The 72,089-nt window shown below is 37.8% G+C and overlaps 1 protein-coding gene across 3 annotated transcripts; it reads right to left on the bottom strand.

The window, feature by feature from the left end:
• Positions 1-12,460: 12,460 nt before the first annotated feature.
• LOC114687275 (cytochrome P450 3A4-like) lies at positions 12,461-66,467 on the bottom strand. Of its 3 annotated transcripts, XM_037198470.1 has the most exons (14): positions 66,182-66,467; positions 64,675-64,768; positions 57,663-57,715; positions 56,132-56,231; positions 48,800-48,913; positions 48,423-48,511; positions 47,703-47,851; positions 26,417-26,544; positions 25,113-25,179; positions 22,816-22,976; positions 20,574-20,800; positions 17,559-17,721; positions 14,000-14,090; positions 12,461-12,501 (listed from the first exon to the last, which is right to left on the bottom strand). In XM_037198470.1, the coding sequence occupies exons 1-14, from the start codon at positions 66,250-66,252 to the stop codon at positions 12,467-12,469; spliced, it is 1,542 nt and encodes a 513-aa protein (XP_037054365.1). In that variant the 5' UTR covers positions 66,253-66,467; the 3' UTR covers positions 12,461-12,466. The 3 variants fall into 3 exon arrangements, with proteins under 3 accessions (XP_037054365.1, XP_037054366.1, XP_028717798.1); XM_028861965.2 differs by lacking the exon at positions 12,461-12,501 and having other exon boundaries at positions 13,215-14,090; XM_037198471.1 differs by lacking the exons at positions 25,113-25,179; positions 26,417-26,544.
• Positions 66,468-72,089: the final 5,622 nt, after the last annotated feature.

The following is a 72,089-nucleotide window of genomic DNA, read 5'->3' as shown; positions in this document are numbered from 1 at the left end:
GCACAACATTTTCTGTACATTTGGGGTAATTGGATAACTGTTCCTAGCTGTGTTTATTTTTTCATTAACATATATCTGGCCAGAGTCATTCTCCAGACAAAAGTATTTCAGCAAAGATACCCTTTTTCCAAGGACAAAACTGAACATAGTTAAACATTAGCTCACCTCAGTTACAGATAAGAGAAAATAACCACTAGCAATTAAATCCTCAACTCCTTACTTTCACCCTGAGTTATTTACACATCACCCTAACTTAAGAGATTTACTGCTTACATTCTTGGGATGATGTTTTAGCCATTTTCTAGTTACTGAGTTAAGGCAGTTTTTTCCCACTGATGCAAGGGGATTGCTTACAAGACCAGGCAGGTGACAGATACCAAGCTTCTTTCTTGTGCAAATTAAGGTTTTAATTCCTCCTCCCACAGGTGCTATTCCTAGATTTTCTCTTCAGCAATTACTCTGAGTGGAAGTGCTTTTACTACCACATGCTACCTGCTCTGACATAGGTTGCTTAGGCACCTAGCATATGTCCCCCATCCTATCAGAAAGCAGCTGCAGCCAGGAGTAGCAGGAGAAGTCGTGCCAAAGTCAGTTTACCTTCTTGTGACTTATTGACCACTAACCCTCTACCCAGACAATTCTAGATTATAGTTTAAGCACAAAAATTCCCTAAGTGATCTTAGCCTTTAGTTGACCCTACCAGAGAATGTGACTTTAGTCACTCCCATTTTGTGTTATAATTGGAAACTGACAATTATTGTTTTATGAGTTGATCCTTATCACCTCTCTCTCTGACCCTGAGAACTTCAAGCCTCAAACTGTTTTGCCAAAGAATTACTGTTTGGGTATATATACTGGTTCTCTGAGAGCACTGGAGAGAATTGATTGAAAAGAACAAAGATGAGGACAGAGATGGAAAGAACTCAGTAGAAGGATGAAAGAACAGCAGAAGAATCTGAGAACAGGAGAGACTGAGCATTGATGAAAGTGGGGTGTTGAAATCTCCCACTACTAGTGTGTGGGGTTTGATGTGTTATTTAAGCTTAGTAATGTTTGTTTTACAAATGTTGGTGCCCTAGTATCTGGGACATAAATGTTCAGAGTTGAGTCTTCATCTTTTTGGATTTTCCCTGTGATAAATATGCAATGTCCTTCTTGATCTCTTTCAATTGATTTCAGTTTGAAGTCTATTTGTTAGATATTAGGGTAGCTACAACAGCTTGCTTTTTTGGAGCTGAGGACAGAATTCAGGGCCTTGTGCTACCATTGAGCTAAATCCCCAACCCCGACCAGCTTGCATCTTAAGTCCATTTGATTGGAAAGTCTTTTCCTGAGCCCTTTACTCTGATGTAGTGTCTGTCTTTGAAGTTGAGGTGTGTTTCTTGAATGCAACAGAAGGATGGATCCTTTTTTCATATCCATTCAGTTAGCCTGTGTCTTTTTTATAGATGAATTGAGACATTAGTATTAATGGATATTAATGACCAGTGACTTAATTCCTGTTAGTTTTTGTTGGTAGTGTTGTGTGTTTACCTTCTTTGCTATTTGTTGGTGTGGATTATCTATAATCTGTTTTTACATTGGTGCATCTAGCTTCTTTATGTTGTATTTTTTCCTTCTAGTGCTTTCTGTGAGGTAGGATTTGTGGATAGGTATTGTTTACATCTGGTTTTATCATGGTTATTTTGTTTACTCCATCCATGGCAATTGAGAGCTTTGCTGAATATAGTACTCTGTGTTGTCATCCATGGTCTCTTAGTGTCTCCATAACATCTGTCTAGGTTTCTGGTTTCAGAGTCTCCATTGAGAAGTCAAGTGTTTTTCTGATGGGTCTGCCTTTATATTTTACTTGGCCTTTTTCCTTTGCACCTCTTAATATATATATATATATATATATATATATATTATATATATATATATATATATATATTTGGTTTTTCAAGACAGGGTTTCTCTGTGTAGCTTTGCGCCTTTCCTGGAACTCACTTGGTAGCCCAGGCTGGCCTTGAACTCACAGAGATCCACCTGCCTCTGCCTCCTGAGTGCTGGGATTAAAGGCATGCGCCATCACCACCCGGCAATATATTTCTTTATTCTGTATATTTAGTGGTTTGATTATTTTGTGTTAGGAGGATTTTCTTTGGATCCAATCTATTTGGTGTTATGTAACATTCTTTTATCTTCGTAGGCATGACCTTCTTTAAGTTTGGAAAGTTTTCTTCTATGATTTTGTTGAATATATTTTCTGTGCCTAGGAGCTGGTATTCTGGTAGAATTTTGGGGGTCATTTTGTATACAAACATATGATCTGCAAATAGTGAAAGTTTGATTTCTTCCTTTCCAATTTTTATGCCTTTGATCTCCTTTTGTTTCTTATTGTTCTAGCTAGAAATTAAAATAAATATGGGGAGAGTGGACAGGCTTGTCTTGTTCTTGATTTCAGTGGAATCACTTTGAGTTCCTCTCCATTTAATTTGATGTTGGCTGTTGGCTTGCTGTAAATTCTCTTTACTATGTTTAGGTATGTTCCCTGTTTACTTAATCTCTCTAGGACCTTTATCATGAAGGGGCGTTGGATTTTGTCAAAGTCTTTTTCAGCATCTAATGAGATGATCATGTATTTTTTTCAGTATGTTTATATGGTGTATTACGTTGACAGATTTTCATATGTTGAATCATCTTTGCATCCCTGGGATGAAGCCTATTTGATCATGGTGGATAATTTTTTGGTGTGTTCTTCGATTCAGTTTGCCAATATTTTATTGAGTAGTCTTACATTGATGTTTATGAGGGAGACTGGTCTATAATTTTCTTTCTTTGTTATATCTTTGTGTGGTTTGGGTATCAGGGTAAATGTAGCCTCATAAAAAGAGGTTGGTAATGTTCCCTCTTTATCTATTGGATGGATCAATTTGAAGAGTATTGGAATTAGCTCTTTTTTGTAATTCTGGAAGAATTCTGTGCTTAAAACATCTGGTACTGGATTTTTTTGTTGGAAGACTTTTAACAACTGTTTCTATTTCCTTAGGAGTTATTGGCCTATTTAAATAGTTTTATCTAGTCTTGACCTAACTTTGGTATGTGCTACCAGTCCAGAAAATTGTCCATTTCTTTCAGATTTTTCAATTTTGTGGAGTACATGTTTTTAAATATGACCAGATGATTCTCTGGATTTCCTCATTGTCCATTTTAATTTCTGATTTTGTTGATTTGGATGCTCTCTCTCTGTCTTTTGCTTAATTTCGATAAGGGCTTATCTATATTGTTGATTTTCTCAAAGAACCAACTCTTTCTTTTATTGATTTTTTGGTTTTTCTCTTTGTTTCTATTTTATTGATTTCAGCCCTCAATTTGATTATTTCCTGATATAGATTCATTCTGGGTGAGTTTGCTTCTTTTTGTTCTAGAATTTCCATGTATGCTGCCAAGTTACTGTTGTGAGACTTCTCCATCTTCTTTGTGTGGGTATTTAGTGCTATAAATTTTCTTCTTAGAATTGCTTTCATAGTGTCCTGTAGGTTTGTGTATGTTGTACTTTCATTTCTATTGAATTCCAGGAATCTTTAATTTATTTCTTCATTCCTTCCTTGATCCATCGGTTGCTGTGGGATGTTCTGTATGTTAAATGTGTTGCTCTGATTGGTTAATAAATAAAACACTGACTGGCCAGTAGCCAGGAAGGAAGTATAGTTGGAACAAGGAGAGAAGAGAATTCTGGGAAGTGGAAGAGAGATGCTGCCAGCCACTACCATGAGAAGATGTTAAGATACAGGTAAGCTACGAGTCATGTGGCAACATATAGATGACTAGAAATTAATTGATTTAAGATAGAAGAACTAGATAACAAGAAGCCTGCCACAGCCATACAGTTTATAAGAAATATAAGTCTTTGTGTGTTTACTTGGTTGGGTCTGAGTTGCTACAGGACTGGCAGGTGAGAGATATTTGTCCTGACTGTGGGCCAGGAAGGAGCAGAAAAACTCCAGCTACAAATGGCGCCTAACGGCTCAAGTTTCCACCTTAAACCTAAGCACATTTGAAAAACACATATAAACAGAGCCAAAACCAGGTTCCTGCTTTATGTCTCATAGAGGTGGCTAGACACCACAACATGCAGGCTTGAGCTACTATATGGTGGGTTTGTAGTGTGCATACTTGACCTGCAGTATGGCTTGAATGAGGTGTCTGCAAGCAGCACATTACATCACTGTTTGGTGGATTTAGACTTTTTAGTTAAAAAAAAGTTTCTGGGCTACATGCTCCTTTGATAGAACTGCTTCTGATAGTTGATGGTACACATGGCTCCAGACCCAGAGCTGACGGTAAACTGTACCACTACCAGGTTGGGAAGAGCCAGCAGTGACAGGTGTTATTTTAGCCCTAGTAATGCTGCAGTTTAAAACAATACATTCACAATAAGATAGATTCAGATGGAACAAGACTTTAAATGCTTTACAATGTGTGTAAAAATATATGTAGGCTTTGGAAGAGAAAAAAAGAAATATATGCAGTTACATAAAGAAATAGTTTTTAAAAATAAAGTCGTTAAAGAGACAGTAAAAGTAGTATAAAAAATAAGCCATGTAAAGATGGATATTACACAGAGAATCTGGATTGTGTTGTCTTTGGGATTTTTAACCGCAGAAAAACAATTGGTCATAAAAACCATTCAGTTAAGCCATTAAGTATATTTTAAATATACCTTGACTTCAAAATTTGGATCTAAGGATATCTTGCTTTATAGAGGAGGCTCTGCTTTTGTTTCCACAGAAAGCCAGAGGCTATGGATTTGTTACAGATTAAGATACATCATGTTTGACCAGTCAAGACCTCCTGAAAGGTCTCTGATGACACCAAGGCCCAGATGATCCAACATCCAGAATGGTTTCAAGGCAACTGGCTCAGACAATACACCCTCATGGACTACTACATAATCCTAAAATTTTCTTTGTATCTCCATAAGATACAGCACCCCCTCCAGCAGGAAGTAGTAAGAGAAGCTATGCCCAAATTGTCAAATATAGCAAGCTGGCTTTGGAGATGGAATTGGCTCACTCCTTTTCTAAACCCAAGCATATTACTAAAAGAAAAGGTTAAGAGATTTTGTGTTCCATATCAGAAGAGCCCTCTGATGTGGGGCAGAGAAAAACCAATATTTCTATAAATGCAATCTCTTTCTAAAGAAAAAAAAGGAGGATAGTATAGATAATGATAGGATAAAAGGGTAGATTGTTGAACCTAATTTTAAAGAGCAACAACTTATTTGAAATGTTTTACATTGATATAGATTTTAGTATTTTGATACAAATTTAAAGTTAATTTTTTATACTGTGTGTATATTTCTACTCTTGTTTAAGGTATTGTATGTGTACAGCTCATTTAAAATTGTAATGCATAATTAAAAGATAGATTAATAATTAGTCATCTATGATAATCATACTTGTAGCCATGGTAATTAAGTTTCTAGATATACATAGATATATTTCAGACAGATAGGTAATCTTCAAACACTTCAAAGACCTATAGAATATGACATTTAAAATATTTTTAAGATTTAGACTTTCTGGACAGTGAGACATATCTGCTCCTGGCAGCAGCAATTTACTTCAGGGAGCAGGATGAGCATCAAAGACACTCTATATGGAATTTATCTTCTTCTTGGCAAAAATAGCCATTTGGGTAAGAAACTGTTCTTGCCTGGACTGCTTGATCAACTGGACATGCAGGACCCATAGGAAGGTGACCACTGATCTTTGCTTGGCAAAATGGTCCTGCAGGTTCTTGCTTCACAGAGGAAACTGTCAGACATTCTACAGGACACAGAGAAAAGTGACTGAGAGACTAAAGGCTTGTTATATAAAGATATAAATGCATGCCCCAACTTTACAAAGGAACTTTAGGTGACTGTCCAGGCTGCCAGCATTCTCTGTCTACCCTGCAAGACTCCTGAAAGTTGCTTGCATCCTTCTCCCATTTCTCAGGTAATATTATATCCTTCTGAGGTCTTTGATGTAGTTGAAGCCTAGACAGTTACAATTTTCCTTAGTTATGATAAAAGATAAGTTAGATATGAAACCTTAAACTCACAAATATAGATAGATAGGATATCTTCTTTTATTTTGCCAGATACAAGTAGATTAGATATTATAAATAGACTAGACAGTGTACCTGTGATTCTTGCTTGATAATTGTTTTGTTATCTATAATTTTACTATGTGAAAGTTAAAAACTTGCTTTTTGAAAAAAAAAGAAAAGGGGAAGTACTGTGGGTTGTTCTGTATGTTAAAAGTGTTGCTCTGATTGGTTAATAAATAAAACACTGACTGGCAAGTAGCCAGGCAGGAAGTATAGGTGGAACAAGGAGAGAAGAGAATTCTGGGAAGTGGAAGGCTGAGTCAGAGAGACACTGCCACCTGCCACCATGAGAAGATGTTAAGATACAGGTAAGCCACAAGCCACATGGCAACATATAGATGAATAGAAATGGGTTGATTTAAGATAGAAGAACTAGATAACAAGAAGCCTGCCACAGCCTACAGTTTATAAGAAATATAAGTCTCCGTGTGTTTACTTGGTTGGGTCTGAGCTGCTGCAGGACCGGCAGGTGAGAGATATTTGTTCTGACCTTGGGCCAGGCAGGACTAGAAAAACTCTAGCTACAATTGATGATTCATTTGGTCATTATTCAATTTCCATGAGATTGTAGGCTTTCTGTAAATTTTGTTGTTGTTGAAATATAACTTTAATCCATAGTGATCTGATAAAATACAGGATGTTATTCCAATTTTTTGTATGTGTTGAGATTTGCTTTGTAACTGAGTATGTGGTTGATTTTAGAGAAGTTTCCATGAGGTGCTGAGAAGAAGGTATATTCTTTTGTGTTAGGGCGGAATGTTTTGTAGATAGCTATTCAGTACATTTGAGTCATAACTTCTGTTATGTCCCTTATTTCTCTGTTAAGTTTCTGCCTGGCACTTCTATCCAGTGGTGAGAGTGGGGTGTTGAAATCTCCCATGAGTAGTGTATGATGTTTGATGTGTAATTTTAGCTTTAGTAATGTTTCTTTTACAAATAAGGGTGCCCTTGTAGTTGGGGCATAAATGTTCAGAATTGAGACCTCATCTTGATGGATTTTCCCTGTGAGAAGTGTGTAATGTCCCTCTTGATATCTTTTGATTGATTTTATTTTGAAATATATTTTATTATATATTAGAATAGCTACACCAAGCTTGCTTCTTAGATACATTTGATTGGAAAATCTTTTGCCAGTCTTTTACATTGAAATAGTGTCTGTCTTTAAAGTTGAGGTGTGTATCTTGTATGCAGCAGAAAGATTGATCCTGTTTTCTTATCCACTCTGCCAGCCTTTGTCTTTTTATAGGTGAATTGAGACCATTAATATTAATGGATATTAATGACCAGTGATTGTTAATTCCTGTTATTTTTTGTTGGTAGTGTTGTGTGTTTCTCTTCTTTTGTATTTGTTGGTTTGTTATTATCTATTGCCTGTATTTTCATGTGTGTATCTAACTTCCTTAGGTTGGATTTTTCCATCTAGTGCTTTCTGTAGTTATGGATTTGTGGGTAGATATTGTTTAAATCTGTTTTTTTTTCATATAATATTTTGTTTACCCCATCTATGGTGATTCAGAAATTTGCTGGATATAATATTCTGGTTTGGCATCTATGGTCTTTTGGTGTCTGTATAACATCTGTCCCGGACCTTCTAGCTTTCACAGTCTCCATTGAGAAATCAGGTGTTATTCTGATGGGTCTACCATTATATGTTATTTGGCCTTTTTTGCAGCTCTTAATATTTTTTTCTTTATTCTCTATGTTTAGTGATTTGATTATTATGTGGCAAGGGGTCTTTTTTGGGGGGGTCTAGTCTGCTTAGTGTTCTGTAAGTTTCTTATAACTTTGTATACATTTCCTTCTTTAGCTTGGGAAAGTTTTCTTCTATGATTTTGTTGAATATATTTTCTGTGCCTTTGAGTTGGTATTCTTCTCCTTCTTCTATCCCTATTATTCTTAGGTTTCGTCTTTCTATGGTGTCCCAAATTTCCTGGACATTTTGTGTTATAACTCTTTTGGCTTTGGTGTTTTCATTGGCTGATGAATCTATTTCCTCTATTTTATCTTCAATGCTAGAGATTCTATCTTCCATCTCTTGCATTCTGTTGGTTATGCTTGCACCTGTAGTTCCTGTTTGTTTACTCAGATTTTCCATTTCTAGCATTCCCTCATTTTGTGTCTTCTTTATTGCCTTTATTTGAGTTTTCAAATCTTGGACTTTTTCACTTACCTGTTTAATTGCTTTTTTAGTTTTCTTTAAGGGATTTATTGACTACTTCCAATTTCTTGTTTGCCTTTTCTTTGAATTCTCTAAGGGTAGTTCTCATTCCTCTTTAAAAGCCTCTATCCTATTCTTAAAGTCATATTTAAGATCTATTTCTTCTGCCTCATCTGCTTTGGGATGTTCAGGTCTTGCTGATGTAGCACCACTAGGTTCTGATGGTGCCATGTTGGTCTTTCTGTTGTTGACTGTGTTTTTGACTGGTGTCTAGCCATCTCTTACTCCACTCTGTGGAAATACTGTTTGTGTCTGTGGGAGCCTGCTTTGGTCTGGTTGATACTCTGGGTTGAAAGGGGGCTCTTGGTCTAATCCAGGCTCTTGGTTCAATCTGTTCCCAATTGGTTCAGGTTGGGCATGTGAGTCTGGTTTCCAGGGGACACACATTTTCTTATTTCAAGAACACAGTGTTCTATTTTGATCAATCAGAGTGTATTTTCCTGAGCTGCTAGACCTTATCTATCTATCTGAATTAGGACTTCACTGTTCTAGGTACTATGATAGATTGAGGAAGGCAGAGCAGTAGGTTACATGTGCACAAGACCATTCTAAGGGAAACAGACCAGGCACCCCAAGAGCTTTTATGATGCAAATGTCTGTAGAGGCAGAACAAATTCAGTGAAGGCAGATCTATGTAGATCTAGAGTTACATGGATAAATGATTTGAATTAAAATGACTCCCAAAGGCTCAAATGTTTGAATATTTGTTCTCCATTTGTTTGAACTCTTCAAGATGGATTATGAGATGCAGCCCTGTTAAAAAAACTTGTGTCACTGGGAGTAGGCTTTGAGGTTTCAAAAGGTTTAGTCATTTTCAATGTCCTTTTAGTCTCCTTCTTCTGGATCCAGATATGAGCTCTCAGCTGTTCTGTCTCCATGACTCAGATCAGAGTCATTTCTGCCCATGTCCAACTGACTTGTGGAATCAACCAATCACAGAGCAGGACAGCAGAATCCTGGCCCTAGAACCAGGACCAGAGAAAGAAACACAGCCTGTGTTTGGGACCTGAGCCAGAGAAATGACACAAGGAAACATGCCCTGACTCTGAAACCAGTACCAAAGAAACACTCTTGGACCCTAGAATCAGAGTCAGTGAATGACATGTGCCCTGGCCTTAGAAGTAGTGTCAAAAAGCAAAGTAAGGCCAGTGAGAGAAATACAGTTTAGCTCAGATCAGAGCCATCTCTGCCCCTGTCCAACTGACTCATGAAATCAACCAATCACAGAGCAGGACAGCAGAATCCTGGCCCTGGCGCCTAGGACCAGGGAAAGAATCAGCCTGTGTTTAGAACCTGAGCCAGAGAAATGAACACTTTATCCCCAAACCCAGAACCCAGGAAATATGCCCTGACTCTGAAACTAGTACCAAAATAACACTCTTGGCCCCTAGAAACAGAGTCAATGAAAGAAATGTGCCGTGGCCTTAGAGGTAGTGTCAAAAAGCCAAGAAAGGCCAGCGAAAGAAACATAGTTTGGTCCTAAAATCAGGACCATTTTTGCCTCTTGCTCACAAAACTGGCCAATCCTTGGGCAGAAAATAAATTAACCAATCACAGTTGACTCTGCCACCTAGACATCCTATATAAACTGCTCTGCCTGGTCAGTTGAGAGCTATTCTCTCAACCCTGGTAGAGGCACTTATTCTCTTGGACTCTTCCTTTCCAAATAAACCTGTTTCTCAAAAGAGTATTGGGTGAAGTAGTTTGGTAATGTTCCTTCTGTTTCTATTATGTGGAACAATTTAGAGAGTATTGGTATTAACTCTTCTTTGAAGATCTGGTAGAATTCTGCGCTGAAACCTTCTGGTCCTGGGCTTTTTTTGGTTGGGAGACTTTTAATGACTGTTTCTATTTCCTTAGGGGTTATTGGATTATTTAAATACTTTATCTGGTCTTGATTTAACTTCTGTATGTGGTACCTATCCAGAAAATTGTCCATTTTTTTAGGTTTTCCTTTTTTGTGGAGTAGAGTTTTTTGAAATATGACCTGACAATTCTCTGGATTTCCTCAATGTCTGTTGTTATGTCCCCCTTTTCATTTCTGATTTTGTAGATTTGGATTCTCTCTCTCTGTCTTTTGGTTAGTTTGGATAAGGGTGAGGGTCGAGGGAAAGAGAGCAGGAGATCCCAGCTGGATCAAGAACAGAGAGGGAGAACAAGGAATAGGAGACCATGGTAAATGAAGACCACATGAGAAAAGGAAGAAACAAAGTGCTAAAGAGGCGCACAGAAATCCACAAAGATACCTCCAGAAAAGACTGCTGGCAATGGCCGAGAGACAGCCAGAACTGACCTACTCTGGTGATGAGATGGCCAAACACCCTAATAGTTGGGCCAGAAACCCCATCCAAGGACTGAGGAATCTGGATACAGACATCCACGACTAGGCCCCAGGTGGAGCACCAGGAGGAGTCTAATTAGCAAGAAAGAGGAGGGTTTATATGAGTGAGAATTGATGAAACAAAGATTGGATAAAGCACAGGGACAAATAGCCAAAGGAATAGAAACACATAAACTATGAACCAAAGGCTGAGGGACCCCCAAATGGATCAGGCCCTCTGAATAGGTGAGACAGTTGATTAGCTTGATCTGTTTGGTAGGCATCTAGGCAGTGGTACCAGGTCCTGGGCTCATTGCATGAGTCAGCTGTTTGAAACCTGGGACTTATGCAGGGACACTTGGCTCAATCTGGGAGGAGGGGACTGGACCTGCCTGGACTGAGTCTATCAGGTCGATCTCAGGTCTTGGGGAAGGCCTTGCTCTAGAGGAGATGGGAATGGGGGGTGTGCTGGTGGGAAGGGGAGGGGGGCAGGAAGGGGGAGAACAAGGGAATCTGTGGCTGTTATGTAGAACTGAATAGTATTGTAAAATAAAATAAAATAATAATAAAAAAAGAGTATTGGGTGAAGACCTTCATTGACTGGTGAACAGAAGAACCTTGCTGGCTTGTCTCATAGTGGACTGAGCAAGGGGGAGCTGAGCAGAAGAATTTTGCTAAGATGTCCCATAATGGACTGAGCAAGAAAGAGCTAGTAATACTGAGCCAGAGATTGTGGCTCTCCAGGAGAGGAGCAGGATTGCTGTGTCCTGTGGGGATACCATCCCCCATCACACCAGGTATATCCTGACTTTCCTGAAGAGTCAGGATACCCTTCCTTGTTGAAGCAGTTCCAGGCCTGACTCTCTAGAGAAGTCAGAAAACCTTCCTTTCCAAGGTTGGGCTGTTTCTTTGCAGTCCCAGCCATCAGAGCTGTTCTAAACAGCTTCAGGTGTCTGGGACACCTTCAGGGCAGAGCTCTTGTTCTGAGTAACTCGAGGTGTCCGGGATACCTTGCCCTCTAGGGCTGAACTGTCTTCTTGCAGTTTCAGCCATCAATTTATGAACATTTTGGTGCCGAAACCCGGGACTCCAAATCCAGATATTTTGCAGTTTACTTATTTTTGGTGCTGAAACCCAGGACACCAAACCCAGAGTATTTGCAGTTTACTTACAGGTATTATCTTGGTCATAGTGTTTTGAATCAGTAATAAAAAATAACTAAGAAGGAATGTGCTACCAGGGAGTGGGCTATTGCTGTGACAGGCCTGTACATGTTGTTTTTAGAGGAATGTGAATGACTATGAGATCTTATACTATAAGATAGATTGAATGCTATAACCAGGATTTAATGGCCTATCCTTGTAGCAGCTAGGAAGACATTTCAGAGAGTCACATGGAAGTTGGTGGCTGAAGCAATGATATTGCTCTACCATTATGACACCAGCTCTCTGAAATCATAATTTCAATTAAATACATCTTTTATAAATTGTCTTAAGCATCATGTCTCTTGACAGCAGTAGGAAAGTAACTGATACACTTGGGCTGGGTGCAATATTCTTGTACTACCATCAAAACAAAGTATTTCTACAAAAGTAGGTAAATGGGAATTTGTGGCTTTGAAAATTATACCACTTAAATCTCATTTTTATTTATTTGTTTTATGTTGCTAATAGTGTACCTGATGCACACTAAAAACTAAAAACTCCTATTATTTGTTTTTTCTCCTTCCTTCCTCTCTGTCCTTTTCCTCCCATTTTCCTTTCTTTCCTTCTTCTCTTCTTTTCTTCCTTTCTTCACCTTCTCTTCCTTCTCTGCCAGGGAGCTGCCACTGTCAAATGTAAACAAAGCATATTATGAGCACCTACTAGGTGATTCATCAGCTGCTGTCTCCATCCTATATAGTCCCCCTCACTCTCTGAAATAAAATTTAATTGTCTCAATGCAGGTGACTCTCAGAGGTATTTCCCATTTTACTCTACCTATACAAGTCCTGCTCACTGCTTCTGCTCTATTTGTCCCCATAGGCTGGTGGCCAATTTGCTATGAGAAAAAGGAAGACCCCAGACCTGGCAAATACTGAACAGGAAATTCTTGAATGCATAGAGTTTGTGAGTACACCCTTCCCACCAAAAGCAGAGGGTAGCAGTCTCTTGCCTGACTATCCTGATTCAAGGATCAGTCATCATTTTCCTGTCTTTGCTTTACTATTGGTTTGTACCTTTGCAAGGCACTGGATATAGTTTGTCAGCAATTGAAGCAAATCCAGACACAAAGCTATATTTTGATAATCTTTACATGTACATATGAAAACAAGGCCTACAAAGAGAATTGTGTTCCTTTCAGAGGCCAAAGGTGCCTAAAAATATAGCCCGTTACCAGATGCAGGATAGCTACATCAGAGTTGTCCTAAAAACACCTAAAATACAGGAGACTGCCATTGCTCTTGGTTACTAAGCAGAATATGAGGGTAAGATCCTATTGCAGAAGAGAGTAAACACATTGGTTATAGGCCATGTCAACATTGTACTGACCAGGAAACTCTCTCCTTGATGACAATATTTTATTGTATTGGATTCTTTGGGGGAAAAGAAATCAACAGTCTTTTTTACCCAGCAGTGAATCTCATGAACTCCTATAATGACCATCATGGCAAGATAGAAGTATACATATGGAATAGTTGGATGAATATTATAGGTTAGACAACATTTTGTGCTTGTATTTAAGTCCATTCCAATGGAGGAAACACATGGTTAGCACTGTATCTCTGGCCAATAACCCATGGCTGTGGAGTTCACAGGCACAAGAAAGAATATATTATTCTGATAAATGGTCTTAATATTCAAATGCCTTCTAAATTTGCATTATTTACCAATAGATTAATGTAGCCCTCTGATTTAATCAATGAAATTTCTTTGTGAAGTGGGTAGTGGTTAACAAAGAACCTTACAACTCATCAAAGTGCAAAGAATAAATGTCAGTGGAATGCCCAGCCACAAATAGAAAAGTAAAGATTCTATGTTGGAAACAATATTGTCAAAATTAATGAGAAATATTTTATCAGCATTGAAAGGAAACATATTGTCCTATCTTTGGGAAAATGGGCAAATTTTGTTATGAGAGAACATCAAGATTCTTAAATAGTAATTTTCCTTCCATACACAATAATTGAGACCCTATCAAGACAATGAAGAATAATTGATGACTCTGTCATGAAACATGGTAGATTAAATACATATTAATGTAGATTTTCTTCAGGAATAAATTAAAATTCATGTACTTAGAATGCACACTTTGAAGAACATAACAGAACTTGAGATAAAATCAACCTTCATTTATGGCTCCATTTCTTGATATAACCTTCAGGACAATAGGCTTTTCTGCAGTATGAGTCATTTTCTTACCTAATTTCAAGCAAACCTGAAAGAGTTGAATAAAGAGACTAGTAAGATAAATGAACCATCAATTTCAAAGTAGGCTGGTAGAACCAATATATTAGAAACAGTAATAGCTTTTTCATTTGTTGTCACATGGCTGTGACCATAGCATTCAGAAGTTAGATGGAGAAGGAACAAGATTACAGCATGCTTAGCTACATAGCATGTTCTATACCATCTTGAACAATATGAACTGCCTTCTAGAAATAAATTAGTCTATATTTATTAGTGAATAAATGACATTTAATACTATGGTATTTTAAAAGAAAATGGTCCCCCAAAATGGTGGCACTGTTAGGAGATGTGGCCTTTGGAGTAGGTGTGGTCTTAGAGGAAGTATGTCACTATGGAGTTAGGCATTGTGTTCTCATATGCTCAACACATACCCAGTGTCTCAGGCAACTTTCTGTTGTCTTTGAATCAAGATAAATAATTTCCCAGCACCATGTCTGCCTGAAGGCCAATGAGCTCCCTGTCAGGAAGATAATGGACTAAACCTCAAAAACTGTAAGTTGTCATCAAAATAAAAATGTTTTCCTTTATAGGGGTTGCCATGGTCATGGCGTCTCTTCATAAAAAAGAAACTCCAACTAAGACAGACACCAAACATCTTGAATTGCTTCTATGGAATATGAAAACATAGAATGTTCAATCTATTCATGCTTCAACAAATATATTGAGCACCAAATCTGTAAATGGTCTAAGACAAAATTTTGATGGTTGTCTTCCTTATTGTTCTAAAGTTTAACTGAAAATTGGAAGTTTGAACTTTGTAAAGCACATTTGTGGACACATAGCAAGCACATTTTAAAAGGTTATATTAAGTTAATGTACATTTAGTAAAACTGGAAAGAAAACCACATGTAAGTTTGGTACATTATAAATACTATTGCCATACATTGACTTTGGAACAATGCATTTACTTTCCAATCTTGTACATGTGATCTCATGATAGATGGAATGACATTGGGTACCACTATGGCATTAATCCTGTGTATCTCTGCTGAAATTCCAAAATGGTGCAAAAGGTGATTAACATTCATTTTGACTAATATTCTTAAATGATATTCTTGTCAGTTTATTGAAGAGAGTGCCATACAACAGAGTAATAATCTTGTATCAGCAGAAGAATGAGCCAACAGGTAGCCTTGTAGTTTGAGAAAGGCCATCTGATAGGTAACTAGAGTATGTCAAAGATTGCCAGATGCCTTAAGGTTGCATATCATTAAAACAAGCCACTCAACTCTATGCACGTGTGGAGTAGGAAGACAGCTGACATAAAGTCATTGAGTGGAAAATGACCACATAATATTCTTTTCTCTTGAGGAAAACATACTCATATTTGAGTAATATTTAGTACAAAAGTCATAAAATTAAACTTGTTGGACATTGCATCATTTAAGTTAATGACAAGATACTCTTAAGTTCTTCAGATGAGACCTTTCTACCATGTTTCTAAAAGTAACACCTTATGTTAAAAGTACACACAGAAGAAGGCTGAGAATTAGTAAGACTACACATGGTCATTGACTTCAAGGAAACAGTATTTTCCAGAAAGAACAAGGCAGATGCATATATATACTTACAAAAATGTGAAAGTTTGTACAAGACATATGACATGTGCAAACTCAAGCTAAATGGTGTGTGTCTGTGTGGAAAGAATTATAGTCCCACCCATGGCTGAAAACTTTGATGTTTGATAGTTGCTATGAAAGGTTGTCTGTTTTCTTTATTAGGCTGTTACATCAATTAAATCAACCAGATTCCAGGCCAGGTCACATACATTAGAGCAGTCATCTAACAGAAAGTGGACTTGATTGACTTAAAAATTTGAGAGAAAAATGGAGAGAGATCATACTGAGTGTGAGGTGAGGTGGGGATGGATCTGGGTTAAATTGTAATAATGGTGAATGTGATCAAAATGTATAATATGAATTCACCAAGAATTAATAACAATGTATAAAAGTATACATAAAGTAATATATCTATTAAAATTATTTGGTTTTAGTATTTAGAATAGTTTAGAATATTTAATGTATTTATTGAAAGATTTAACATACAAAGGTCCTCCAAGGCACCATTTTAACTTTTGGAAAGAATAAAATTAGGGGATGCTTTAATGAATAAAGAGAAAATAACAACAGGAAGTACATGTGGATAGTTCATGGGTTTGAGGGTTGGGAGGCAGTGGCAGTCTGAAGATACCATATCTAGAAGACAGGAGTAAAGTACACTGAAAAAAATCTAATGAAGATTCTTGGATTGGAGAGAACTTGATTGATATGAACTTGAAGGATAAAATATAATGATGAATAAAGAAGGGAAGAAACTCATCAATTTATAAGAATATAAGTGGATGCCCACTGGTCTAGAACTGAGTTCCTAAAGTGTGAGGACATGTATGAAAAATGACCAAACAAAGGAGTCCTTCATATCCATGAATAATGATTTAATGCAGTGACTTTTGTCTGTGGCTATAAATGGAAACCACTGTGAAATATCTAAAGACCCTCTGGTGGGTGAAGGATTTTTGACACTGTGAGATGACACAGGTATCCTAAGATGATAGTTGCACCTCTTGGACACAAAGCATGTATATAAACTGAAACACACTTTAAAAATCTGTTCCATGATTTTAGGAGCCAGAGGGGTTGAAGATACCAACAAGTTCCACAGAATCTGCACAAAACACATATGAGCTCTGAGACTAAAGTAGCAATCATGGAGTCTGCATGGGTCTATGCAGGGCCTATTACATACATGCTGTGGTTGTTTAGCTTGGTGTTTTTGTAGGACTCCTAATAGCGGGAGTAAGGTTGTCCTGACTCTTTTGCCTACTCATAGGACCCTTTTCCTCCTAATGAGTTGTCTCGCCCAGCCTAGATATGAGCTTTTATGACTAGTCTCATGTCATCTTGATATGCCATGTTTGGTTAATATGCCTGGGAGGCCTGCTCTTTTCTGCTGGAAAGTGGAAGAGCAGTGGACATGGGAGGTCAGGGAGGTGGGAATGGGGCACTGGGAGGATGGGAGGAAGGAGAGAGGAGGCTGTGGTCAGGATGTATTTTAGGAGAGAATAACAAATAAAAAGCATATAATATTTCCATATATGTTATATACAAATATGAAAATGCTTTTAAAAGAGTATTATTTTTAAAATGCATATATTATTGAACAAGAAAGATTCTCAAATTCAATGATACTATACATAATCATAAAAAAAATCTTCATTGACTTTACATTGAGCTTAACATTTGCACTTAGACACAGACTAACTGTTCCAGAATTCAAAGGCCCTAGGGCTCAAGCATGACTTTATCGATCTTTTGACAGAGAAAACATTAATTAAAAGATAATCAATATATTCCATATATATATATATATATACAAGTTTATGAAAATGCCTATGAATAAAAAACAAAAACATGTTAAATAGTTATGTTCTGCCTACCTCTGTTTCTTCACAAGGACTCAGGGAAAAGTTCTGCAGGATTTTGACAATTGCAAGTTTCATGTTAATGAGAGCAAACCTCATGCCAATGCAGTTTCTAGGACCATATCCAAAAGGCAGGTATGTATAAGGATTTATTCTATCTTTATTCTCCTTGCTGAACCTGGTGTCACAATTGAACAAGAATACAAATAATGAAACATGAAGTGCACAAGAGTGACATGTTTACAGTTTTCACCTACAGTCCTCAGCCAGAATCATACAGGGCACATCAGTGTGTTCACTATTGCAATCAGGGTGAGTTGATTCATTATGAGATTTGGAAGTTAAAGTTCTTTGTACAAATTTTTAAAGGAGCTCCCAAAGTTAATACGATGATGTGTGGTTAATGCTCATTCAAATTAATGTGTTTTTAAAGTTAAAAATATTAAGAATGTCATGTGCTCCCAGTGTGTAAACATTACAAAGTGCAAGTGAAGGACAAGGAAGAAATTGCCCTGACACTTGAGTTATGTATTTTCTCATTGGGGAAATAGAAGATGTATGTTACAAATGAAATGTTTCTATTCCATTCTCTCGTCAATATCCTCTTGTTTCTTCCTGTCCTTTTTCACTCTACTCATCCTAATATTTTTCAGATCTTTCCTGCTCTTCCTCTCCAGCCTCCCATTTCCCTCATTAATCCCTTATCACAAAATCTTTGACTGTCTCTCCCTCCTCCAAGAGTTATCAACTGAAGTGGTTTGCAAGGACGCATGCTGCTTCTCTACTCTGTTTTCTCGGAGTTTTGTCTCCATCTCCTCCATTATGGGAAAAAAAAAACTACTGAAAGTACAGACCCATGTCCAATTAGAATCTGATTTCTCAAATAATTATTTAAATAAAAATGCTGATTCCGGTAACATTCTAGAAGACTAATAATCACCTATTCTATGAGAGTTATTAAGTATTAGGGAAGATTGAGAAATAATTTTACACTATGTTAGAGGATAACAATGGAGTTCATTGTAAATTGTACTCATACATGTGTGCAAGGTGAACTTGATAACATCCTGTTGAGGAAGATTTTAAACACACAAATACACATACACATACACACAGACAGATAAGAAACATTAGCATTCGTCTGTAGACATCTGATATACAGCATTTGATTATAACATCAGTATTTTTAACTTTTGCATTCCTCCTCCCTGGTCTAGTCACTGATGTCCATTTAGTCTATATTATTTGATTGAAAGCTGGACCAACAATTGAAATGCACAATGAATAATGTGCCCATTTTTGGTCATTAAGCTAAAGGACGTGGAATTGGTGGCTACGTGTAAGGATATAGAATTCATCTAACTAGAAAAGAGGAGTTAGGTGACTCCATTGTACTCCTCTAATAAGCACTATACATAGACCATCTGCCAACATCAGAGACACATGGCAAAGAATATAAGGTCTTGGACATCGAGAACTTCATAAAAGATATTACTATTTGTCTAAATTCTTGGCCTCCTGATTCAACTGCATCTATAATGTACATAATTTTTACATGAGTAGCATGACATGGAATGGACAGGTTATTTATAAGAATATATACGTATATCCACACAGGTGTATGTGAGCACCTAAATAACAATTGGGGAAAAAAGGAGGCAATACACTTGAAGTATGGGGAGAGATCTATAGGAGAAATTTGAGGGAGAAAAGTGAATGAAGAAATGTTATTCCAAATAATAATCTTGAAACTTAAACAAAATAAGATAAAATAAGATCCTGTATTTTTCTTAGTGAGGCAACTATGGCAACCTAACAATTATTTCATATTGCATACAAATCCCACAGTCTGCTTATTAATTTCCACTAACAAAATATCCTGATTCAGATTCAAGAAGGATGAAAATATCAACTCTCTTATCAGTAGATGACTTGACTTTGGAGGAGTCACCCACTGGATGAGAGTGAGAGAGATTCCTTCACAAAACAGACAGAAATAAGACTAAGATGACTTATATTAGAATTCATCCTCAATGATGCAGCTTATCATCTAAGAGGAGGCTTTCTGCACCTTCTACATATACCAGTGCATAATAAAATGGGTTGTTTGGGAAATGATGCCTATATTTGAGGATGTGTCCAGAGATTTCTTGTGACAATATGGACAGCATCAAGGAAACAGGAAGCTAATACCCTAAGAAATATATAAGTGATTTTCTAATCATGGTAATTAGTACCTGCTCTCTTTGTCACAGGCACACACACACACACACACACACACACACACACACACACACACACGAGCACTTGTCATAAAATACCATTTATAGGTTACAGAAAGTAATCAGCAATTATAAAGACAAGAGAAAACTGATGTTTTTCTAATTGCTTAATCCTAACACACTTCAAAATATGTCCAATGATGTCATAATATGAATGGAATTTTTATTAAGGTTTTGTGATAGTTTGAATGAAAATGGCCCCATAGGCTCATAAAGACTGATACTGTTGGGAGGTCTGGCCTTTTGTGGTTAAGTGGTCACTGGTAGTGGTCTTTGAGGTCTCAGGATCTCAAGCCAAATGAAGTGTCTCAATCTTATCTCCCTGCTGCCTGCTGATCTGTATGTAGAACTCTCAGCTACTTTTCCAGCCACATGTCTGTCTGCATGCTGCCATGCTTCCCTCCATGATAATAATGGACTAAACCTCTAGGCTGTAAGCCAGCCCCAAATAAACGTTTTCCTTTATAAGAGTTGCCGTGGTGAAAGTATCTCTTCACAACATTAAAAACCCTGACTAATACAGGTCTAAGACTCTAAAACAAAATTACTAAATATAGAACTGTCATTTGTTGGTCAATTAAAATGTCTGTAGTTTTTACAATAATTATCAAATTGTACTACATATATTCTAAAATCATATATACATGCAATAATATAAATTCATATTTATGTGATTATAGTAAAGACATCTTAACATAAGTAAAGAAGTCTGGTTCTGTGTATATTCCCCTTCTCAGTGTCCTTGTACCTTTCAGGACGGAACTCCTCAGGATCTGGCCAGTATTTTGGATCTCGGTGAAGAACAAAGACAGGTATGACCACCACTGTCCCTTTGCTAATGAGCACACCATTGATTTCAGCATCTTTCTTACTGAGTCTGTTAACCCTGGTAGCAACTGGGTATAATCTCATAGTTTCATTCACCACCATGTCCAGGTATTCCATCTCTAACAGGGTTTCATATGTGGCAGGTGCCTGGGAAAATTAAAAAGAGACTTTGCTGGCTTGATTTTAAAACTAACTTTCTACATTACTATTAGGTTTTTAGAAACTCCATATTCAACCCAGATTAATGAGTGGATTTACCATTGATAAGTGCTATTGAACACAGTCCAAGGTGTTGACATACTAAAAGTCCACTGAAATACATGGTGAAGTGAACATGGAAGGACATTTACATAAGCTTACATTTAGGTCCAAAATCTTCAGTTTTTCTTTGTACTGCTTTCCTTCAGTAATAACGAACGGCATATTATCCATCTCATTTAACATAAATTAGCTGTTGAGGGTATCAAAACTTAATATACGTAGACCACTCATCCAGACTGAAAAAATACAATGTGGGGAACATTAAGTTCCTTTTTAAAACTCCATAGCAATCCTTTAAGAGGACAACTCACAGTTTAAATCCTATGTCTAAATTTAATAATACTATAGATGTTCAATTTGAAGATGAATGTCCTATTCAACAAGAATAGTATATGAAATTTCAGTGACTAACTTCAGTAGCATCTTTTCCATTTGAAACACATTATGGTTAAATAGCCTAAAAATTGAGACTAATTGACCAAACAATTTCTATTCTAGTGAGAGGTCCATTCAATCCATGCTCAGTTTCTAAAAGAATATTTCCCTTGTTACCTCATATGTTGTTCTTATAAATCTTTAACTTTCAACATCCCACATGCTAGAGTTACTTGGGAAAGAGGTCTAAATTGAAAGACTAGGAGTTACTAGATTAGATTGTTTTGTGAATGTGTCTAGGAGAGTTTTTGTCCTGACTACTCATTGATGGAGTAGGTTCCAGCAATTTGCAGGTAGTATTCTTTCCTGACTGGATAACCTTGAGCTGCATGAGAACATCTAGATAATAATAGCTCAGTGAGGGGCCAGAGAGCAGCAAGTATCCTCCATAGTCCCTGCTGTGCTTCTTTGACTATAAGTACCTTGGTCAGAAGAAGTACTGTGTAGAGTGGCAGGAAGTCCTGCCTACAAGTTCCTGTCTTTGGTTCCTGCATTGACTGTTCTCTGTGACAGTCTGTCATGTGAAAATGTAAGCTGAAGTAAATGCTTTCCTCCCCATAATTGTTTTGGATCATGACATTTGTCACAGTCACAGAATGAAATAAGAAGAGGGGGTGAGCATGAGGTCTGAAGATGCTTTGTATGTACTTCATTGACAACCCAGCCAGTCCCAGATTTCTGATACCTCACAACCCATTGCATCCAGTATTGGACATACATAAAAAGATAGTGTATTTGATGTGTGGCTGTCACATTGTGTGACAATAAATCTAGTGTAATGTAAAGGTGAACAGTTTAGGGTGGAAGCTGCCATGATGTGCTTTGTTTGAATCTAATTAAGTAGTTCAAGAGAGGAATAATAAAAAAAAGATAATTGAATTAGCCTGCCTAGCAGAGATATGCAAGGCCCCATTGACAGCAGTCATACCAAGGCATTTTTAGTAATATTACAGCTGTCAGATCCATTGTTTAAGTTCTAGGGGTATGCCTCAGTGGATAAGAGCACTTTTTGCTCTTGCAGAGGACCAGGGTCAGTTCCCAATACCCACATGGTGAGCACATTTCCTACAAATCTAAATTTAGAGAATCTGAGATCCTCTTCTGGCTTCCTCATGTTTCAGATATGCACATGGCACACAGATATACATGCAGACACAACACCCATTTAAGTTTAAAGAAGACACTTCACTGACACTTGCTTATTCCTAAAATCTAAAGAGATTTTATGCATTTTTTGGACTGTGTCATTGTAGTTAGAGATAGTGTTTATGACAGGGTCAGTACAGAATTACTAAGGTTAGTTTTTCTCTACACATAATTTTTGCTTTGTCTTAGATTTTTCAGTGACTATTGCTCAAAGAAATAATTCTTACTGTATTTACTATAATTCAAAAAGCAAGTGTGGAAGTAGTGTTTCTTGTTGAGGTTTGACATTTTCCCTGTGGCTCCCAGCACCATCCACTCACCTTATTGGGCAGGACTGCATCAATCTCATGCTGGAGTTTCTCCTGAACATTGGGGTGAGTTGCCAGTAAATATGTAATAAATGTAAGAGTGGTGCTTGTTGTCTCATAGCCAGCAAAAAAAAATGTGATTGATTGGGCAAGGATCTCCAGATCAGAAAGAGCTAAAATTAAATTAGACATTTTATGATAAAATTAGACATTTAATGATAAAAGCTGGTGACTACACAGAGCCTACACCTGCTTTGTTCTACCATCTTTGGTGAAGGAGGATGCACTGCACTTTATCTACAATGGTGTACTGCAGCAAGATAAGAAGGGCAATGGTGGCACAATACATGTGGGAGTGACCAACCGATAACTGATTTGAACTAGGATCTACTCTATGAAAAGCAACCAAGACTTGGAGCTGCTTAGATGATCTACAACCTAAGACTAGATATCCCAGAGGCCAAGGGCAAAAACAAATAACAGTGGTATAAAAAAAGAAATGTAGAGATCAAATGACTCCTAATGGTATTCTGCTATAATTTTAGAGAAGTGCCTTGCTCAGCCATCACCAGAGAAGCTTCCTGCTGCAGCATAAGGGAACAAATGTCCAGAACCACAACCATATATTAATCAAAGAGTGAGAGCCTTTGGAACATTCAATCTTAAATGGGTTGTCTCTACCAAATCCCTCTCCTCAGAGCCCAGGGAATACCACAGAAGAGGTGTCAAGATGAATATAATAGCCTGTCAACATGAGAATACCCACAATACGAAGAATACAGGGCCCACCAAATGTACTTGATGAACTATCATATGAACTCACAGAGACAGAGGAAGCATGCATAAGGCGTGCACACGTCTCTAGCAGGTCCTCTGTGTGTATATTGCAACTTCCAGTTCAGTGTATTTATGGGATCCCTGAGTGTGCAAATGAGCGGGGTCTCTGATTCTTGTATCTTCCCTTGGAATTTTTTCTTCTGTTAATTTGTCTTCACTAATTTTGATTCATTAATTATTTATGTTAATGCATTTTATTTTGTTCATTAAAAAATTAATGAGTAATTGGTTTTAGTATTGTTTTATTTTGTTTTCTTGGTTTTGCGTAAATTTTCCTTTTGTATTAGGCTTTTTTTTGTATTGGGCTTTTGATAGTTTTTGGAACTTAAAGTTCACTGGGTGGAGTATTCAGGAGGCCTTTGGGAAGGGAAGAATATGATCAAAATATATTCAAATTTAAAAATTGTTTAATAAAAGAAAATAAGAAAAATATTGGGCATTGACTTCAAATGTGGGATTAATAATGGAATTCATTAATTAAAATTTTCAAAGCATACATTATAGTACCAATGAATAGAAAGAAGCTTTACTCTGAAATATTAAACCCAGACACAGTGAGTAAAATAATGCAGAAGAAATATATTATAAACACTGTGATTTTTCTTCTTTAATGTACTATGTTAGTGTGAAAGGAAAAATAATTTTCCACAGTCCCATAAGCTGGTGAACATACTTCCAGTAAAATAACCACAGTGAAAGTTGCTATTTGGACACTGTGCTTCCTGATTGGGTGCTCTGGACACTGATTTGCAAGTAGAGGTTCTGATTCAGTGGCCATACCTGAGGCTGAGAATCAGTATTTGATCAATGTAGGTAACCCACTCATCACTGAGGACTCTTGGAGTGTAAAATTCAATGCTTATAACAGAACTTCAGATTTAAAAAATTTGAATCAATATATAATTATTTCATTTCCTTCTTTCTCTCCTTCTTCTTACCCCTCCCATGCCACCTCTCCACTCACTCTCAAATTTAGGACCTCTTCTTTAACCATTTTTATTTCATATACTGATAAACAAGCATAAATACAACCTTCTCAGTCTATTCACTTTTGTCTACTTGTACTTGTTTCTGGCTTGACCATTTAGAATTGAATAAACAATCAGGGACTCATCACTTGGGAAGACTAATTATCTCTCTCTTAGTTATTCTGAACTACCATCTAAGGATGGGTTCTCATGACATTTTCTCCATTTGTGTTGGAAGGTCAGCTGTTATTGTTGCAATTCAAGTCTTAGTTAGGCAGCCATGTTTATTATATTTCATGGGTGTAGCTTCCCTGTCTTAGATGGAAGTTTCAATAACCTTGATGTTTCCTGTATGCATATCCTCCAGGATTTTAGAAAGTTCCTTAGGCTGCTTCATATAACATAGCTTGACAGTCTTTCTCTACTTGAATGACACCTTTACATTTCAAGAAGAAGCCCTTCCCCCTGTTCATTCCCTTTTGACCCTAAATTATCCTTAGTTACATTTATAAGACTCCATGTCTTTGGAATTCTGGGAGTTCATCATCAGCTGAAGAAAATCCACTCGGTGCTGAAAAGGAGACAGAAATTTCAAAAGCAGAAAGTGGTTTGGCTCGTCAAAAATAAGTATGAATCAAAGAAGTTAAACTCTCTTGTGAGGAAATGTTTTACATAAGAAGTCACCTAATGTTACCTGAATTACTAGTAACACAAAACACTGATCCATCAATTTTGGGGAACAAAATGTTTATAAATGAGCCCAGTGGTGATGACACACACCTTTAATCCCAGCACTTGGGAAGCAGGTGGATCTATGAATTTGAGTCCAGCCTGGTCTATAAAATGAGTTCCAGGAAAGTCAGGGCTACTCAGAGAAAACTTGTCATGAAAAATTAAAAAAAAAATAAGTCTAACAACGTGTCTCATGGCTTTCCCTCATTCTAAACATCTATAGCTACTGAGGACAGATTTGTGCCTGAATGGTTATGAGTTTCTTCTCCTTTCTTAGGCATTTGCTTAGAAATAAGTCCTATACATCAATATCTCATTTCCGTGACATATTGCTTATCAATATTTCATATTCAACAACTGCTGTTTCTGGAACACATTGCTAGGTTTTATGTTATTGTCAGTAGGTCTTAGATTTTCTATTGCTGTGAAGAGACACAGTAACTATAACAATTCTTATAAAGGAAAACATTTAACTCTGGTGGATTGCTTAAAGTTCAGAGATTTAGTCCATTATTGTCATGTCAGATATAAAGCAGCATATAGGCAACATGGTACTAGAGTGGTAGCTGAGAGTTCTTACATCTTGACAGGCACCTTGAAGTGGTCTGAGGCACTGGGCATGGCTTGAGCATATATGAAACCTCAAAGCCTGCCTCCACATTGACACACTTCCTCAAAAAAGGTGAGACCTATTCCAACAAATCCAAAACTCCTAATAGTGACACTCTGTGAGCAAATTTCTTTCAAACAAACATACCCACAAATGCTCCAATCATCAGAATACTAACAAATAAGCAATGGCACCTCCTCAGACATGATACTGACTCCCTGACAGCCTTTTGTCAGCATTTTTCTGCCAAGATCTTTACTCTTAGTCCAGAATATAAACTCTTATTAGGAAAAACTGGGTTATAAAAGTGAAAATCTCAATGCTCACAGATACTGCCGAAGTTCTAAGCACAATACAACTCAAATTAAAAAGACCAAATTCACTCTCTGAAGAGGGTGTTCTATAAGAAATGTTTATCTTTTGATATCGTTGACTTAGAATTACAATAAATTGTGCCATATTTTACCTCTTGGGTATTTTCAAGCCGATCTTTTTTGGTCTTTTCTATAAATTTTTTAAAAAATGATGTAGCATCACTTGGAAAGATGCAGATGTTTAGTTTGTTATATATTCTGGAAAGGAATGGAATCACTGCTGTAGAGAAAAGGGAAAAAAAACATGATGAAAATGCAAACTGAAACTTCTGACAGTTATTTTATTCGCCAATGATAAAATTTCAATAATTTAAATGAAATATCAAAACAACAGGAAGAATTGTGAGTATTTTGAGTAGAAATTAGTATAATTGTAAGTTATAGAAAGTATATTACACCAAAAAATAATTGAATTCTAAATAAAAACAAAAAGTGAACAGTTAATTTCCAGAAAGATTCAGTGTGGAATTTTATGATATATTTAACAGATAATTCTTACCAGTTTTACACAGGCATTGACAAAACTTAGAAAACTGGGGGAAAGTGTAGAATTCAATCTGGAAGCTTCTACTGCCCCATTATTAAAATCAGAATAAAACTTGGGAAGGAAACCTGTGTAGAAATGTGACTTAAAGGTATTAAAGTGATTTTATCAGCAAAATTCTTATGAACTAAATATAGAAACATGAAAAGAATTATGTTGTATGCTACCCAATGAGCTACAGCACAGAATAAAGCCAAGTCATACAAGCAAGCAGAGATGGAATATTTTCAGAAAATTCAGGGAAAAAACAACATCCTTTCCTATTCAGTGTTCTCAGAAAATTGGAAACAACAGTGATTTCCCTAACTTTATGAGAATTGTCAATGGAAACTAAGGGCTAACATAGAAATTGAGGGAGTAAGTCTTTTCCATTATGCTTGGAAAAAGGCACTGATAGGTTGTTCATGCTATCATTCCTTCCACCCAGTGACTAGAACCAAAAATCAGGTGCATATATGTCTTTCATGATACAACATTAATACACAAAACATACATGAAAATAAATTGTAAACATTTGCTGTGGAGCCTGAGTAAGAGAAACACAAGTTTGAAATCTGACTTGATTAGCAGAAAAATCTGTTTAAAAATTAAGAAAAATTGCAGTGTTGGTGATGAAAGGCATAGCCTTATATATGCTAGCCAGGCACCATCCCTAGCCTCTGGCTTGAGGAAGCATCTTGATTGAATGCCGGCTTGGGCAAGAATTGAAATCTTCCATTCTCTATTGCTCTACCGCAGGGATTAAATATATTCCTCAATGCTCTTGAAAAGGCCATGTCCCTTTTCTTTGGTGTTCTCATATCTAATGCAACAAACAAGGCCAATGATTAGAAAGAAAACATTATTCACAAAATTGTCAAGATATAATTAATCATGGTCCAACTGCCCATATCACAATCATGGAGAATGGTCCAGGAAGAACATGATGCTGAAGTTGGGGACAACAATATAGAGGGTCTCCCAGTGTTGAGATAACCCAATATTCTGGACATTTAGTTGTATTGTCCAAGAGCTAAACTCCACTGTCATTTCCCCCTACAGCTATTCCTTATTTATAGAATACCCAAGGATAATGTAGGAAGGCATCCCTGTTTCTAACTTTTCAAATCTTTTGTAATTTCATATTTTTGGGAATATTTCCATACATTGTTTCTTTCATCTTAGTAACAAAGACTTTCTTGGTTTAAAGGACCTCTGTGGTTAAGTTTCTTGAAAGATGGGACTACACTATGTGATATGACTGTACAATCTGTCCGCTCTTTTCTAGTTTATCTTTAACCCAAACTACAAACTCTTCCTGCATCCCACATTTTTTTACTCTACTATGATATTTTTGCTGCTCCAGTCTGTCCCACTTAGCAACATTCTACTAATAACTAGTCCTATCATAAACTATTTTTCTTTTTCCCCTTTATTCATACTTATACCCACAATAACTAACATGTCAGAGTAGAGAGAATGGAGTCTGCTTTTTTCCCCTAAAATGGTTGGCACTTAAAAAATGTCTAATGACTGCTTTTAAATCAACTGCTACTCTATTTTCATAGTTTGCTGACTGTTGATAATTATTGTTGCAAACACTGATCAACTACCAGAGAATCACTGGGAGAAGAGCTTGGAACCCTGAACATAAACCTAACAGAAGAAAATATCATCTCAAACCTAGTACATCCCAGGCTTTCATGAAAATTGAAAATCTCCAACAGTTTGGGGACAGATAATAAAAATTAAAAAAATAACAAAACACAACCATTGATGTAACCACAGATGAGCATTTCTTAGTTGTAAATCATAAGTAACATGCAAAACTACATCAATTATCCTTCAATCACAGAGTAACCACACATAAAGGTAATGTACACAACACAGGATAAGAAATCAAAGTGACTCTAGGACCTAGGCCCTGGGACACAACCAGTCTCCTGTAGCCCCTACACATTGCTGCCCCAGTTGCTAGACAACAGGGAAGACTACTATGGGCAGAATCTCCCACCAAAACCCCCATCTGACCCTGCAATCTACAAGACACATGCCCTACCTCAAACATATCCATTCCCCTGTGAACCCATTGGCTTTCTGAGACATAGAATCTGCCAGCTTTCAATGGACCAAGATTTGAGTGACTCTTCTCCCACCCAGAGTCCTGACTCCAGGACCAAGGCCCCAGGGCACAACCAGTTCCTGAGAACCTCTACCCATTGTTGCCCAGATGCTGGCCAGCAGTGAAGACTCCTAGGAACAGGCTCCCCACTAAACTCTCCATTGAGCCCTGCAATCTACAAGTCCCATACCCTACTCCAAACCTACCCACACCCCCTGTAACCCCAGTGGCTTAATGAGACACAGAATTCACTAGCTCTCATTTGACCAAGAGGTGAGTAACTCTCCTACACAGAATCCTGCCTCTAGGACCTAGGTGTTGGGACACAACCAGTCCCTTGGATTCCCCACCTATCGATGACCCAGTTGCCAGCCAGCAGTGAAGAATATTGTGGGCAGGCTCCCAGACCTGGGTAGGGGGTAGGGGAGGAGGGCATAAGGGAATGAAATAATCAAGCTGAAACAGAGATGCAGTGGGAGAGTAATAAAAGAGATACCATGATAGAGGGAGACATCAAGGAGATAGAAAGAAACTGGGTGCTAGGGAAGTTCCCAGGAATCCCCAAGGATGACCCCATTTAGACTTCTAAGCAGTAGTGTAGAGCATGCCTGAACTGGCTTACCTCAGTAATCAGATTAGTGAATACCCTAACTGTCATCATAGAGCCTTTCTTCAGTAAATGATGAAAGCAGATGCAAACATCTATAGCCAAACACCATGATGAGCTCCAGGACTCCAGTAAAAGTCAGAGAAGAGGGATTCTATGAACAAGGGGCATCAATATCATGATGGGGAAACCTACAGAGACAACCAAACCACACTAGTGGGAACTCATGAAATTTAGATCAACAGCTGTACAACCTGCATGGTACTGGACAAGCCATCTGCATAGGGAGACAGTTGTGTAGCATGATCTGCTTAAGAGATCCCCTTTCAGTAGGATCAGAATCCATCCCTGGTTCATGAGCTGGCCTTTTGGAGACCACTTCTATAATGGAACACCTTGCATCATAGCTTTGAGGTGAAGAGAAGGGCTTGGACCTGACTCCACTAAATGTACCTCCCCATGGGAGGCCTTAACTTCTTGTAGGAGGGAATGGCAGTAGATTGGGAGGACAGGCTGGAAGGAGCAGGAGGAGAGAAGAGGGGGATTCTTGATTGTTGGAGACCGACTCTGGACAGCTGTGTCTTGAACCTTGTGTTACCTGCCACGATTTATCAAGCCTCGTGTAAATAAGAGGCTTTTAGTCTAACCTAGGAATGTAGGATTAAATAAACCTCTTTAAATCAGCTAGGTGCAGGGGCCTGGGACCAAAGCGACCTCCTGCTGACCCTCCTTAGGAATTTTCTTTGTCCTCTCCTCACTCCTGCTCCCCCTCCCTACCTGAAGCCCTGTTTATAAGCTCTAACACCAGTCAATAAACTGAGACCTTGACGCAACTCAGACTGACTCTGTCTTTCTTCATGCGCTTGGTCTCCTTTCCCTCTCGCCCCCCATTGATTCCTAGGTGGTCCCTCCTCGAGACCCTCGAATAACCTGGCCTGCTGGACGGGTCAAGTGGCGCCCAACGTGGGGCTCGAGGCATGGCGGCTCACTACTGGACGGCAAAGAGAAAACGGGGTCTGGCCAGACTCACTAGGGTAGAGGTGCCCCAACAGCATCACTCGTGCGCCGTGGGCAGCCTTGAGGTAAGTGCCATCCAACAATCAATGGGTAAAGTACTCTCTAAAGAGGCTCTCTTCATTAAGGAAATGAAGATTTCAGGGAGAGGGGAATAAGAGTCAAAAAGAAAGAAAAAAAAAGATTTAATTAAGTTTTTCTGTTTTGTGGAAGAAAAATGTCCCTGGCTGGTTATTAATGGCCCGGGCATCCACCCTTTGACGTGGAATAAAGTCAGAAAGGATATCAATAACTTGCTTAAGGACGGAGAGAATATCCCCGATGCATTCTTTAGTTTCTATGGAGTAATCAGAGATGTTTTATAGGATTCAGAAAAGGATAGTAGGGTGTCACATCTTCTGGCACTTGCTGAGGACCTATTAAATGATGTGTCCATCCCAGAAGACGGTAAGAGTGAGGTTGTCACAAATCACATTGAACAAAAGACCAAAAGACCCTACCGGGACCCTCAAGGGTCCAGAGGTTTATTGACATCTACCGGTAAGAGCGCTCTCTGTCTTGTCTCTGTCTCTGTCTTGTCTCGTTAAGTTTTGTGCTGGTCGACTGATTTGTACTTTACAGGCTCTCACTGGGACAGACGTGTCCAGACAGTGATCCTGGGAGGGAAAGAGAGACGTCTCATTCCCTGATTTGAGCAAGGGACCCCCTAGTCCCGAGCCATTTGGGGCCACCTCAGATGTGACCATTTGATTTTAGGAGTCTCCTCCAGGGAGTGCTCAGGAGAGGAGCATCTTTGGGTACCTTTCCCCATGGTGGGAGGAAGTGCCACTTTGTATTTTGTCCCGGGAAATTGTTAGAGCCATTTTGTGGGGTTTTTTGTATGTTTTATTGTGGTCATTGTTACTTTACACTCTGTTTCTCTTCCAAGAAATAAGGTGCATGTCTGACTAACAGGGATGTGAAAGCCCCCTGATATCTGTTTGATCAAGGACAGAGATCCTCGAGTCTCGATTGTTTTTGGTGTGATTGAGCTGGAGGGTCACTCTCCACAGAGCACATCAGGCTGTCATTGTTCTTGGAGCTTTGTTGGTTGTCTCGTTGGGGCAAAGTTTTTCTTTCGTGTGCCCTTGGTCTTGTGTGTAGTGTGTTAACTGTTCTCATTGTTGACTTGACTGTGACGGACGCTATGGGACAGTCCCCTTCTTCTCCACTAGACATTTGCCTAGCCCACCAGAAGGATGTGCGAGCCGCAATCGAGGGGCTTGCTTGTGAGTGAGGCCATCATCATCTCAGTGCTGATGTGCTGGTACTTGGATTGTCTGTGTAAATGTCATCTGTTTCTGCTACTCACCTCCCTTATTTTCCTGGAGAGAAGGAGAGAGAGGCACAGAGAGGGCCACCTCCCTCCCTCCCTAGCTCTCTTGCTATCAGGACTGCAGGCAGCTGGCTGCTCTCACGAGGGTGGGGGTGTGTGCTCTCGGTACAGGCGGGCTAAGATTCTCATGTCCTGCTCTGGACAGGACAATGGCTGCCTGCAACTGACAAAACTGTGTGAACACTGAACAGAGAATCTAACTTTAGTCAGAGGAGTTAACAAAAACTTTTTTTCAGGAACACTGGCAGCCAAGGACATACTTTATGACCACTGCTCCCCCTCCCTTCCTTTACTGTGATAACTTCAAAGTCTCTTCTGCCAGCCAGGAATTTCTCTTGTTAACCCTTCTCTGTCCTGATTGTGAAACCTCAGTAACCCCCCCAACTTCATCCCCTACAGACAAAGAGAAGCTAAAACCAGGATTCTTAAATGTAGATAAGAACTTAGACGCCTTTTTCCAGGTGGCTTTATCAACTACAGAAACTTAAGAAAACACAGAGTTAGGATATATGACCATCTGACAGAGACTAAGTGGTCATAAAACATCCCAAACTCCCCAAACTCTCCAAACCCAAGAGACAGCTCATAAAACTCCTAAACACGGTTGCTAAACAAATGAGAAATAAAGATAACATAAAAAACTACTGATATGAACCTAAAAGAGGGATGTGGGCGGTGGGAGATGAATTATGTGGTCTGTGCTAGCCTCACAAAGAAAGGCTCATGCTCCTTCCAACCTCCCTGCTGTGTGTGTGAGAGGTTTGGAACAAGCCCCCTGCCGAGGCTTGTAAACTTCATTTAAATAAACCTTGCTTTTGCATTCTGTACCTGAGGTCTCTGATGGCTTCTTTGGGGATGAGACCTGGGCATAACACTGATATTGCTTGAAAAAGAAATGTTAAATTACCAGTTCAAGATACTAGGAAAATTATGCTTTTGTTTCCACAGGAAAAATAAAAATTTACATGAGTTTTGGTCATTTGAGTTCAATGTGTTACAAATACTTGCCATCATTTAAGAAAATTGGTTTCAAATTATTGTTGGTTAAAATAAAAGTTTAAATAAATGATTTTTTGACTTGAGGAAGCAGTTTAAGATATAAAAATTTAAAGGCTTAAGCATGTCATGAGGGTTTAAAAAAATAATGAAACTTTAAGGTCTAACTTTAAAGTTTAAGTAAACATGTTTCAGATTTCTTTCTCTTGCTATTCTGCTGTTACATGATGACTCCAAAGGGTCATAGTTTTAAAAATGTCTGTCTACTCTGCAGGTATGAATGAAAATGTGGCCACATGTATGTTTGGTTTTGAATGTCTGAGTTTGCATGCATGTCCTTCTGTGTTAAGGAATACAAGTTAATACTAGCCATCTGGCTATCCAGATACTAGTTTAAAGCATAACTATTTAAATAAAAACAAACTGAGAGGTATATTTGACTAATATATCTATAGGGAAACAAATTAGCCTGGTCATTATTACCAAACATAGAGATATTTTCAAGATTAGGCCTAGATTTGTTTGGCTCAGATACATTTAATAGATAATGGTCCTCAAACCTGTCAATGATCTGATGAATATGACATTTAAATTATTTGATTAAAAACTTACTATCAGAAACAGAGACTCCTAGCTCCCCAGCCCCTAGCAATGACTCCCAAGGTCTCCAAAGAAGATATGGAATGACAAGAAGATGCCACCTGAATTGCGAACGACACTGACCACAGGGCAAGATGCCCCAATGCAACACCTGCCTCTAGGACCCAGCCCAGACTGTAGACAAGTAGTAGGACACTGTCAGTCTTCCATGTCCCTATTCCACAGAAAAGGTACTCTGCCTTATGGGCTTGATGGTGGTAGAAGATTGATGTTGTTCTGACTGGTACCTCCAACTCTATAGAGACCTGGGTAGGGATTGATCACTGTAATTTATAGGATTGGAAGCTTCTTGGTCTGCACTCAGATATAGTTTATCCTTCTCAGATTTCTGATAGTACTGATGGCTAGGCTAGCTCTAAATTTGTCAGCATGGCAGCATCAACCAGATCCTTCTGCAAGGCCATAGCTAGCCTGTTAGCTCACTTTAAAAGAAAATGTTCTAAGATGTAAAAATTTAAATAAATCATAAAGGTTCGGATATGAGTCTAAAATAAGATATGTTTAATATTGCTCTCCTGTTCTATGGTTCAGAGCTTAACATTTAGGAGTCCTGATGAGCTGATAGAGCAATGACCACTTACTGTTCAGTCACAAGCTCAACATTTTGGATTTGTTTTAGATGTCATCTAGATATGTCTAAATGTAAACCTAAAAGTGCTTTTCACCAGGCCAAAATCTCTGTCCAACTTACACCTGGCTTTCTGGACAGAAGAAAAATGCCCAAATCTGTAGTTCTTGTTGGGACTCAAAGGTATACGTCTACTTCTGCTGTTTTACAAATACCCATTATCTGCTTTGTCTACAATATGGATTTCAGTACAGATTGGTAATACTAATGTATCTAAAACTTTTATGTCATTTTATAAGTAGGCCTCAAAGGATCAAAAGAGTCATAAAAACATAGACCCACTTCACAGAGGACAAAAGGACCCCAGATAAGTATTCCTAAAGATGGTATTTTTCCTTTCTCCTGGTCTTGGGATTACTGCTTTTCCCATTACTAAGGGTATAAACCTAAGGGTTCCAAATAAGTTCACAAATTTTAACCTCTGTTCCTAGTTTAAATCTGTCTCAACAGATTTCTACTTGGCTGGCATATACCTCCAAGTTTCAGTTGCTGACTCCACCACTCCAGATGACTGTGGACTCCGGACGTGCTAAAGGCTAACGTGGACCAGCCCAGCTAACATGATTCTTCTCTGTCACTATGGTGTCAGGCAGATGCTACTGACGAATGCCCCCTGCCCAGTCTTTGACCAGATTTTCAGCCTTTTGGGGGAGGGGCCCTGATAACGACACCCCAATGCCAGCTTGAAGCAGTTCCAGAAGAGAATACATCGTCCCATTTTCCTTGTTCAAAAAAGGCTGAATTACTGGGTCAAAAGAAAACTCCCTGGCATAGAGACCAGATGGCTAATTGTACATGAACTATGCATGGCCATTACAGGCCATGAGTTACTAAAATAGGCCATGAGTTACTAAATGTAATACCATAATTTTAAGATTAAAATTTGCCAAAAAAAAATGGGGGAGTGAAAGACCCTAGCCCTTTAGGCTTACACCCCCAAGCCTCACAAAAAGAGAAAACTTCAAGCACCAGGAAATGAGAAACTAAAAATCTAGTTCCAAGAGCAACCTGACTTAGCCATTGTTCAATCTCCCCTGCAACCATATAACAATGTAAAGAGATTTCTGTTAAGAGATGTGCTCAACTGTGACTGGGATAGTTGCAGGTGTTCCAGAAAGGACCACTGTGACCTTTGTGTAAACTCCACTCCTGCCTTGATACCCCCCTCCCCCCTTGAGGTTTCAGGAAAAATGTACCTGTTGACGCAAATTACCGTCTGTGATCACTCTGTACCCAGACCATGATCTTGTGAAACGAAATTGTATGGGAATTGTAATCTTATGGGTTTTTCCTTTATTAGCCTTTATGGGGCTGCAGTAAGATGCGGCTCTTGCTCTTAGGAGCAGGGTTTGCCCTTCTATTTAGAAGCTTTAAAGAATCCCCTTGGCTTTCTACCCTGATCCCCACCCTCCTGAACCCCCTGATTATTTTCTGTCTCCTTCTCATTACCTTTGGTCCCTGGGCCTTTCAGCGGTTGACTCAGTTTATCAAAAATCAGATTGATTCGGCCTTACCACAACACGTCTCGATTCATTATCACAGAGTAGATTCTAAGGAGGCCGGCCAGGAGCCCCATCAAGGACTCAGATTCAGTGTCCTAAAGCCCTAACGTCCCCACGGTCTTGCTAGAGAGTACTCAATGACGGGAATAGTACAGGGCCCACGCCAGAGTCAACAGCATACAGAGGTCATGGAGACCGGCTCAACATGGCACCTGCCGTGCGTGGGAGTCCCCCTGTATAGCCTAAGACAGAGGCTCTCTCGGACCTCCGCAATCCCGATCTTATGGACTTGGTCCATTTTTGAGAAAAGAGGGGGAACTGTTGGAGACCGACTCTGGACAGCTGTGTCTTGAACCTTGTGTTACCTGCCACGATTTATCAAGCCTCGTGTAAATAAGAGGCTTTTAGTCTAACCTAGGAATGTAGGATTAAATAAACCTCTTTAAATCAGCTAGGTGCAGGGGCCTGGGACCAAAGCGACCTCCTGCTGACCCTCCTTAGGAATTTTCTTTGTCCTCTCCTCACTCCTGCTCCCCCTCCCTACCTGAAGCCCTGTTTATAAGCTCTAACACCAGTCAATAAAGTGAAACCTTGACGCAACTCAGACTGACTCTGTCTTTCTTCATGCGCTTGGTCTCCTTTCCCTCTCGCCCCCCATTGATTCCTAGGTGGTCCCTCCTCGAGACCCTCGAATAACCTGGCCTGCTGGACGGGTCACTTGATATGTAAATTGAATTAAAATTATCTTTTAAAAAAGATAAAAAAAAACTAGTTAGCACTTTACCTAAGCCATAGACGAAACAGCCAAACAGTTTGTAATTAATATTAAGCCTCTGAGTACTTATTTTATAAAAAACAGCTGCTGCCCAGGCAGGACTGTGAAGGACTGGGAAGCTTCAGTCTGTAATTGGTGCCCAACAAGGGGAAAGAATTTCCACATAAAACCTGAGAGCTAAAAAAAAAAATTTCTAAAATGGAGCCAAGAACAGCTTCCTAGTTCAGGTCTCATTACTGGCCCTGATACCAAGAGGCTTCTACTCCCAGCTACTTAATACAGCTTCCCAGAATTAGGGAGGTAAGGATGACTGGTTGGTAACTGTGCCATGTCAAAAAGCAGAGTAGCACAGAACCAGCAGCCAGGGCTGCTGCTTCAGTACTAGCTTAGCAGTTTAAAAACCCTCCTGGTCAGAAAGGGATTAAAGATATATAATAAAACAAATTCAGATGGACAAAATCTCTAAACTGGTTACAGTGTGTTTAAAAACATACATAGGCTTCAGAGAAAAGAAGAAAATGGGGAGAGAAAGTCCTTAAATAAGAAATAAAATAATAAAAAAATAAGCCATATAAAGATGGAAAATATAGAGTGAATCTGGATAGTGTATATTATTGTTTTGTTTTTGGTATTTTTTAACTGCTATCAGACATTTGATTGCAAAGGCTGGTAGATTAATTCAATGCATATATATTTTAGAAATATTTTGATTCCAAGGTTTAAGTCAGAACCATGTTACCTTGGAAAAGAGGTTCTGCTTTTGTTTCCATAGAAGATGAGAAACTGTGGATTCCTTCCAGGTTAATATGGTTCCATCAAGGAAGACCCTATAAGAGGTCTCCAATGGGAGCTATGGCCCAGATGATCCAACATCCAGAGCAGCTTCAAGGCACCTGCCTGAGATGATGTAGTCTCGCAATCTACTACAGCCAAGATTTAACCATAATCCTAAAGTTTTTCAGGATCTCCCATAAGATTGTCAGTGGCCTCCATTCAGCAGGAAGTAGTATGAAAAGCTATGCCCAAATTCCCAAAATATGGTTTATTTTATTTTATTTTTTTTAATTTTTTTTAATTTTTTTTTATTTTTTTGGTTTTTCGAGACAGGGTTTCTCTGTGCAGCTTTGCGCCTTCCCTGGAGCTCACTTGGTAGCCCAGGCTGGCCTTGAACTCACAGAGATCCGCCTGGCTCTGCCTCCCGAGTGCTGGGATTAAAGGCGTGCGCCACCAACGCCCGGCTGGTTTATTTTATTTTTATTTGTTTTTATTTTAATTGTGTTGATTGTAAATGGTTAATGATAGTCAACCTCTTTCTAAAATAGGGGAGATATGATATAGAAATGATGGGGAGAGAGTAGATTATTAAATCTACTTTAATCCAAAAAAATGGTCAATCATACATAATTTTCACCAGTATGGAATTTACTTTATTGATGCAAATTTAAAGTTAATTTTGTTGTACTGTATGCATATTTCTATTCTTGTTTAGGGTATTATGTTTATGTAGCTCATTTATAAATGTAATGTATAGTAAAGAAAATAAATTAATGGTCATCTATAATAGTCAAACTTATAGTCTTGTTACTTAAGCTTTTGAGACATACAATGGTATAATTCAATTAGACAGATAATCTTCACACACTTCAAAGACCTACAGCATATGACATTTAAAATGTTTTAAGAATGTAGATTATTCTGAACATTGATCCATGTCTGCCCCTGGCAGCAACAACTACTTCAAAGAGGATGATGGGCATTGAAGAAACTCATTATGAAGTCTTCCTACAATGTGGAAAAGGCTACCCATTTAGGCAAGAAACTGCTCTTGCCTGGACTGCTTGACAGTATGTTATATAAACTTGACATGCATGACTCATTAGAAGGTGCCCACCAAATTTGCTTAAATGAGGTGAGATGGTCCTTTAGGTTCCTGCTTCACAGGAGAATCTACCAGACATTCTGCATGACACAGAGATAAGTGACTGGTGAACTTTGCCAATAGGCTAAACAATCCTTCAAATTTCCTGCTTCTCTAAATAGACTGCCAGCCTCTCTCGGCACAAATTTTACAGAAGAGCTTTGAGTGATTGTCCAGGCAGCCAGATGTCTCTTTCATTTCTAGAATTTTGAAGTTGCTTGTAATGCACTTCTTGTTTAATTAGCTAATATTATATCATTTGGTGTCTTAATGGAGTTGAAGAATCGATAGTTATAATTATAGTTTTCCTTGGTTATGATAAAAAGTAAACTTTAGACTCACAAATATAGGATAGATGATAGAATATTTTCTTTAATATTGCCAAATATAAATAGATTAGATATTGTAATTGTAATTCTTGCTTGGTAGCTGTTTTGTTATATGTAATTTTACTATGTTAAAATAAAAACCTTCTGTTCTGATTAGACAGAAGAGAAGAAGTGTTGTAGGATGGTCTTTCTGTATGCTGTGAATATATGTTGCTACCATCAGTTAATAAATAAACTGCTTTAGACAATGGCAAGACAAGTTAAAGCAGGTAAGAAATCCAAATGAAGTTACAGTGAGAAGAAAGACTGTGTCAGCAAAGATGCTGCAGGTCACTAGAGCAGCGTTTGTAATGTAACATAGGTAAAGCCATGAGATATGTGGTAATACATAGATGAATAGAAATGGATTGATTTAGGAGAAAGGAACTAGTTAACAATAAGTCTGAGCCATAGACCAGTTTGTAATTTAAAAAAGTGATCAAAGTGATTGTAAATTATGTTCAAAGAATTCAGTGAACACATGCCTATCTTCTGAATTAATCCCAAGGAAACACCAAATGTTGAAAGAAATAAGGTAATTGAATAATGACATTCAGATGGAATTTGATAAAGAGATGGATATAAAGAAGAAAAACAAAATGAAACGATGACAGAAATGAAAGTCTCATCAAGTGTGGGGGCCTATTCCCATCTTTTCCAGGATACTCTTAAGGAGAAAGGAATAAGACATATTAGGTAGAAAGAGAGGCCTAGCCAACTAGAAGAAAGACAGAAACAAAGGATAACTTTGGAAGGGCCTGGGTTAATAACCAATGGTCCTTTTGGACTCTTCAGAAGGGCTTTGTATAACAATGCCAAGGTGTGGTGCCAAAAACCTCCACCTTGCTAGATCAAAGTATACTTCACAGCCAAGTGCAGAAACTTGCAAACACCTAGTAACCACACACATGTTCCGTCTATCAACTTATGAAGCTTTGCTGAGAATAGAAAGCTCAGGTCTCACTAGGAAACTTCTGTGGGCCTCAACAATTAAGTCAAATACAAATTTCATGGGAAAGCCTCAGAGATAGAATGGATCATATTGACAACAGTAGTTGTAGGCTTGAAGACAAGGCAGAGTAATAACATTATTCAGTCATGATTAGTCATCAATTGGTTAAACAGTTGAATGGAACCTATAAGTTTTAGGGAGATAAGAGAAAGTCTATGATTTTCATCATAGAACAATTACAAGAATTCCATGTCAAAGGCATAGAAAATAGTCTCAATAAAATCACAAAACAGATGAAACTTAGAGACCTGCCCCCAGCTCCCATCCTGCCCCCGACTTCCCTTCTGGATCAGAGAGCTCCCAACCTGCCCCCGACTTCCCATCCAGATAAGAGCTTCCATCATGCCCCAGAGTTCCCATTTGCAAAAGAGAGCTCCCATCTGGACAAGAGAGAGAGAGACTTCCTGAATCTGTCAGCTCTGTTTGAACCAAGTGCGCTGATAAGACCAAGAATGAACCACAAGGAGATGGGCAGACATCAAGGCAGAAGTACATACAACAAAATGAAGAGCAATACAGCATCACCAGAACCTAGCCCCCCTCCAACATCTAGACCCGAACACCGAAAATTGGAAGAAGCAGAGGAAAACAGCCTTATGAATAACATCACGAAGAAGGTAGAGGCTTGAGTAGAGGAAAAGACAAAAAAAATGGGAAGAACGCTGTAAACAAGTAGAGGAAAGGGCAAACAGGTTAGAAGAAAACAATAAAGTCCTGGAAGAAAACAATAAAACCATGGAAGAAAACAATAAAGTACTGGAAGAAAACAATAAAGTACTGAAAGAAAATCATGAAAAAGCAATGAAACAATTAAAGGAAACAGTCCAAGACCTGAAAAGGGAAATACAAAAAAATAAAGAAGACACAAACAGAGGGAATGCTGGAAATAGAATATCTGAGTAAAAGATTGGGAACTTCAGATGCAAGTATAACCAACAGAATGCAAGAGATGGAAGAGAGGATCTCTGGCATTGAAGATACAGTAGAAGAAATAGTTTCATCAGTCAAAGAAAACACTAAAGCCAACAAAGTCATGAAACAAAAGGTCCAAGAAATTTAGGACACCATGAAAAGACCAAACCTACGAAATATAGAAGGGATAGAAGAAGGTGAAGAATACCAACTCAAAGGCACAGAAAATATATTCAACAAAATCATAGAAGAAAACTTTCCCAACTTAAAGAAGGAAATGACAATGAAGATACAAGAAGCCTATAAAACACCAAACAGACTAGACCCCGCAAAAAAAGTCCCCTCGACACATAATAATTAAACAACTAAATGTTCAGAATAAAGAAAGAATATTACGAGCAGCAAAGGAAAAAGGCCAAGTTACCTATAAAGGCAAACCCATCAGAATAACACCCAATTTCTCAATGGAGACTTTGAAAGCAAGAAGGACCTGGACAGATGGAATGTAGACACTAAGAGAATATGGATGTCAGCCCAGACTAATATACACAGCAAAACTTTCAATCATCATAGACGGAAGGAACAAGACATTTGAAGACAAAGCCAGATTTAAACAATACCTATCCACAAACCCAGCCTTACAGAAAGCACTAGAAGGAAAATTCCAAACGAAGGAAGTCAGATACACACTCAAAAACACAGGCAATAGATAAAGCCACAGCAGTAAACCCCAAAGAATAGAAGTACACACACACTACCACCAAGAATAACAGGGATGAACAATCACTGGTCATTAATATCCCTTAATATCAACGGATTTAATTCACCTATAAAAAGACATAGGCTTACGAAAGCAGGACACATCTTTCTGCTGCATACAAGAAACACATCTCAAATTCAAAGACAGACACTACCTAGGAATAAAAGGCTGGGAAAAGACTTTCCAATCAAATGGCCTTAAGAAACAAGCAGGGGTAGCCATCCTGATATCCAACAAAATAGACTTCAAACTAAAATCAATCAAAAGAGATCAAGAAGGAGATTACATACTCATCACAGGAAAGATCCACCAAGATGAAGTTTCAATTCTGAACATTTATGCCCCAAACACAAGGGCACTCACATATAAGTAAGAAACATCACTAAAGCTTAAACCACATATAAAACCCCACACATTAATAGTGGGAGATCTCAACACCCCACTTTCACCACTGGACAGATCTCCCAAATTGAAACTTAACAGACAAATAAAGGACTTAACTGATGTCATGACCCAATTGCACCTAATAGATATCTACAGAACATTCCATCCTAACGAAAAAGAATATATCTTCTTCTCAGCACCCCATGGAACTTTCTCTAAAATCGACCACATACTTGGCCACAAAGCAAATCTCAACACATACAAAACAATTGGAATAAACTCCTGGGTTCTATCAGACCACCATGGTTTAAAGTTAGATTTCAACAACAACAAAAACTACAGAAAACCTACAATCTCATGGAAACTGAATAATGCTCAACTGAATCACCAATGGGTTAAGGAAGAAATAAAGAAATTAAAGACTTCCTAGAGGCCAATGAAAATGAAGACACCACATACCCAAACTTATGGGACACTGTAAAAGCAGTGCTAAGAGGGAAATTCATAGCACTAAATGCCCACATAAAGGAGTTGGAGAAATGCCACACTAGTGACTTAACACCACACCTGAAAGCTCTAGAACAAGAAGAAGCAAATTCTCCCAGGAAGAATAGACGCCAGGAAATTATCAAAGTGATAGGTTAAATTAATAAATTAGAAATTAAGAGAATGATAAAAAAATTAATGAAACAAAGAGTTGGTTCTTTGAGAAAATCAACAAGATAGAAAAGTCCTTAACCAAACTAACCAAAAGACAGAAAGAGAGAATCCAAGTCAACAAAATCAGAAATGAAAAGGGGGACATAACAACAGACATTATGGAAATCCAGAGAATTATCAGGTCATATTTCAAAAACCTCTACTCCACAAAACTGGAAAATCTAAAAAAAATGGATAATTTTCTGGATAGGTACTACATACAGAAGTTAAATCAAGACCAGACAAACTATTTAAATAGTCCAATAACCCCTAAGGAAATAGAAACAGTCATTAAAATATCCCAACCAAAAAAAGCCCAGGACCAGATGGTTTCAGCGTAGAATTCTACCAGATCTTCAAAGAAGAGTTAATACCAAAACGCTCTAAATTGTTCCACATAATAGAAACAGAAGGAACACTACCAAACTCCTTCTATGAGGCTACAATTACCCTGATTCCTAAACCAAACAAAGATACAACAAAGAAAGAGAACTACAGACAGATCTCCCTCATGAACATTGATGCAAAAATATTCAATAAAATACTGGCAAACAGACTCCAAGAACACATCAGAACAATTATCCACCATGACCAAGTAGGCTTCATCCCAGGGATGCAAGGGTGGTTCAACATACGAAAGTCCATCAATGTAATACACCATATAAACAAACTCAAAGAAAAAAACCACATGATCATCTCACTAGATGCAGAAAAGGCATTTGACAAAATCCAACACCCCTTCATGATAAAAGTCTTGGAGTGATCAGGAATACAGGGAACATACCTAAACATAATAAAGGCAATTTACAGCAAGCCAACAGCCAACATCAAATTAAATGGAGAGAATCTCAAAGCAATTCCACTAAAATTAGGAATGAGGCAAGGCTGTCCACTCTCCCCATACATATTCAATATAGTACTTGAAGTTCTAGCCAGAGCAATAAGACAACATAAGGAGATTAAGGGGATACAAATTAGAAAGGAAGAAGTCAAGTTTCCCTATTTGCAGATGACATGATAGTATACCAAGGAACTGATACAGCTTATAAACACCTTCAGCAACATAGCAGGATACAAGATCAACTAAAAAAATCAGTAGTCCTCCTATATACAATGGACAAAGAAGCTGAGAAGGAAATCAGAGATACATCACCCTTTGCAATAGGCACAAATGACATAAAATACCTTGGGGTAACACTAACCAAGCAAGTGAAGAACCTATATGACAAGAACTTTAAGTCCCTGAAAAAAGAAATTGAAGAAGATGTCAGAAAACGGAAAGATCTCCCATGCTCAGGGATAGGCAGGACCAACATAGTAAAAATGGCAATTTTACCAAAAGCAATCTACAGATTCAGTGCAATCCCCATCATAATACCAACACAATTCTTCACAGACCTGAAAAGAATAATACTCAAATTCATATGGAAAAACAAAAAATCCAGGATAGCCAAAAGAATCCTGTACAATAAAAAAAGCTCTGGAGGCATCAAGATCCCTGACTTCAAGCTCTACTATAGAGCTACAGTAATAAAAACAGCTTGGTATTGGCATAAAAACTGACATGTGGACCAATGGAATCGAATTGAAGACCCTGATATTAACCCACACACCTATGAACATATAATTTTTGAAAGAGAAGCCAAAAGTGTGCAATGGAAAACAGAAAGCATCTTCAACAAATGGTGCTGGCATAACTGGATATCAACGTGTAGAAGGCTGCAAATAGATCCATATCTGTCACCGTGCACAAAACTTAATTCCAAGTGGATCAATGACCTCAACATAAATCCAGCTACTCTGAACCATCTAGAAGAGAAAGTAGGATGTAGTCTTGAATGCATTGGCATAGGAGATCACTTCCTAAATATAATACCAGTAGCACGGACACTGAGAGAAACAATCAATCAATGGGACCTCTTGAAACTGAGAAGCTTTTGTAGAGCAAAGGATATGGTCAACAAGGCAAAGCGACAGCCTACAGAATGGGAAAAGATTTTACCAATCCCACATCTGACAGAGGACTGATATCCAGAATATATAAGGAACTCAAGAAATTAGACATCAAAATGACCAACAGTCCAATTGAGAAATGGGCTTTAGAACTAAACAGAATTCTCAACAGAGGAAACTCCAATGGCTGAAAGACATTTAAGTATTTGCTCAACATCCCTAATCATCAGGGAAATGCAAATCAAAACAACTCTGAAAACACTGAAGACACCTTATGAAGGATAGGATGTGGAACTAGGGAAATTCTCCTCCACTGCTGGTGGGAATGCAAGCTTGTACAACCACTTTGGAAATCAATATGTCACTTTCTTAGAAAATTGGGAATCAATCTCCTCCAAGATCCAGCTATACCACTCTTGGGCATATACCCAAGGAATGCTCAATCATACCACAAGAGCACTTGCTCAGCTATATTTATATCAGCATTGTTTGTAATAGCCAAAACCTGGAAACAACCTAGATGCCCTTCAACTGAAGAATGGATAAATAAAATGTGGCACATATACACAATGGAATACTACTCAGCAGAGAAAAACAATGACATCATGAGGTTTGCAGGAAAATGGATGGATCTAGAAAAAATCATCCTGAGTGAGGTAACCCAGACTCAGAAATACAAATAAGGTATTTACTCAGTCATAGGAGGATACTAGATGTGGAAAAAGGATGACTGGACTGCTACTCACATCACCAGTGAGGCTACCTGGAAAACAGGACCCCAAGAAAGACACGGAGATCACCCAATGACGGAGAAATGGATGAGATCTACATGAACAGCCTGGACATGAGTGGGAGCAAAGAAGGGCGGGGGTCGAGGGAAAGAGAGCAGGAGATCCCAGCTGGATCAAGAACAGAGAGGGAGAATAAGGAATAGGAGACCATGGTAAATGAAGACCACATGAGAAAAGGAAGAAACAAAGTGCTAGAGAGGCCCACAGAAATCCACAAAGATAACCCCACAAAAGACTGCTGGCAATGGTCGAGAGACAGCCAGGACTGACCTACTCTGGTGATGGGATGACCAAACACCCTAATAGTTGTGCCAGAAACCCCATCCAAGGACTGAGGAATCTGGATACAGACATCTACGGCTAGGCCCCAGGTGGAGCACTGGGAGTTTAATTAGTGAGAAAGAGGAGGGTTTATATGAGTGAGAATTGTTGAAACCAAGGTTGGATAAAGCACAGGGACAAACAGCCAAATGAATGGAAACACATGAAACCAAAGACTGAGGGGCCCCCAACTGGATCAGGCCCTCTGAATAGGTGAGACAGTTGATTGGCTTGATCTGTTTGGGAGGCATCTAGGCAGTGGGACCAGGTCCTGGGCTCATTGTATGAGTTAGCTGTTTGAAACCTGGGACTTATACAGGGACGCTTGGGTCACTCTGGGAGGAGGGGACTGGACCTGCCTGGACTGAGTCTATTAGGTCGATCTCAGTCCTCGGGGGAGACCTTGATCTGGAGGAGGTAGGAATGGGGGGTGGGCTGGGGGGAAGGGGAGGGGGGCAGGAAGAGAGAGAACAAGGGAATCTGTGGCTGTTATGTAGAACTGAATAATATTGTAAAATGAAATAAAAAATAAATAAAAAATCATAGAACAGAAGTTCCCAGACTGAAAGAAAGAAATGTTCCTCATGATGCAAAATGGAAAAGAGTATAACACAGATATGAAGACTGGAGAAGAAACTTCCCAATTCACATTGAAGGTAATGCAGTGAACTCGCAGAATAAAGAAAGCCTACTGGAAGGTACCAAAGGAAGGATGATGTCACATATAAGAACAGGTTAATGAGCATATCTCCTGTATTTTCAATAGAAAACAAAAATGCCAGGATGTCTTAAAAAGATGTTTTTCATGATAAGAAAACAGGAACTGGTGAATATTATATATATATATATATATATATATATATATATATATATATGTGTGTTGTGTGTGTGTGTGTGTGTGTGTGTGTGTGTGTAATAAATATGGCTATTTATTATAATACAAGGAGGAAAAACTTTCCCTGCTATGTCATGCTAAAGAATTTCTTACAATATAAAGTCTGATTACATTTTATAATGTACAGATCAGTTTGACCTAAGAAAAAAACAAACACAGTCAACGCGCTAAAGAAAAATATGATGCTGAGAAACCTGTTAAGAACAGAGGGTCAAAACAATGTCAGACAGTAGAAAATCAATAACATGTCAGGAATCCATGCGTGACTTTCAATAAGAAGTCTTAATATTAACATTCTATATTCCTTTATCTAAGGACACAGACTAAGTCTGAAGATAGTGATATATCCTTTAATCTCAGCACTCAACAGCCAGAGGCAGGCAGATCACTGTGAGATTCAGACAATTCTCATCTATATAGACAGTTCTAGACCAGCTAGGAATACATGGAACCTGTCTTTTAATAAATGAGTAAGTAAATAATACAGAGACTAGCATATTTGCCTATCAATCATAATGTTTTTCCTGACCCAAGAATTGTTACCAACCACCAAATATCAACACAAGAAACAAGCGTGTATCATTATTCCAATATCAAACTAAAGCTAGTCACAAGGATGTAGGAGATTGCTTTATATACTTTACAGAAACTATCCATCCACAAGGTTTTGCAACTCTAAATGTGTATGTATCAATATGTGCACTCACTTTCATAAAAATGCTAATAGATATAATGTCACAGAATAAATTGTGCAATATAATAGTGAGTGACATCTACACCCACTCATAAATATATTATCCATAATAAAATAAACAGAGAAACATTGGAAGTAGATAACATTAATTTACCTTTGATTCAGGAACTGAAGGAGTGATTCAATATATGTAAATGTATAAATATAAATCATGACTTTAATAGCTCAAAGACAGAAATTACACAATCATCTTCTGTCTATCAAAAAGTACAAAAGTATGTGGCAATGATGGGTAACAACATGTGATATGAAAATTCAAAGTGGAGGTAAAATAATCAGATTATAAAGGAGTGAATGCAAGATGGGGGAGATAATAATTGTATATGGATATGCTATGAGGAAACTTTATATTTTATGGTAATTATAATAAGTTTAAGATCTTAATGTAGTTGAAAAATAGACTATATACCTGTAGAGAAAGTCAATGGATTGAAAAAGTCAAATATAAAAAGCTTTCTTGTGTTTTTCACAAAGGGATCCTGGGGGTTGTTGAGGGAATCCACCTTCACTCCAAATAAGGTTCCAGTGAGCACATCCATGCTGTAGGCCCCAAATACACTAAGGAGAGAAGCAGGTGAGTTAATGTGTTACTCACACAACCTCTAAGCTATGTGACCATTTGTCTGCAGTATAATCAACAAAGCCTGAGTTTACTACAGTAGTATCTTCAGAAGTCAATAGGATTTTACTACCCACACCATTTTCAGAACCTTCTCCATCTTCTGTTGGATGAAAAAGGTAGAAGGAATTTGTTTCTTGCTTATATTTTTCTAAGACACTCAGCAAAACCTGATATTTAGATAGTTGAAAGTTACAGCTATAATACACTTGTCAAATCAATGACCTCTTATATAGCACATATATCTTCCTCACACATTTCTTAATCCCTCATCTGCACCATTTCTAAATTTTCTTCTTTCATTCTAAACTATTCTAGAATATACAAGATGATAACTGGTAACCTAATTTTTTACTCACAAGGTATTTTGGGGGAGCTGTCCCCTACTGAGTGGTTCACAGCAGGGTAAATTCATGCCTCTCCCTTACTCTGATCCAGAATAATTCATCTACTTATCAGGCAGAGGGAGATTTCCAGATGGGGCATGACAATGCATGTATCACTACTCACTTGTTCATGGTAACACTCTTGCCCTTCTCTACTTCCCGACTCATGTTTTTCACCAGCAAGTCTCCATATTCTTGGATGATGTGGAACATCTAAGCACAAAACACAACACAGTCTCATGGTAAATGGCAACATCTGAGTTTCTAAAATAAAAGGTCTTTTGAAATTATATAAAGATCATCATATTTTTAAAATGACTACATAATACAAAATAACAACAAAACAAAACAAAGAACCAACACAACAATGAAACAAAACAAAGACCATTCTTAGCAATGTAATGCTCAAAGGAACATCTCTTTAAAGAGTGTGATATTATTTCTACCATTCCTCTGATAAAATCTACTCCATTTACAATAAAAAGCTCTTCATAAACTTACCTCCTTCAGTTTTCCACTGCTAAAGGCTGGTGTCAGCAATGATCGGATTCTTTTCCATTCTTCATTCTCAGAAGTTGTTATACTTTTTTTCATAAATCCAAATGGACCAAAAAGCTACAATACCAAGAAAAATTTTGCTCTCAATTAGATTGGTTATCTTAACAGTTACAAAACCTGCATAAAATGGACAACATTCTTTAACAGTTAATAACCCTCTTCTAGGTGGCAGGTTTCATGCTAGTCCCTCAACAGCAGTTCCTCAAACTAGGGCTGAAGCAATGGCTCTGTGGTCTACACCACTTGATCCTCTTGCAAGGACTCTGGTTCAATTCTCAGCAGCTACATTAGGTTGTTCACAACTGTCAGTAACTCCAGTTCTGCGAGTCTGATGCCCTCTTCTACTCTCTGTGAGTACTTGCACACATGCAGTACACATACATACATTCAGGCACACATACGTGATAAATAACATATATAAAATGCTTCAAAGTTAAAGTATGGATACATATACCACCTGTGTGGGAAAAAGTTGTTATATTACAATCTTCATTTCAATGTGAATCCCTCTGTAGGAAAAAATCCTTTTACTGTGAAAAGACAGGTAGAAGACTAAAAGTATTCTCCATGTCAGTACAGAGAAAGCTGATTTCTTAGTTAGATTTCGATTGATGTGATAAAGACCATGAAAAAAAGCAACTCCTTGTGGAGAGCATTTAGTAATCTTACAACTATCAGGCCATATTCTGTCTCTGACAAAAGTGAAGGCAGTAACTCAAGGCAGGAACCTGAAGGTAGGAACTGAAGCAGAAGTTTTGGAGGAATGCTCCTTCTGGCTTGCTCACCATGATTTTTTTCAGCCTCCTTTCAAATACAACCCAGGACTACCTGCCCAGGGGTGGCACCAAACTCTAATGAGTTGAACACAGTTACTAATGAAGAAAATGCCCCAGTCTTTTTACAAGAAAGCTGATGAAGGCATTTCTCAACTGAGTTTTTTCTTCCTAACTATGCCTATGTTTGTTTCATGTAGCCAAAATGCAACCAGAACAATAGGGTACATATAGGAGGGTTATATTGACAAATTTTCCTTAGACCAGTTTTGCACTTCCAAGCATATTCAGCTTGAGCTATTTTAAAAAGAAGTTACATGAAACAGTAATTATTAAATTAACATAAATACCAAGAAATGGGCATTATTAGCCAAAGCATTAATTGAATATCATGTAAATATCTCTCCTTCATTGTTTATCCTGAAATATAAGCAAAGGAGCACTATAATTCTCTTTTCTCCTTGGAAAGTTTCTTCCACCATATGCTCCTGTATTTGATTCTAACTTGGAATATTTCAATAGTTCTTAATGATTATAAATACATATCAATAGTGAGAGGGAAACTTCATACATATGATAAAAACTATATCGAGCAAAACCTTCTTCATCCAGCACTTCACTTTGTTAAGAAACACTGATTTTCCCATTAAGCGATGATTTTAAACAACTAGTTCTCACCTTTTACTACATCCGAACCTGGTGTCTAGCTTTTGCAATGAGAGGCAAAAGATAAACTAAAAGGCACTCAGATTTCACTGCAATGGGAAATATTTCCATATAGATATGTTATTAACTACATGGAACAAAAAAATATACAAAAAATAAGGAAATTGAAAGTGATAGAATACCTACAACCACTCACCCCCAAGGCTCAGGAAACATTGTGGAAGACATGGTTCAAAGACTCCTAGAGCCAGAGGAGTGCCATGAAGGTCTTGATTCTGGGCATGACATGAGTATTACTCACATGGACTCACAGTTGCTATGGTTATGCCCACTAGACTTCTAGAAGATCAGTTAAATTTTACAAATCCAGCACAGACAGGAAAGAAGCTTGTGATGTCACCCACCATATCTGTGGAGCTACTAATATTTGCAAGAGCATTATTCCATGTATATCTTCAACACATCTGTACTAAAAATGTGCAGTGTCTGCAGAGCCCAGTAGAGGGCATCAGATCCAATGAGATTGGACTTAGTGTTGAGTTCAGGTACCATGTGGCTACTGGGAATTGAACCCTTGTCTTGTGTAATAGCAGTTAGTTTTCTTGATGCCTGACGCATCTTTCCATATGCAGTATTGTAAAGCTGATAAAAGCATGTCATAGGCCCTAGTGCAGAAACAACTGTTGTTGCTACAAAATGGAATGTGATGCTCATCTAATTGCCCTCTAGAATCTTATGTTTATATCCTCAGATTACTTCTGTCAGTGTTTGTCTTAGAAGTTTCATTTTACCATGGCCAAAAATTAATATAGCAATTTATAACTAGACAATGTAAAAAAAAAAAGGTGACTTCAGAATGATCACTCCTAAATATGACATCTAAATCACCTACTCAGGGGAGATTGAAAAAGGGAGAGGAGCAGAAGAAATATAAGGTCTGGCCTGCAGAAGAGGCTCACTAGTTAAGAAAATATACTGCTCTTGACAAGAACCTGAGTTCAGTCTCCAAAACCCCTGTCAGGTAGGGCAATTGTCTGTGCATCTAGAAGCAGGGAATCCAACAACTTCTTATGGTTTCATGGGTACTTTACTCATATTCACAAACACATATGCATATTTAAATAAACATAAATAAAATTTCTTATACATTTTTTGAACAACAGGAAGCTTAGAGACATACAGAAAGTTCACTTCTGTGCATGAAATATCACTACAGTTCCAGAATTGCAATTATTGGCCCAAGTCCATTCACAAGATAACACCCATCAACATTCCACCATAGAGAAGGGAAAGGTTCATGAGGTTCTGTCTCCCTTAGGATTTATAAGTAGGTAGTGGCGACCAGAGAAGGGAGAACCATTTACTTTAGCAGTGTAGAGAGTGATAGCGTCTCTATATTCCTGAAAATAGTTTTATAATATATATTTTCTTTCTTTCTTTTTTTTTTTTTTTTTTGATTTTTTGAGACAGGGTTTCTCTGCGTAGCTTTGCGCCTTTCCTGGAACTCACTTGGTAGCCCAAGCTGGCCTCGAACTCACAGAGATCTGCCTGGCTCTGCCTCCCGTGTGCTGGGATTAAAGGCATGCGCCACCACCGCCTGGCATATATTTTCTTGTAATCAACACGTACTAGATTCACTAGAGTCATCCAATTTTTTAAAGACACTAGAGGAGAATGAAATATAATTTAAAAAAGGAAGAGAAATAGTAAGAATTGGAGAGAGACAAGCTTAGGTAATAGGAGGTGAATATAAGCAACACACACACATACATATACATGTATATAGGCGTGTGTATTATATATCCATGTTATCATGTATTGTATTTGTTGCAATAATATCATAATAAATTTGATAATACACACATATATGAAATAATGAAGACATAAAATAAGAATTACTCTCATTACTCATGTGCACATACCCACATTCTGATGTACATGCACACACCTAATTTTAAAATTAAAAAGAATTAGTATATAAATGAATAAATAAATAAATGGTTAAAAATGTTCAGCACAGTGATGCTGTGTGTTTAAGCTCAGCACATAGGATGGAGAGGCAGGTAGATATCTGGGAGGTCAACATCATCCTGAACTACATAATGAGTTCCAATATTGGCAGAGGAGATACTTTTGAGATAGTTTTTGAAAACAAATCAGCATACCTTCATTATAAAAGTTCTCGAGAGAGTAAGAATGACAGAACCATGCATCAAATAAAATATATAATTCACAACAAAATAATAAATGCTCTATATTGCAAACCCACAGCCAACATTATCCTCAATGGAGAAATATTCAAGCAATACCATTAAAATAAAATAAAATCAAGAGCGAGACAGGACTGTGCACTATCCCTGTTCTTTTTTCAGTATAATCTTCAAAGCACTGGCTAGAGCAAAATAACAAGAGAAGGAAATTATACAAAAAGAAAAAGTCAAATTATTCTTATTTGCAGAATATATATACAATATATTTATACATATATAAATATACATTCTACTAGAAAACATGTATAAATGATGAACAATTTCAGTAAAGAGGCAGGGAGCCAATATGTACACTAGCAGGTTGAGAAGGAGATCATGGATGCATCTCTACTTAAAATACCTTCAAATTATATAATAGACCTGGCAATGAACATATTCAAGGAGGGGAAAGAACTCTACAGTTAAAGCTTTAAATCTCAGAATAAAGAGATTGAGACACTACAAGGCAGAAAGACATCCTTTGATTCTGTACTAGTATAAATGACATTGTGAAAATGATGATTCTACCAAAAGCAATTTATAGACTCAAGGCAACACCAAGAAAATCACAACATTCTTCACAGAACTAGAAAAAAAATTTAAAATCCACATGGAATCAAAAAAGATCCTGGATAACCAGATCAATCATTAATAATAAGAACAATGCAGAAATAATTATCATTCCAGATTTCAAAATATGTTCCACAGCAGTATTAAAAACAATGTATCTTACTGGTGGAAAAATAGATATATAGATCAATGGAGGAAACAAAAGACTAGAACATGAGTACACATGTCTATAGCCACCTGATATTTGACAAAGATCCAAAAATACACACTGGAGAATAGACAGTATCTTTAACAAATGTGCTGTGAAAACAGGATGTCCACATGTAACAGAATGAATTAGACCCATATCAATCATCTTACTGAAAACTTTCTACAAATAGATCAAAGACATCACAGTAAAATCTGAAATGCTAGATCTTCCAGAAGAAAACTGAAGCAGTATCCTAAAGAATGTAGGTGTAAGAAAGGAGTTCATGAATAGGACTCCATTTGTCTGGAAATTAAGGTCAACAATTGACAAATATTGCCTCCCAAAATTAAAAAGCTTTGTACAGCAGAGAAGGCAATCAATTGAGTGAAGGCAAACCCTACAAAGTGAGAATCTTTGCCAGCTACACATCTGATAATGGTTTAATATCAGAATCTATAAGTTACCCCCCGCCAAAAAAAACCCAAAGACTTAAAAACACAAATGACTCAATTTAAAAATGAGATATGAGAGATGGGCATAGTGTCTCATACCTTTAATACCAGTGCGCCAGAGGAAAAGGGGGGTGGATTCATGTGATTTGAAGTATACCCTGGTCTACATGGTGAGTTCTAGGATAACCATGGCTTTGCAGAGAGACTCTGTCTCAAGGAAGGTGGGTAATAGAGTTGAAAAATTCTCAAAAGAAGACATAAAAATATCTAAAAAATATCTACTGATTGTTCATTACCCATAGAAATTAGGTAAATAAAAATTAGAACAACTTTGAGATTTCATACTACCAATCTCAGAATGGCTAAAATCAAGACAACCAACAACAACAAATGCTAGTGAGGATGTAGGAAAATGGAATCATAATCTACTGTGTGATTGCAAACTGGTGCAATCTGAAAATCATTGTGGATAGTGCTCCAATAAACTAAAAATAAATCTACCATGTAAACCAGCTTTTACCACTTCTTGGAAATTCTTCAAAAAAGACCACATTCTACTCCACAGATGCTTGTGCAGATATGTTCATTGATGCTCTGTTCACAATTACTAGGAAATGAAAACAACCTAAATATCCTTCAACTAATAGATAGTGAATAGATATTGAAAATGCAGTATATGTATACAATGGAGCTCCATTTAGCTGTAAATAAAATTGAAACCATGCAGTGAACAAGTGGAACTAGAAAATATTATATTGAGTGAGATAACCCAGATCCACAAAGACAAATACCCCATGTTCTTTCATACCATTGGTTCCTAGCCCTCAATCTACAGATGTGTGTATACAGCAGAGAGATCAAAGAAAGTAGGACTAAAATGGGGCTATGATAAGGGGGATCCCAAAGAGGGAAATAGCAGGACACAGGTAATATGAAGGAGAAATGGGGAAAATGGGAGGGACTCTTAACTAGAGAAGGAAGAAGGAGGAAAATACAGGAGGGGAAGAGGGAATGATTAATGACACCTAGGGATTAAATATTTTATATTATCTAAAGGGAGCTGGGGTGGGAACGAGGGGGGAATGAGTAGGAGTAAGCAAATAAAATATTTGTATTTTAACTAAAAAAAATTTAAAAGTACCATTCAAAGCTGTTTATACCAGGAGGTATAGAAATGTGATTAAATTATCTTAGCTCTGTCATCAGACCAAACTCAGTTTGAATGCAAGCACTGACACTTACTAATAAAGCTTAAACACACTGCCACATAAAATAAATAATGAACTGCCTAGGAAAAACTGATGGAGAAAGGAAACCACCAACTTTAACCTTATTTATGATTACTAAGCTTCCTTGGGGACTATGGGGTGACAAGAGTATAAGGAGACAGTAACAGCCAGTCTCTACCCTGAGACTGCAGAGCGGCTAAAATGAACTAGTGACTTCTGCTTTGTGACCCTGCTTGTCCATTCCCTACTGACCAGGGTCACATCTGCCCTTCCCCCTTGAGAAGTGACCACCATGAATACCCACTTAGACAGCAAGTTGGGACCGCTTAAATGATGGTTGTGAACCAATGAAAGAAGTTTTCTGCTTATCTCTGAGTGCTGAGAATTTCTCCTTGGGAAAGGTTGTTCCCATCTGAACAAAACAGCATGAAGACACATAGCATGACTTGTACATTGTTGGCAAATTACAGTGAATCCATAACAATTTTATTACAAAATGTTTGTTCATTTTGTGCTGGTTGAGATTGAACTCTAGGTCAGGTTAAGCTACTACAAATCAACATCTTCAGCCTCTCATAATAATTTCTTTTGTTTGTTTATTTCTTTTCAAGACAGGCTTCCCCTGTGTATCCCTGGCTATCCTGGAACTTGATTTATAGACCAGCTGGGTTCAAACTCACAGAGATCCACCTGCCTCTGCCTCCAGAATGCTGGGATTAAAGGTGTACTGTACCAAAGCCAGCTGATTTTTTCTTTGAAAGATACAGGTGTTCCTATACTGGAAGTGGAAGCTAGGCCTCCTGAGCAAAACACAAAATCCTAACTGCTAGACAAAGTGGGATCATAAAAAATTAAATGAATACTTACCTTTTGAGGTTTATTTTTGAGATTATAATGTAATTGCAACATTTCTCCCTTCCAAATACTTCCATATACCTTTTCTTTTCTTTTTATATTCATGCCTGGTTGTTTCAATAATTGTTATTGAATACATACACACACACACATATTTACACACACACACACACACACACACACACACACACACATATATATATATATATATATATATATATATATATATATATTCCTATATATAACTTGTTTGGTGTGTATAATCTTCACATTAAAAAAAAGAATACCTACATGTCGATTTGTGAAAATAGAATAAAATTCTTTCACTAGCACATTCTTGATCATATCTGGTTCGGTGATAACCAGCACAGGGAGCAGCCCATTATATAGCCTGTATTGGGAAGATGGAGATGATTATATATTGATTCTGATTTTACCTCTTGTTCTATAATACATACTTCTGTGAACTGAAACTAGTCTTCTGTAAGAATACCAAGTGATTATTCACTGCTACTCTACTGCCCGAAAGGACAAATTATTAACAATTGACAAGCAATAATGTTTCTGGCAACTTTCAATTGGAGCCATTACAAATGCATCACAGAAAGCCCATGGCCTTGGGTCTCATGGCAAGGGAGCTCAACAGACCCTGAGATTAATGCTGTGCTTTCTGATGATGGATAAGAAATGAAGAGGCAGAGCCTCTTCTGCCTTGCTTGTGGCACATAGCCTAGTGATGTCACTTCTTGACAGGCTCTAGACAAATCCCCAGTTGCCTCAATCATCACAAAAAATAATTAATGAAACAAACCCAGCAGTCAAGAGAATGGTGTAACTTATCCAACACCTTTTCTTCAAAGTGAATAGTATATGTTGAGAGGGAATAGCCATACACATTCTTATTAAATAATCAATGCCTTCTAAAACATGTAATAAAAATTGAAAAGTAAAAGAAAATTCAACAAAGTATGAAGGTGCAGAATTCTAAGACCAGTAGCCAGGAGGCAGATAAGGAAGACAGAGACTTCTAGGCCAATATGGACTCATAGTGACTTCCATACCATCGTTGGATATATTGAGACCTGGTCTCAGAAAATAAACCATGGGGGAAAGCCTGGGATGCCTCACACCTATAGAAAGAAGTACAGGCAGGTAAGGATTACTGAGAATGAGAGAAACGGTCTTCCCCAGGGAAGAGCACACAAACTGGTTATGCAATTCCACATGATCAGCCCTGAAAACATACATACAAAAAACAGGAGAAAGGATGCAATTATAACCTCAAATAAAAAACAAAGTAATAAAAATAAAAAACATACTTTATACAAACATTAAATCAAACAAAAATAATAACTACAAATGCTCATTTTCCCCTCAGCGTATCTTTGAAAAGTCCAGATTTACTGGAAATATTTTTTAATTTTTTTTTTTGCTTTTATCTAAGTATAAATCAGTATGGGCAGGAGACACTCTCCTGAATTTATGAGCATATATTCAATGAATCTGAATTAATGCATTAATTACAATTTTCAAAAGTCTTGAGGAAGAACAAATAGAGGCAGGAACCTTATAAGACATTGGGTTAAAGTAAGGCTAGGTGTCTCTGGAACATCAAAGGGTGCAGACAAATCATTACCTGCAATGTCCTCATCTTACTTCAGACTGGGGCAACAACACTTATATGGAACCTTGGCAGGATAGGATTTCAGACACTTTAAAACAGGCAAAGGTGTCCCAATTAACTCTGGACTGACAAAGTTCTCATGCAGTTTGGTATCATAGAGTAACAAATGTACATGTTGGACATTTGGAGAATACTCACCCCCACATATCTCCATACTGTTTTTGGCATTCTAAATCATATATCGATATGCCCTGGGAAAAGAAAGGAAAAATAAAAGTAATTACTTTTCTACCTATATCGGTCACAAAATGGGAAACAAATGATTCAAATCGTGGGACTTCAGGCTTGTTATTTAATTTTCCTACCAAGCAATTAATGGGAATTCTTCCAAGTTCTCTGAGAGAAAAAAGAAAATGCAGGAGATATTTGACATAGGGGATTTAAAGATATTCATGATTTCTTTTCTGGATATTGCCCAGTCAAAAATTGTTTCTTCTTTATTAAAAGTAGTAACTGTCTTTATTTGTGGTAGTTGTCTGGTTTTGTTTTGACTGTGCAATCCTGGAACACTCTGTCTTTTCCCTTTCTTGAGTGCCTGAGGGTACCAAGAGTCAGGGACATTGCTATAAATGTACAAAATATATTTGTGGCCAGGCATGGTGGTGCATACCTTTAATCCCAGCACTCTGGAGTCAGTGACAGGGGGATATCTGTGAGTTCAAGGCCAGCCTTATCTACAGAGTGAGTTCCAGGATAGGCTCCAAAGCTACACAGAAAAACTCTGTCTCAAAAAGGCAAAACAAAACAAACAAACAAACAAAAAACACAAAACATATTTGCTTCCCTTTTCACTCACTTTAAGACTTTTCTAGGATTTCAGTATAGTCAGGAAATTTAAAATAACAGAGATGTATGTAGCATATTAGATATACATAACTGCTGCTCATTATATTAAATGAAATGTAACAAGGAAGTGCAGGCAAATGAATTTTCACCTAGTGTACCTGTTCAATGTGGAAAGATGAGGATATGCTGCCTCACATAAAGAAAACATAAAATTCAATGCTTGTTTTGAACATTCACCTCTGAAACCTGAGAAAAAAACCAGGCAATTTAATTTGTGGAGATAGAATCCCAAGTAACTCAGCCTGGACTAAAATTATCTGTGTATCTAAAAGTGACCTTGAAATTCTGATATTCTGGAATGTAGGCATTATGGGTACATGCCCCCATGTCCAGTTTATATGGTGTTGGATCAAGCCCAGGGCTTTGTCCATTCAAGGTAAGCATTTTCCAACAGGGAAATTTGCATTCAGTCACTGTAAATTTCAACTGTGTGAAACTGTCTCTAGGCAGATGATAGAGCCCAGTCTGTATAGTGCATGCCTAGTGTATAGAGCCAGACTGATCCAAGGCATTCTTCAAGACTCTAATGAAATGACAAAGAGAACATTACTTCTGTTTCCTTGTCCAGGAACTGAACTTGTGGCAAGGTCCAGTCTAGAGATTAAGCCAGTGCCTCAAAACAGTGAAGGTTGTATTTTTTGAGGATTTGATGTTTTGGGGCTGTGGTTCAGTCCTAACACATCTGTGTCTGTGGTATCCTGTGTTCTCTTTGCCAGCATTGTCTGACTTAGCTGTATGCTAACATTGGCCATTTCCCCTCTACAAATAGCATGTAAGAATCTATGCTGCTTAATAAACTTCTAATATAACTCATAATTTTATGCAAGACTTCCTGGGGAGAGCTACATATCTTCTTTATTTGTCACACATGGTCCTTCTCCAAATAATCTCACCACCTTGCCCATTGTGATCCTCATTCTTTCTTATTCACTTAATGTGGTGTGGGCTTGAGATTAATAGAAATCTTCAAGACTGAGTGTTACTATGCTAAATATACAAAAAGAGTCAGACTTGGGGACCTGTAAGAAAGAAGGAATGGAGGAATAGCTGAGAGTAAAACATGAGACGAAAAGATTCTAAAGAACAATCTCTTTTCTTTCATATGATTCATCAGCTTCTACTTTGGCATGTATCACCATGGTACTTAGATAAATTCCTTACTTTCAATGAGAAATATGTTCTTTGTTCCCAGAATAAGGTTCTATAAATTTAAAGATATGGGAACAGTAGGTGAAAGCTTAAAGACAGAATAACACCTATGAGGGTCATAAGAGTTTCCTATTTGGGGTTTGTACTGTAGGATTTAATACTGTCACATATTCATTTTTAATTCAGTATCCATGTATATCTACCAGTATACTCCAAAACACACTTGGGGACTAAGATAAAAATAAGATGTCAAAAACAGAGATAAAAGGCCCTGAGGGTGAGGACAGAGGTTAATTTCTTGAATTACATTAACTTCAGGATACCTCAGATGATGATGAGGAACATCCTTTTTGCTGGTACAGTTTTAAAATCACCTGAATCAGCTCCTACTTGTTTAACTGAGCAAACCCCATTCTCCTCAAGACTCTCCTCATTTTGCTTTTAGCCTTCCTTCCTCTAGTTTTCAGAAACTCATGAAGAAAGATCAGTAGAAGATGCTACTACATGGTATGGCCAATAGCCCCAATGTGAGTCAACAATTTATTACTCAAGTCTTACTTCTAGTTAGACAAAAGTACCCTTCTCTCATGATTATTTATTACCTAATTGATTTATTACCTACATGATTTAAGTACCTACTGAAAATTTAATTACTCAGTTATTTCTCACAGTCCAGCATCACTTCTAACAGTCTCAGCTGGAAATTTCCTTAGAAATATCACAGGTTACAGCTCCCTTTTCTTATTTAGATCATATTACAGAAGACAGTACCATTTACCCACAAAGATCCACATGTAATTCCTAACATTAACTGATTTTCAAAAGATGCCAGGGGATATGATGGGTTTAGACCTTCCCTGTAACATACTAGAAAAGATCTGAGTCTTTTTTTTTTCCTTTTTAAATGGAGATAATGATCCCACTTCTAGACAGCTTACTCTAAAGTATAAAAAGACCTTATAATTAGTACATCAAATCATTGCTCATGTGCAGCTGACCAGTATTGATATGAAGCTTCTTTTATCTCCTATACTATTACCTACTCCCACATACCCTTCTGGCATACTCTTACAATCTAGGGTACCCATAGAATGGATTTTTCTGCCCACTGATCCTGGCTGTCCCTTGCCATCTTATTATGAAATTCTTGCTTGGCTTATAAAGAACATAGGTATTCTCAAGCCCATGAATTTATTACATGATAAATTGACATGATAGTTTGCCCCTTCACCTCTTCACAACTTGATTCACTTTGAGCCTTCAATGACTCTTGATAGTTCTCTTTGACCTTATGGGCCAGGTTCATAAGTTATAGCCTGCCGATTCTTTAATTCAAATTTTCCAATACTACTCTCTAGTTTATTTCAACACATTGAGAACAGAACAGTAAGGATTAACTGCTGGGGAGCATATATGAGTAGACATGCTCCAGAAGGAGAGGTTTTGTGGAAAGATCCTGTTATAGGGTAAATGGGTTGGTCATAACCATGAGCTCATGTATGGGAGAGGATGTTGTATTTTCCCATAGGAAGCTGATAGACCACATTGATTCCCAAAACACTTGGTCCTGAATTCCCAGGCTATGAAGACATTTGCTGGGGTACAGGTCCCAGAAGCTGAGGATGCAGATGATGATGAGTTTGAAGGGAGCATGCAGTCTGCTACATCCCTTGCAGTCCCCCATGGACAGCCCACTCCCATCTTGGGAACAGATTGAACCTCTCACTGAAGAAGAATTTAAGTGGTCAAGGAGACAGAAAAGTCTGTTAATTACATTCAATTTTTTTTTAGCATTTCTGACATATTCTCTGTCACACAGGTGGAAAGTGTGAGAGTCTACTGAGCCTGTGTAACTGACATCCTCTTTGTCCCATCCAGTCACATAGGAAGACCTGCCTTCTAGAGTATTTACTAATGATATGCTTGTTTATTTCACAGTTCTGATGTTTCGCATGTGGTACCTAGCTGTGCTCACTTTATCTATATTGGTATATCATAAATTATTCCTATTTGTTTGTCACTAATCAGACAGTATGACTATGTTCTTCTCGTGTGAGAGACTGGGAAGGCCTATAGTTTAAGAGGGTATGTAAGATCAAAAATCAAGCATCATCAACTCATTCATCATTCTGATAACCCATAAGTTATCAGTTTGTATGGACATTTCCCAGAATGCAGTGATAATCCTGTGCCCTGGTTCAGAATGGAATCCCTGTGGGTGGCTTGCTCCATGATTCTAAAGTACTCCTTGCCTTTGAATAGATGATCTGAAGTACTGGTTGAATTGTCTTTGAGTTGCCCATCTAGTCTGGATGAAGATAATATCCTAGAATCCTCTCATTGGCCATGTTCTGTTTAGACTATCTTTAGAGGAAAAGGTTCAAAGGGACCTTAGGCTGTGAGCTACCATCCTTGATAATGGGGTAATCTATGGGATTTTAGAAAAGATGACCAACCATGGCATGCATATCATTTTGTATTTTGCCTCACTGCTTGTGTTACCCGTCCATGTATGTAACTGACTGAGAGTCCCTTTGTTAAAGGAAGGGACTTTAAAATTACATGTTACTCATATCCTCACTAATTGTATAGAGGCTGTTGCTTATGGGAGCCTTCTTTTAACAGTCTCCATTTACTATGGTTCTATACAAACTAATAATACTTCAAGTATTGTGACTTTGAACAACAGATTCTCTTTGAACTACATTAGACTTTTACTTAAAAAGATTTCTAGATATTATTTTAACTATAATTTTTGTAGCACTTACAGCTCTCAAGTCAGAGGCCGTTTCCACAGTGGCCCTTGCCAAACAAGTGGATAGTGCTCATTTTGAAAATCATATTCCTTATAACATTTCTGTAGCTCTGGTATCACAAGAACATAGATAAAAATAAAAATAACAACTAGAAGTTAAGTTAAATGCTTTAAATTTTTTGGTATTTAGCATAGGAGATACAATACAAGCAATGCAACATTAATCATCTTTACAGTGTCATGCTGGTTTTAGATACATCTCTGCTGCTCCTTTAAATTATAATGAATAGGAATGGAAACGGAGGAATTAAAAATCATTTACAGGGAATATGAAACATGAGAATGTTAGGTTGGATTTCTTAACCCTCAAGTAAAAGTGACTGACATGGGCCTTGCTCATCACACATTCAATTGAACTCTTCAGCCAACCAAGGATTTATTACAAACTGCAAAAAGTTATCTCTTAAACATTGTTAAATATTTGTTGAGTATATTCCACAGATTACTTGTGTTGGTAATTCATCTGACAATATTCAGAGACATTTGCTTGTTTAAGGAGTATCTGGGGCTCTTAAACTTTTAGACACAAATAATCCATTGGGCCATGTAAAGTAAAAAGTTGGGGAGATCCTGTGTGATCCAGACTAATCCAAAGTTCTGTCAGACAATATTGCAAAAGGACAAAGATATGTCAGTTCTGAGGCATTCCAGGAACAGATCTGACAAACTTCTCCCTGGGTTTGGAACTGGGGCCTCTAGGAAGTTAAGGTTTCAGTTTCTGTGGATCCTACTCTTTACACTGGGTTGTGGTTATCAGTCTTAAGTTAGCTGTGTTTGAGGTATCCTGGGTTCTCTTTGCTGAACATTGTTTTATTTGGCTCTCAATTGACCTTGACTATTTTCCCCTATAAATAGCATGAAACAAGGTATGCTGATCATCAAACTTGCTTGACATAATTCATCAGCTTATGTAAGTTATCCAAGTCCCAGGTATCTGTCTTTTTTATTTCTCTCACTTGGTCCTCTGTCTCAAAACCCCACCTTTGGGTCCCTTATTCCTGCAGGTTTGGGTCAGCATAGCATAATCACAGTCCTAGAATTGGTACCAAGTCACCTACAAATAAGATATCATGGTATGCACAAACACTGAGTAAGGAGATTAAGTAATCTGTGGTCATCATCTGAACAGCAAGTTTAAGGCTAGTCTTGTCTATAGGAGCCACTACATGAAACAAAACCAAAAACCAAATCCAAGAACTGTATTTCAAAGAATACCTTAAAAAATGGGTCATCCAAAAATCATAAAGAAGTTATTGCTTTTTCAAATTGGGGCAAAAAGCATGGAAATCTTAGGAATTTAAGCAATGGAGTCCTTGGTTTTGAAGAATTATGATCTGATAAGTAAACCTTGAGCATTCAGAGAAGCAAATCTGCCAAGAGTGCAGTCTGCACGTAAGTGCTGCTCCTGGGCATAAATTTAGGAAGGACGGCCAAGTGTCCAGCCTTTAGGAAGCATCCAGAAAAACTCTGTGTAAAGTCACAGTATGTATTATAGTGTTACATGTATAGGGATATATGTATGCAGTTATACATATTATATTCCACAGCCACAATATTAAACATAGAGGATAGGCAGTGGTAGCACACACCTTTAATCCCAGCACTTGGGAGGCAGAGCTAGGCAGAAATCCATGTGTTCAAGGATACATGCCTTTAATCCCAGAAAGCGAGCCTTTAATCCCAGGGAGTGGTGATAGAAGGCAGAAAGATATATAAGCTGTGAGGACCAGAAACTAGAAGCATTTGGCCTGGTCAAGCATTCAGGCTTTTGAGCAGCAGTTCAGCTGAGACCCATTCTGGATGAGGACTCAGAGTCTCCAGTCTGAGGAAACAAGACCAGCTGAGGATCTGGCAAGGTAAGGTAGCTGTGACTTGTTCTGGTTCTCTGATCTTCCAGTTCACCCCAATACCTGGCTCAGGTTTGATTTTATTAATAAAGACTCTTTAAGATTCCTACTACATTGAAGAGTTGATATTAAGTGGCCTTCATGTATTTCTTTAAAAAAAGAGTAAGAATAACTACATTTCTGGAAGCTGTACTGAAAAACAAATGAAGTCTTTGAGGCTCCCAAAATCTACACATCAGCATTTTAGGCTCAAGTCTTAGTGTGGCAACAGCTAGGGTACTCACCAGATCTGATACAAACCTGAGGTCACAAACACATGTCAGTAATAACCAAAGGTAACCTGGCAACAATTTCAGTGTAACCCAATTTGCCAACTGAAAGTCTTACCATTAATCCCACTGGACATTTGCATAGATGAACTGGCACAGGTTTAATGACATTTTTATAAGTGACACAATCACAGAAGCAAAGTAGAGAACCCAACAGCACTCACCCTCCTGTAGTTAAGCATTGTCCCAACAAAAGGCAGAGGTTTGGGGCCAGGAATCCCCAGCTTCTTAAACAGTCCATGAGAAGAGGTCCCATAACTAAAACATGAAGGAGAAAATCAGATCACAGGCTTGTTCATCATACACATAGTTATTCATATTCTTACACATAGATATACATAAATACTCACATTCCCACATACACACATATACACATAATGAGATATATAGATATGGATATGGATATAGATATAGATATAGATATATACTAATTCATATATATTATTTACTTAATATATGAGTAGATATGCATGTATATGTGAATATACACAAATCATCAGTGTGGGTAACCTGCAATGCAAGGTCTACATGATCCTGCCTCAACTTTATTTAAGCAGTGAACAATGAGGTTGCTCAGAAGGGGTGAATAGCCCACCAGCAGAACTTCCTGACAAGACTCTCTGACCTTGCCTGTCCCTCAGACTGAAAACTGTGAAGAGCTTTCCAGGTGCAGCTTTTGGGCTGGGGAGATGGCTCAGCAGTTAAGAGTATTTGCTGCTCTTACAGATGATCCAGGTTGGATTCCTATTCCCCAGATGACAGCTAACAACAGTTTATAATTCCACTACCTGAGAATCCAGTGCCTTGCTTTAACCTACATGAGCATAAGGCATGCATGTGATACACATAATACATTCATGCAAATCATTCATAGGGACAATATAAAAATAAATATTTATTTTTAAAATAGTGATGTTGCAAGTCATCAGTTCAGGTGTGGGGTTTTGATGTTACAGTTGCCTTTGAGTCATTCATGCTTGTGCAAGTAACCTTTCAAACAGATTCCTGTGATAAACTAATAAACTCATGTCTCTCCAGGCAGACTTTGTAGGATGGTTATATTGGTCTGTCACTTGTGTCCTACTGAGGACAAGGGTATTTGCTCCCATCTTTCCCAGAAAAGTTGAATAGCACCATGTAGTACCCAAATAAACTTAGGAAGAAATGAACTACATAAAACATCTTTTCTCTGTCCTGGTTCTCCCTACACCCTAGACTGCAAAATGGCAGCATTCTATACTAAAATGATCAGTCACAAGGTAGTTAGTTATTATGTCAGTAATCAAAGAATCTCTGTGACAATACTCTCTGTAAAGGCAGGCCTGAGTCTAAGTAATTATTAATATCTCTTGTGTAGTTTCTCTCATTGGGAGTTCTATGTCTCTCAAACCTTCCTACTGCAAAATGACAAACAAATTATAAGACTAATGAGAGAAAACAAATTAAGCCTTCTCCTGATTGTGCACAGCATTGGCATCTTAACAAGAGTTGAGAGCATTTGTCTGAAAAGCAATGTGAATTAAATGGTTTAGTTTACAACCAAAATGTGTTCAGCTATGGAGTATGAATTTCCATTGCATTATATCTTTTGGCATTCTGACAGGGAAAAAGGGCCAGAAAATCATCCCAATGGTTAGGCCACATAAGAGAGGCATCCAGGCAATTACTCACAGGTAGAGGAGCACCAGGATGGTAGCCAGCAGTGCCCATGTTTCTATGGCAAAGTTTGGAATCAGGTCCATTGCTCTTTTTCTTCAAGAAATTTCTCTCTGACTTTTCCTAGTAGGTGAGGACATGCGTTCTCCTTCTGAGTCCAGGTGTGAATCTGTGAAGAAAATCTGCAGTATTAATGTTCTAGAAAAGGAGTTGGAGCAGTCACTACTGCAAATAAAATGACCAACAGACTATGTATTATGGGTATAGATAATATGAGTGTCCTCTTCAGTTGATAGTAGTTGATAGTTCACAGTAACATGTATTTTGACTTTTCAAAGTTAATTTTATGTAAGAAGTTAATAAATAACTAAACCAATAGTCTTGGTTAGATCAGAGGTCATGGATGTTTACCAGAAATGGAATACAATGGGTGACATTTAATTTGTTCTAAAACAAAGATCTTATCATTTTTGTTTTTGGACATGTGTTTCACTTCCTTTTGTTCATCTCTTAGTCATCATTGATAAGCTGTGACAAGACACAGTTTTATCATTTCCAAACACTTTCTCTCAAGTTTTGACATAATTAATGGAGTTACCATTCTTACTAATTAACCTGATAACCCATTTTTTTAAGAATCTAGAGGCATATGGCATTCCATTTTCAGGCTACTATCTTCAAGGATGCTAGTACAAAACAAAAGCTTTAAGCAAACCCAAGAATTTTGCCATGCCCAAGCATTGTAACATTAACTCTTAATGGTCAGAGTGCCTAAGAAAAATCATCAGGCAAAAGTAGCTACAGTTATTATTCAAATCCTGGTATAATGTAATGTTCACATTTATATTTTTATAAAACTTATTTATAAGTCTAATCCTATGTAGTTGGAAGTTTTCTTTGTGTCTTGGCCTGCTGGTTGCCTGGGACAAATCTCTCCCACTACTGTCCCTCAAGTAAACACACAGAGGCTTGTATTAATTGTAACTGCTCAGCCATTAGCTCAGGCTTATTACTGACTAGCTCTTACACTTAATTTAACCCTTAATTCTTATCTATGGTAGCTATGTGGCTTGGTACCATTTCACAGTTCTGCCTTGTCATAGTGCTTCCTCTGTGTCTGACTTGCAGATCCTGAATCAGACTTCCTCTTTCCAGAATTCTCCTTGTCTGCTTATCCTGCCTATACTTCCTGCCTGACTACTGGCCAATCAGCATTTTATTTATCATCCACACATCAACAGCATAAAGATCAACATTTTCCAGCAATCTTGGCACTCTGTTGTTCCTTGGTGATATGACATCACAGTGCCTCTACATGTGGTAACTTTTCTAAGAAAGGGAGTTCCTAACATCTCATTCTTTTATCATCTTTTCACTCCATACTTTGCTCAAAATATGTCTCTTTGTAAGGCAGAGGTATATGCCACATAGTTTTCTGAGTGTACAGTGGGAAGAGGCTTGTAATGTGAGCTGTGGACAGCTTTTCCAGCCCATGAAATCATGTTGACCTTTTAAAGTTTACTTTGTTTTGATTATCTTGTTACTGAGTAAGTCAGGGACAGATATTTCAGGGATGTCTCATAGTCTCCTGGAGAGACCTCTGGCTTCTTTATGTGTCACAACCATAAGGAAGACTTTTGAGTAGATTAGGATATCTCCCTAAAAGCAGGAGAATAGTATATTCAGGACTGTCCTGGGGAAGCTTAGAAGCAGCATTCCTGGGACTAGGCATAAATGAGTCAAAAACAATTTCCATCAATCCAATATCCCAAACTGTACAAATAATAAAATTCCCTCAAGTATGCAAAAGGTGGAGATAAAAACCAAAGGTGGCATGGCAGCCATCATGCAGCTCAGCTTTGCTGGATCTTTGTCAAGCAGCTGTGCTGGCTTTATGATTTCTGCCATTCCATTCAGATATGGCTGCACCAAACCTCCACAGATAACTTTGTAAGAATCACACAGGAGGGTCTGGGGACAAACTTCACGGTTAAAAGCTCTTGGCACTCTTGCAGAAAACCCATCATAACTTGACATAAAGTCAACCTTCATTTATGGTCTCATCTCATGATACAACTTCAGGACAACAGGTTTTTCTGGAGAAAGAATAGTTTCTTACCTAATATCAAGGAAACCTGTAAACAGTTGAATAATACATTGATAAGTTAAATGAACCATCACATTTCACAGAAGGCTGGTAGACCCAATATATTAAGAACAATTGTGGCTGCTTCCTGTGTTTTCACATGGCTGTGACCCTAGCATTCAGCACTCAGAAGTAAGAGGGAGAAGGAATAGAAGGTTAAGGCTTGTTGAAATACACAACATGTTCTTTATCATCCTGAACAACATGGACTGCTTCCCAGAAATAAATAAGTCAATCATTACACAAAATATATATGATTTTTAACATGATATATCTTGACTAGCTTATACAAAAAAATGAAATTTGCTTCAATCTATTCATACTGCAACAGATATATTGAGCTCCTGTTTTGTAAAAGGCCTGAGAATTTAGATAGTATGTTTTCCTAATTTATGTAAAATTTAAATATAAAGTAAAAGTATCTGCTTTTGTAAAGCACAGTTGTGGAAAAGCAAGCACATTTAAAAATCATAGAAAGTTAATTTTCATTTAGTAAAACTGGAAGTCAATCATTACTAGGTTTTACACACAATAAATGCAATTATCAGCTTCAGACATCTAAACAATGTATTTCTATTCCAATCTGAAACATGGTAGTTCATGATGGAGAGAGGACATTGGGAACTATTAGGGTAGTTGTCCCCTATATGACTTCTGAACTTACAAGGTAGTGCCAATATTTAAATTTGAGTTATGTTGAATAATTTTAACCATATATGTTTAAATATAATATATACAAATATGTACATATACATTTTTGGATACAAATATTGACAATTACCGGAAATTATCCAGGGAGATAACTGGAGGGAAGAATATAACATAAAAGTTCAGAGCATTAATTCTCTCACTTGCCATTTTATTTTAAACTTTTAGATTGACCCTTGATGGTGCTATTCCTAGAGTTAATATACAATACAACTTTCTACCTTGAGTTTGAATGTTACTGAGGAACTCAACAGGTTTTGCAAATAAGAAATCATCAGCAACATGGGTAATGGGCAAATCAAGGTCCACATGATCCCTCTTGAACTATAAACAGTGAACAGTGAGGTCGCTCAGAGGGGGAGGATAGCCAACTATCACAGCCCCCTGACAAGACTCTCTGACCTTTTCTGTCTCTCAGACTGAAAATTGTACACAGCTTCCCAGGTGTAGCTTTTGTCCTGGAGAGATGGCTCAGCAGCCAAGAGCATTTGCTGCTCTTGAAGAGGACCCAGGTTCTGTTCCCAGGCAGGAAATCACTGCTCACAATGGTCTACAATTACAGTCCCTGGGAATCCAATGACGTTTCTTTACTTAGATCCACATCAGACATGCATGGGATACACATACTTACATGCATGCCAAACATTCACATGCACAAAATGAAAAATAAATATATTTTAAAGATACAGCTTTTGTGAGTCATCATCTGTTCAGGTGTGTGGTTTTAATGCTGCAACTGCCTTTCAACCATTCATGCTCCTACAAGTAATCTTTTAAACAAATTCCTGTAATAACCTCATAGACTCATGTCTCTCCAAGGTGGACTTTGGAGCAATGGCCACGGTGATCTGTCAATTGTGTCCTACTGAGGTCAAAGGGTATTTGCTGCAGTCTTTCCCAGAAAACTCAAACACACAACATGTGTTACCCAAATGGTCACCGAGGTGTTGGTGTCTCTTCACAGAAATTGAAACCTTAACTAAGACACAGATGCACATACATATACATATATATATATATATATATATATATATATATATATATATATACCTATGTACTCACTCAAGTATTCATGTATACTATTAAGTCAACATGCATATAAAACATTCATAAGCTCATAATGATAAATAAGTATATACTTTAAAGATACACATTTTGTGAGTCATCTTCTGTTCATATGTGTGGTTTTGATGTTGCAGCTGTCTTTCTGCAAGAAATCTTTCAAGTAAATTCCTGTGATAAATTCATAACCTCATGTCTCTTCAAGACGAACTTTGGAGGAATGGCTACATTGATCTGTCAACTGTGTCCTACTGAGATATTTGCTCCCATCCTTCCTAGAAAAGTCTAATAGCACTAGCTGTTACCCAAATGAAGTCACAAGGGGATGAAACACAGAAAGCATCATTTCTATGTACTCTTTCTTCCTAGACCCTAGAAGGCAAAGTAGCAGCTTTCTATACTAAGGTGCTCTGTCACAAGGCATTTAATTATTAATTATGCAGGTATTCCAGCAAACTCTATAATAATAGTCTCTAGAAAGGCAAGCTTGAGTGTAAGTATTTCTCAAGTGTAGTGTCCGACCTTCAGAGTTCTAGGGCCCTCAAACTCTCCAATTGCAAAGTGACAAAAAAATGATAAGACAAGTGACAGAAAACAAGCCAAGATAAACAGCTAGCCATAATCATTTTAAGCCTTCTCCTGATTGTCCACAGCACTGAATCCTTATCAAGAGTTGAGGGCATTTGGCTGAAAAGCACAGAGATTCACATGGTTTAGTTTACTGCAGAAATATGTTCAGCTGTGGGAGTATGAATTACCTTTTGGTTTTCTGACAAGGAAAAAGAGCCTGAGAATAATCCCAACTCTGATGCCAGAAGGAGAGGCATCTAACCTATTAATCACAGGTAGAGGAGGACCAGAAAGGTTGCAGCAGTGTCCATGTTTCCATGGAAAAGTTTGGAATCAGGTCCATTGCTCTTTTCCTTAAAGAAATCTGCTCTCTGACTTTTGATTATTAGTGAAGAATTCAGTTCTTCTGAGTTCAGGTGTGAATTCATGAATCCAATTTGCAGTATTTGTGTTCTAGGAAAGGGGATGGAGAAGTCACTACTGCCATTAGAAAGACCAATTGTGTATCTATCATGGGTATGAAGAAAATGAGTGACCTCTTCAGTTTATAGTAGTTGATAGTACACAATATCATGCATTTTGAATTTTTCTTTTATTCTTTTTTCTTTCTTTCTTTTCTTTTCTTTTTTTTTTGAAACAGGGTTTCTCTGTGTAGCTTTGTGCCTTTCCTGGTGTTCACTCTGTAGCCAAGGCAGGCCTTGAACTCACTGAGATGTGAGGCAGCTCTGCCTTCCAAATGCAGGGATTAAAGGCACGTGCCACCACCACCCAGCTTGCATTTTCACTTTTTCATAGTTAATTTTATGTAGGAAATTAAATAACTAAACCAATATTATTGGTAAGACAGAGGTCATGGAATTTAACTGGAAATGACAAGAATGGGTGGCATTAAACTTTATTTAATTTTTTGTGACTGTCTTCATTGAAAACACAGTAAGTCTTTGCACAGAAGCTCCATGTATGAATCTTTACATACGTGTATTCCTATCTATGGGAGCCTTTTGAACCATAGAAGATGAACTATGTATTTAAATCATTTTGTCAAAAAAATCCATTCAATCCTTAATAAACTAAGAATTTCTATTAATTCTTTTTCTTTCTTTCTATTTTTTTTTTTGGGGGGGCAGAGTTTCTCTGTGTGTAGCTCTAGATTTCCCGGAACTCAACTGTAAAATAGTATTAACCTCATAGAGGTCCACCTGCCTCTGCCTCCCAAGAGCTGGAGTAAAGAAATTGCACCACCAATGCCTGGTTACATATATTTTTTTCTCATCATTGATGGTTTCTGTTCATATTCTCCTTATACAATATTGTTATGAAGGAAACAGCCTGGGCATTGCTGACTAATATGTTCCCAATCCCTGTGTCAGTTAAATGGACACCAAGAGGCATCAAATTGTGTTAGTGTCACCTCAGCACTCTTCTTTGGAGTAGTTT

Source organism: Peromyscus leucopus, chromosome 23, assembly GCF_004664715.2.
Source record: "Peromyscus leucopus breed LL Stock chromosome 23, UCI_PerLeu_2.1, whole genome shotgun sequence".
Taxonomy (NCBI): domain Eukaryota; kingdom Metazoa; phylum Chordata; class Mammalia; order Rodentia; family Cricetidae; genus Peromyscus; species Peromyscus leucopus.
This window is presented reverse-complemented; position numbering and strand designations above follow the sequence as displayed.

Bases quoted from the DNA above. Each gene is read 5' to 3' on its own strand.
- LOC114687275 (XM_037198470.1), bottom strand. From the start codon at position 66,252: ATGGACCTGATTCCAAACTTTGCCATAGAAACATGGGCACTGCTGGCT. The intron at 22,977-25,112 runs GTAACTAAGGAT...ATTTAATTTTAG, and splicing joins AGACATGGAGTCTTATAAAT to CTCTTTCTGATCTGGAGATC. The intron at 20,801-22,815 runs GTGAGTGGATGG...TAATTTTCCCAG, and splicing joins ATGCAGTCCTGCCCAATAAG to GCACCTGCCACATATGAAAC.